General features: G+C 42.6%; 2 protein-coding genes across 9 annotated transcripts; one reads left to right on the top strand and one right to left on the bottom strand.

Annotated features, from left to right (window-relative positions):
• Nucleotides 1-7,418: 7,418 nt before the first annotated feature.
• On the top strand, nucleotides 7,419-27,936 carry CCSAP (centriole, cilia and spindle associated protein). 7 transcript variants are annotated; one of them, XM_065680291.1, is made up of 4 exons: nucleotides 7,419-7,880; nucleotides 15,738-16,021; nucleotides 16,366-16,422; nucleotides 19,864-20,908. In XM_065680291.1, exons 1-3 carry the CDS (start codon nucleotides 7,544-7,546, stop codon nucleotides 16,396-16,398), a joined length of 654 nt encoding a protein of 217 aa, XP_065536363.1. In that variant the 5' UTR covers nucleotides 7,419-7,543; the 3' UTR covers nucleotides 16,399-16,422; nucleotides 19,864-20,908. The 7 variants fall into 7 exon arrangements, with proteins under 7 accessions (XP_065536363.1, XP_065536361.1, XP_065536362.1 ...); XM_065680289.1 differs by lacking the exon at nucleotides 19,864-20,908 and adding an exon at nucleotides 17,616-17,703; XM_065680290.1 differs by lacking the exon at nucleotides 19,864-20,908 and adding an exon at nucleotides 16,840-17,603.
• Nucleotides 25,838-44,248, bottom strand: RAB4A (RAB4A, member RAS oncogene family). Of its 2 annotated transcripts, none has more exons than XM_065680294.1 (8): nucleotides 44,031-44,248; nucleotides 35,407-35,487; nucleotides 34,107-34,221; nucleotides 32,321-32,383; nucleotides 30,945-31,099; nucleotides 29,873-29,968; nucleotides 27,923-28,083; nucleotides 25,838-26,040 (listed from the first exon to the last, which is right to left on the bottom strand). In XM_065680294.1, the coding sequence occupies exons 1-7, from the start codon at nucleotides 44,059-44,061 to the stop codon at nucleotides 27,968-27,970; spliced, it is 657 nt and encodes a 218-aa protein (XP_065536366.1). In that variant the 5' UTR covers nucleotides 44,062-44,248; the 3' UTR covers nucleotides 25,838-26,040; nucleotides 27,923-27,967. The 2 variants fall into 2 exon arrangements, with proteins under 2 accessions (XP_065536366.1, XP_065536367.1); XM_065680295.1 differs by having other exon boundaries at nucleotides 25,838-25,960.
• Between the last annotated feature and the right edge of the window lie 22,971 nt (nucleotides 44,249-67,219).

The raw sequence follows: 67,219 nt of genomic DNA, 5'->3' as shown, positions 1-67,219 counted from the left end.
GCAGGGGGCAGGGAACCCCTCCTCAGCGAGCTCCCTGCGTAGCCCCCCTTCGTGTCCCCTGCCCTGCTGTGATGCCCTCCTCACCCCCCATCCTCAGCTGGAGCCAAGAGGTCCTTTGGAGCTGCTTCTCTAGGTGGGCTGGGGGAGAGCTTTTAACACTCAGACTGGTGCTGGAGATGCTTCACCAGGAAGGTAGATGGCTGTGACATCTTCAGTGGATGATCTCAGAGCACGCAGTTATGTCAGCAGAGGTCCATAAGCAGAGTTTACATTGGGATGAGGTTTATTTTGTGTTGAAGACCTATGGTTTCCAGGAGGAGGAACAATGAGATTAGGTTATGCTGATTTCCCAGGCTGACAGTGAGATCAGCCAAGAGTCAGCACTGAGCTGCCACTAACTTCTGGTGTCTAAAATCACATTCAGGACCAAGCACTTGAGCATGGCCTGTTCCTTAGCCCCCTCATTGCAAATTCTGTGGTGTTTTTTCAAGCAGTAAACCATTTTCCACAATTCATTTATTATTACCCATCAGTTTGCTCACTGGGAAACCAAAGCCCATTGCTGCACAGGTTGGTGCTAGGTTCATGACTGGCACTGGGCCCCATGACAGGTAGGTGCCAGGTCTGCACAGAGGGAATGGTGAGGCATGCGGGTTCCTATGCTGGAAACAACAGCCTGAAGCCACAGGGAGAGCTTCTGTCCCCATGACCTAGAGGCCACGGGGGCAGTCTGAAGCACTGGTCATTCCAGCAGCACCCCCTCACTGCTGGGAGATGGGGAGCAGGTTCCAGCACAGGTGCCCCTGTTTTCCCCCGAAGCACTTGTGTTCTCCCCGTGACAAGTTGGCTCTCAGAGGCAGCCATTCCATGATGGAGATTTGTATTCCCTCGCTTGTGGCAAATTCTGTACCAGGCTCCTGGGTGCTGTGATGGAGGAGTGAAAACAGGAGAGAAAAACATGCATGGGATTGAAAAAGGAATATGAATGGGAACACCAGTAAATGTTATCCTTATTAGCAGCTGGATTGCTGTCTCAGAGCTCTAGAGGGGAGGGGGTATGAGCAGAGAATAGCTTTGTGCAGCATTATAAACTTGAGATAAGGTTGGGGGAATAGTGTGGGCACAGACACTTCACCACCTCCCTCTCCCTGAATGGGCGCACACAGGCTGCCTCCTGCCTTGGCTCATCCTGGGGCTGCTCAAGCAGGAGATAAAAAGAGCAGGTGAGGAATCTGTCGTGATTCACCCGCCTCTTCCTTGGCTGGCATGTAAACCTGGCTTTTCATCAGGCCGAGTAGGCACCTGCGAATGTGTTACTGGGGGCAGGACCTTGACAAGCACCCCTAGAAAGGTGGATGGAAAGGGTGGACCTTCACCAAGGCTCAGAGGAGCAGCTGAGGTTGCTGCTGTGGGTGCCTGTGGGCACAGCCACTCAGAGCTATAGCAGTAAAAAGCTTCCAGGGCTCTGAGAAAAAGGTGAGATTTGCACAAGTAGCAGGATGAGTGCTGAGAGCTGCTGGAAGAGGGGTTGCAGCTCATGCTGGCTAAAAGCAGATTTCCCAGCGCTCTGGATAACAGCATCAGGCAGTTCTGGGAGACCTTTCCACTACCACTGGCTAACCTGGTCCCCAGAGCATTTGAACTGCCTCTTCGGATCTTTCTTCTATGACAGTGTTACCCTGTGGGCAGCTGGTGCAGACCTAAAAGGGATAATAGCTCGTGAAACCAAATAACCCGCATCTGAGGGATTAACCAGGCTTCTATTAACAGCGCGATGGCTTGTTTTGTGAAGCGACTGGGACAGCTACCCCTAGTATTTGGCAGAGGTTCCCTGATCTAGGTGAAGGTGGAGTTTCACAGGTCTAGGGAGCCTGTGTTTTTTCCCTACCTGGCAAATACTCTCGCTGGTTTGGGTTCTATACTGTCAAATAGTTTAAAACCATGGCTGTCTATGAGAAACAGCTTATTTCTTTTCCCTGTTTTCTCTCTCCTCCAGACTTTACTCAGGCAATAGCTCAGCAGCCCAATCTCAGATCATGACAGCTCCTGCTTCGGCTGGAAGCCAGTCTGCCCATATGAAAGATGTGTTGACATGTAATTTTACACTCCTGCTACTCATAAGCTGTCCGCTATTCCCCCTCACTGCCCGGAGCCAGCGACAGGGGCAATGGCAAAAGACCACAAGTCAGAACCTTGTGTAAACTACGTGTTTCTGTGACCACAATATGCAGAACGACGTCCATGGTCATTTTTCATGACCTGCCACCTTTTGCGTACAAATCAGGCAATCTCTTTGCTATGACTTTGCTCTTATTTCTGTCAGAAATCAGACCATTTCCCTGGCCAGGCTGCTGTCCTCCCTACAGAGAAGCTCTGGTGCTCCCATTTGGAAGGAGGTAGTAGAGGAGATTGGGACTCCTGGGGTTTGGCATTGATCAGCCACCTGTCATGGATCTGGTTTGAAACTCTCAACCTACCTGGCCACCTGGCTTGCTACCTGTAGGAGAGCAATAATAAGGATTAAGAGGCATAACTGACATCCTCAGGGGAAAAGTGCTTAAAAAGGAAAAAGCTTGTTTGGAATTTCAGTGTTATGGTTTGAATGGTGTCTTTATTTCATTTTTTACTGAAAGGGAAACCCCAGCAATACATAAAAAAGGGGGAAGTTCAAGTGTTAATATCAACCACGTAAATATTGTAGTTCCTCATTCAGGAATCATTTAGTAACTGCTACTCTCAGCCTTTGGAAGTCTCTGCCATGAGGTAGTGAAGCCAAAACTCATTAGGATTAAAAAAATAACAATGTTTATACAGCTACGCTGAGAACATCCAGAGGCCAGGGAATGACTCTTGTCTGGCACATATGGAGCTACTTGGCTGTAGCTGGAGGGGTGAGGGAGGAGTTGTACTTCCAGGACAGTCTCAGCATCCTCCCCTAAAGCTGTTGGATGTCTCTGGAGCGGGACTGGGAGGGTGGCTGGGCTAGAGGGACATTGGGTCCTGTTTCTTTGTAGTTGTACTCTAAGGCTGATGGTGGAGGTGTGCCGAACAGGCACCACTGCTGCGTTCATCCACCTTAGGTAGCACGTGATTTTCAACCTCATCGCTGCTGGGTGTCTCTGCACGCTTCTGTTACAGGTCTTTTTATACAAATGGTCCCCGGCTATTTTCCAAACCCAGTGTTGCTGCCAGTCCACTGGGAACTGTGGGATGTATGGGCAAACTGTAGGATGGGGTTGCTCTGCAAAGGAGGAACTGGAGCTGGACTGTGAAGGTGCAGCTTACCTTGTAGCACATGGGTGGTTGGGCACTCATTTTCATGCCAGCAAGGGATAAAGGCCATAAATCCAGTGCAGTACAGTGGGGAGGAGGTGTGGAGACAGCTACTAACAACACTACGTTATTCATGTAGTGCTGACACCTTGCAGGCTGGTATGAAGGGCAGATGCCTGCCTGCTCTGGAGAGTGTAGAGTTTAGGGAAAAATGGAGAAAATGGGAAATGACAGATTGCATACCAGGATCTGGTGTTTGTCATTCTGGCATTTCACATGTGATGGCTGAGAAGCAGGTTAGTGATGGGCAGTAGGTTTATGGGCACCACAGGAGAAGTTTGGCCCTGCAGAAGGTGAACCCTTTGTTCTCTATCAGGAAGGGAAGCAATCAGAGAGTACCGGTGTACCTCTGATACAGCTGCATCTTCCTAAACTGGGGACAGAAGTTCTGTGGGAAGGAAAAGCCATAAATGATTGTTGCTCTAAAATGATACCTGGGAAAAGCAGCAGCCTTTTCATAAACACAGCTGCCAATCTAAAACCGTGCGGGTCGGCTCAAATTCACATTTTGTCCAAAATAACATTTTCTAGAAGGAAAGCGAATGCTGCAAACCCCAGAGCTTGCCCATCCACTGACGTCAGCTGCTCATATAGACTGAGCAGAGTATCAGCGTAAGAAATCACAGTCCCAGTGAACCGGGGAATAGCCTGCTGTCCTCTCTAGCCACCACTACTGCTACAGACCTCTCTAGTGCTGCCCTCAGTTATGGGTGGTTTTATACCAATTGTCCCCTGCCATTTTCCAAAAACACCCTCAGAGTTACAGCAGGGCATGGTGAGACTGCAGTGGGACCACAGAGGTACCACTATGGGCAATGGAAGAAGGCAGCAGGGACAACCCATCTGCCACTGGAGCCCTCGATGGGGATAACGAATGAGTGCAACAGCTCCCAGATGTATTCCCTGGAATAGCACTGAGGTGGGGAAAACCACTGCATCTGCCTGGTTTTCTTCTAGTTGAAGCACATCAGCAAGGCTCCTGTACATCTCCCTGGGACAGGGCACCATGCGTGGCATAGCATGGCAAGTAGGCGCACTCAGAAGGAGCTCCTTGCTCATTTTTGGAGATGTTGTGTGACAGCAGACATGTCAGCGGTGCTATTTCTGTGCCTGTCTTCCCGGTAGATGCACTGCCCAGGCTCTGCTCCCCTGTAGCTCCATCACTGCCTGTCCCTGAGAGCAGCCAGCAGAGTCAAAGGAAGCTGGAGAAGCTCTAACTGGTTTTAAAATGAGGCTTAACAGGTTTATGAACACAGCTGTATTCTCACTCACACCAGGGCACTACAGGGTATTGTGAATGAGTGGTTTAGGGACACTTACAGAATCACTGTCAAAGCTATTGGCAAAAGTAGTTTTAATGTGAATTTATAAAAGCGAATTTAACACAGTTTGATGGCAAAGGTTCATTCTGTTACTTACTACATGGATGAAACATACAAAGGAAAATCGAGTTAGAATTGATTTAGAATTATTTATACAGAGACTGAAGATGCAAAGGGTAAAGGAGATGCTCCCATTGAAACCCCCTTGCTTCCTAAACCCCTGATACAGCTTAGGCGTGACTAGGCCCAGTGCTGGTGCCAGGCTTGGTCTGCAGGGTTGCATGTGTTGCGTTAGGATTGAAAGGACATCAGCAAAAAGTGGTTATAATACGATGTTGTAAAAGGACCAGTTCCTCCCATATGGGATTTTTACAGGGCTTTTGACCCAGCAGCAGACTGCAGTTTTAAGGTGGATCACAATGTCTAGCAGCTGTCTAAGGATATTCACAGTTTAAGGTGGAACACAAGGTGGAGTAGCAGCCCATCGCTGACTGATTTGACGTTTAAAAATTGAGCCAATAGGATGTACTGCAGTCACAACAGTGACTTTCAGTAGAGATCCGAGATGATGATGATGTTCATACTATAACTGCTATAGGGTAGCTAAATCAATTTACACATACACACAGAGAGACACAAAGCTATATATATGTAGGCATAAAGGTAATCCAGTTAAAAATTCCCCTCGAGTTCAGTGCAATATTCGCTTCCAATGTCTCTCTGTTGAATTGAGTTGAGGCTCGAGGAGTGGGGAGTCTTCAGCCCAGGCCCCATCACCAGCTTTTGGCAATGGTTCTCTGGACTTTGCAAACTTCAGATTTCATGAGCTCTGAGAGGTGCCCCACTCCGGAGGAGATGCTGGTCTCAGCCCACTGAGCTCCAGGATTGCTCAGAGGGCTCACTTAGCACTGCTGTTTGTAGGGTCGCAAGGTGGTTGGCTTTGGTCATTAGCAAATTTCCCTCGTGGACACAATCTGAGCTGATAATTGCTGTGGTGCTGCTCCACTCAGGCTATGACTGAGGTGAGGATTGTTCCAAGGCTGCCAGGGGATGACTGACTATTCCTGCTGCCACTTCCCACCTTGGCCAGGCAACAGGAGTTCCTGATAGGGTCAAGGGACGTTCCAACACCCAACTCATTACACAAAAGCCAAGGCCTGATGGGAATTCCTGACATCCTAGAGTAGCCCAGAGAAAGAGAGAATGCACACACAGCGTTTCAAAGCATCAACCAGTCCATGTAAAAAACTTACAGCTATATTCTGTTTGATCTGAGCAAACTAATTAAACTAAGTCCTTGTGCTTATGGTAGCTGTTATCAACATACTGCATAGGCAGAAGTGTTGTGTACAGCCACCATCCCCACGCATTAAATCCGTTTTGTTACGCTGGGCAGCCTGGGCCAGTGTTTTCCATTCTGGGAATCCGTGTCAGCTCGCACTTTTACACTTGTGCCGGTTAGGGGAGGCACAGGGCAAGGAAGAGAAACTGTTTGTCTCCTGATTGGAAAAGAAGCAGCAGCTTCCTGGAACTGCTTCTGGAAATCCATCAGTGCCCCCGTGTGTTGGAGCAGTGGCCGGAGTGGCAGCAGGAGAGCCAAGCCCTGTGCCCGGTGGGGGGGAAGTCAGGCTTATGGCTACCCAAAATGAGGCGTTTGTGACCCCTCAGCCCAAGGGTTGGGGCTGGATGAGAGGGTCATGCTCATTCAGAGAAGTGGTGTGAGGCCATGGCATTGCAGCAACGCTCCCCAGGACACTCGTATTTCTTGTGTGTGATGCCTTAAATACGGAGTCAGAGAGAGAGAAGGGAATATCCAGAAATGGCTCAGGGGCCACGGGGTGCAGCTGCTTGGCAGGGACATGGTGTTCAGCCGTGCTGTGTCTGGGTGCAGCCAGGCTGGAAGAGGAAGGCCAGCCACAGAGGCTGCCCTATTTTCTGCATTCACCTCCAAAGCACTTCATTTACCAAGTGACCGCAGCTGCCTAACAGGCGGCTGGATTAGGCAAATCCTGTTCTGGCGTTCACTGCAGATGCGTTTTTAAAGCAGATTAATGCAAAACGGAGAAAGGTCCCTCTTGTTGCAGCTGCCTTCATCTCCTTTCTGTAGGCCCTTTGATACTACCCATCTTTTTGTCTTGTAGAAGCAAAGCTTAAATCAGCAATCCCCCCTGTGTGGTGCTGCGCAGAAAAGGAACTGTTGTTGCAAATGCAACAGAATTAATAATTCTGACGCATGGCATCGACCCTCCAGTATTAGATGTCTACCCCAGCCTACCCTAGCCTAGCCTAACCTATCCTACCTTAGCCTACCCTAGCCTAGCCTAGCCAACCCTAGCCTAGACTAGCCTACAATAGCATAGCCTAGCCTACCCTAGCATAGCCTACCCTAATCTAGCCTAGCATAATTTGGCCTAACCTAGCCTAGCCTATTCTAGCCAAGCCAAGCCAAGCCAAGCCTAGCCTACACTAGTGCAGCATACCCTAATTTACCCTAGTTTACCCTAGTTTACCCTAGCCTAGCCTAGCCTAGCCTAGCCTCGCCTCACCTCACCTCACCTCGCCTCGCCTAGCCTAGCCTAGCCCAGCCTAGCACTGCCTACTCAAGCCCAGCCCAGCCGAGCCGAGCCGAGCCGAGCCTAGCCTACCCTACCCTACCCCCAGCCCAGCCCAGCCCAGCCCAGCCCCGCCCCGCCCCGCCCCGCCCCGTTCACGCTCTCTCTCCCCGTCCCGCGGCACGCTCACATGACGCGCGGGGCGGTGCTGGTTGGCGAGGGTCTGCAGGCAGCGATTGGCGAGGGGCGGGGCCTGGAGCCGCTGTTTGGATTTAAACGTTGCAGCGGGAGGGGGCGGACTCGGTCCTTCCCGTTTCCCCCGTTCGCTTCTCCGCCATGGTGGTGCCCGCGCGGCGCGTGAAGACGGAGTACATGAAGCGTTTCAAGGAGCCCAAGTGGGAGTCGTGCGGCGCCTGCTACCTGGAGCTGCTGCGCTACCGCCTCAGCCGCCGCCTCCTGGAGCAGGCGCACCGGCCTTGGCTGTGGGACGGCTGGGAGGACGACAGCGGCAGCGGCGGCGGCAGTAGCAGCGCCGGGTCCCCGTCGCCGCCGGCCGCCAGCACCCCCGCGTCCGCGCAGGAGAGGGAGGCGGCGGCACCGGCGGCACCGGCGGCACCACCGGCACCGAGCGAGGCGGGACGGGCCAGCCCCGGCCGGGAGCGGGGTAATGGCGGTGAGTGTGTGTGTGTGTGGGGGAGTCTGTGTGTCGCGGGGCAGCGCTGCCCGCCGCCGCCAGAGCCAGGCGAGTCCTGCCCGGCCTGAGCGGGGCACGTCAAAGATGGCTCCGGCCTCCCTGCCGCGGCGGGGATGCCGCTTCCCCATCCTGGGGTGACCACGCCGCGGCCCCGCTGTTCCCGGCTGGCCCTGCCGGCCTGGGGGTGTCCGCAGGGCCGGGCCCGTGGGAGGACGGTGGAGCGGCAGGGCCAGCGCAGCTCGCATTGTGCCGGACAGCTGGGGGGTACAGCTTGGTACCCCCCAAATGAGGTGTGGGGGAAGCCGGGCAGGGCTGGGGAGCACGTCGGGACAGAGGGGAATGCTGTTAATGGGTTCTTGGCTCTAGGCCTGCGGAGAAGCCGTAGCTGCGGTACCGGAGGTGTCTCTTTAAAAAGCCAAGCGGTGGTAACTCTCATCCTGAGTCACAGCCACTGATGTAAACTGTTGCCATGGGAGCGCAGCATCTCTGCAATTATATAAGCTGTTTCTGTGGCAAAAGCAGCGGCGAGTTGGACTGTTTGCCAGTGGCCGGCACTTAGCACGGTTGCTTTCCTGGATGTGCACACTTAGTCTGCCTCAGCTGAACACTTGGTTCTCTGTTCTACCTGAGGTTCGGCCTTTGGTTTGCAGCTCGGTGCAGACAACTGTGTAGGCCTGAGCAGCTGCAGAGCTAGTGATGTCTTGCTCTCTTCTAGCATATCTTACCTTTTGGTATCTCAAGAATTAACTATACAGAGTGGGTAGACAGGTAATGACACTGTTAAGCTTCCTAGGTTGGTGCGGGTTTTATCCTATAGCATATTGTCTCTTACCTATAATGAAAGACAATTTTATCTGGCAGCCATTGATTGGCCTTTTGCAATACCTTTTGAATCCTCTACATATCTGTTGTCCTGTAGCAACGAAAGTCCTTGAGAATTGTTCAGTTAAGCCTCACGCTGCCTGGATGGCTTTTCTGGTTAGATGTGGTTGTTTGGAGTGGGGTGATTAATCTGTTTCAGTGTCCCTTGGACTTTATGAGAATAATCTATATTCTGATACTCAAGACTAAACTGTGCTTGTAGTCCTAAGGATACCATGTTATACAAAAGCTTAGCTTTACTGAAGTCATCTATTGAAGAGGCCTGCTGTCTCAGGGCATGCTGGTTATGTGGGGTTTTGCAGTGAGCTGCCCTCATCATGGCTGGGTGTTTCTGTGATGCCAGCTCCGTGCTGGGGTGCACACATCTGCTGGCTGCCAGGGCACCGGCATGTCTGGCTGCAGTTCCTTGTCGCCTGGTTCTGGTTGGGCTGGTTTTGGCAGTGAGTGAAAGCTTGGTAGCTGTGGATATGCTGCTCATGCAGGCACTTTGTCATCAGTGATGTTGTGTGCCACTATCCAATGCATCCACCACTGTATCCTCATTACAGTATCAGTGGCCAAGGGACTGTAGCATGTTAAGCTATGGGATTTTGGACAACTGTGGCTTTGTAGCTGATGCGCATATGCCATGGCTAGAAGGGAATGCGTAATGTTCTATTAGGTTCTTGCTATTTTACACTCATAATGGGAGAAAAATCTGTGCCTAACATTTATTTCTTTGCTAGATGGCTTAGGATAAACTTTTTTTTTGTTCAAGGGCTTTATTAAGTCCTTAGCAAAAGGACCAAAAGCAACTCTGCTTAGGCATCAGGATTTAGTGGGAATTTATTATATATTAGGGTATATGCTAATGTATAGGCAAGTGATTTAGTATTGAACAATTGTAAGGATGTTTCCTTTGCATAGTGGCTGGCTAATTAAAACCTGTGGAGGAGATAACATGGAGACTGCCACTCTGAATCTTCTATTATTCAACTGTCTTTTCTTTTCTGGAGGAACTTAATTATACCCAAGTGCTGTGGGGGTAGCTGAGTGTGCTCATGTTGATGACATCTTTTGTCTTCTGAATCTGAGATCCACCCACATGCTGCAGCATTCTGGTTGTTACCTGGCTACTGCTGCTTCCCTCTGTTCTGTGGGGAACCTGATTTCTGGCTGAGTAGTACTGATAATGCTTGTCGACAAGAGTATTTGGCCAGCACTCATGTTGCCTAGTACGTGTGGTAAAGCCAATTTGTAATGGTGTGTGCCCATAGTTATTTTTCCCTTATGAAGATGAGCCTGTGAGTGTTTGCAAAGCAGTTTGTAAGTGCTTCTGGGGTGTGTAGAGAAAGCTGATGCATACAGCATGCCTTTAAGATTTAGTGGTGTTGGTCTAAAGTGCAACCAGTGTGAACATCTGAGATACTACGTAGGACAAATGCATTTTGCCATGGTACTTGTGTTTAAGCTACAACTGAGTGATCCTAAGGTGTGCTTGGTGGCAAATTTGGGTCAATTCCTTCTGGCTCTTCACTTGCAGCAACTGTTCTGTAGAACATGCCCAGGCACAGATGTGCTTTAAATACAGTCCAGCAAAATCTTGACCTAAATCAACTGGTCTAGTTGACACATCCTCAAAACTGTCAACGCAGCTCAGTGGGCCTGTAAGTGAAAGACAGGAGCTCTTGGCAGCTGTGATGCTGTCAGACCTGTTGCTTGTGAAATGATGCCACTGCACACATGTGCTGGATGAAGGCAGCTTTCAGCCCTGTTGTCATTTGCCTTCACCATGTTAGTGCAGTGGTCTTAAATGGCAGTAGTGACAACCTGCTGTCAAAGCAGTTGCCACACAGTAGCTGGAAAGTGACTGATCTGTATTGCAACTCTGCAGAATATCCAGTTTAAAACTTGTTTCCTCATCTTGCCTGCCATTCTGTTGCAGGTGTGTTTGCTGGCCCAAGAGCATGGGGAGGAGTAGTTTGTGGTGCAGGAAAGGACAATAGTGTCAGCTTAGGGGTTTAGAGTACCGTGATTCAAAGTTGCTCCAATTTTTTTGGTTGGAAACAAGCTTGGCTGTGAAGCCAAGCCAGTCATTATTTTCCAAACTCTGTTGCAGATGAAGCTTGTGTGAATCTAATCAGCTCTGAGCTGCTGCGTGGCTGGTAGCTCCAATACTGCTTCATATACGATTTCTTGAAACAATGATGTTGAATTCTTTCAGCTGTAGTAACTATTTTCCACCCAGCTGTAGTCTGTTCATACCCACAACTGAGTATATGCCCTCTTCAAGAGGCGTTGGAGACCTGCTACGTTTGGAGAAAGGTATTGTACTAAAGCAGGAAGCTCTGAGTTCTGCCCATGGCTGTTTAAGCACAAAATGCTTCTCCTGAGCGTGATGAGCAAACTTCTCTATTGAAGTAATATTGAAATATATTACTTCAATAGAGATTAAACCTTTGGGTCTAATCAGAAGGTTGTTGATACTTCTAGTAAGTCAGCAGGGCCTTTGAAATGGGAGTCCTGTCTGCCCCACAGGGCAAGCAGTACTGTGGGAGGGAGGGAAGCAAGCTCCATTGGAGCTTTTCCTGCTTTAGCCCTGGAGGGGAGCTCCTATGGGAACTGGGCAATGCAGTGGGGTTTAAATGACCCCTTCTGGGCAGGAGCTTTCAACAGCCAGATTGGGTGGGCCTGGCAGCCTTGTTCTGCCTGCTAAGCACTTAATCCCCTCCTGTCCAGCATGCTCTGCTTAGCATCCATGATGCAGTTTTAAATGTTCCTTGCTTTTTCCTCACTCCCATCTAATCCCTGTAATGCTGCTGCCAATCAGTTCTGAGTTTCCTGTGCCTGCTGGAGCTAGCACACTGCATGGGAGGGAGGACATGGGTAAGTGTTGCTGGTGTTTAGGCTCCCTGAGCAGCTGGGCCTCACTCCTTCCCTGCTATCAGCTGCTGCTTTTCCACCTTCCTGTGAAGAGGGGTGCCTAAAAAAATGGCTTGGATATAAACTATAGTTTTAAATAAGAGCCTCGACTGTTACAGATACCTGCCTTGTGCCTTCACCAACTAAGTTCTGTATAAATGTAGGCAGTGAATTAATTGAAATAACTGCTCTAATAGCAGCTGCTCCTAAGATGCTATAGTATGCTCTGGCATACAGCATTTACTGTAAAACTGTGCACAGGACTCTGCATGCCATTTATCCATATGCTTTTATTGCTATTTTGGGACAAGCAGGCTCAGTCATTTCTGTACCAGCTGGAACTATATATCCTAGTGAACAGCATCCCCCAGGCATGGCTGTTGCCTTGAAATAGTATCTTAAAGCTGGAGTTTCCATGCAATTGCAGAGTCCCCACTTCCCTGTATCTTTTAAGTCTCTAAATGCCACCTCTGCTTTTCATGAACTCCATGTTGCTCCATCCTTCTTTGCAGAGAAGGAATATGCCATTTTTCTCTTGAACAGAGGATGGAACAGCTTCCCAAAATAAAAGCACTCCTGTTTCAGAATTGGCAGCAGTATGTCCCCCTGCAGTGTTTTATTTTCTTAAAACAGTGTTTCCTTCTTATAATGGACCTAGCAGTCCCTTATTAGGAGTGGGCAGGGGATATATTTTGTAAAGGGGTAGGTCTGTGCTGCCTGTAATGAATGCGAGCTGCCTTGTTAGAGGTGAAGCTGTGTGTCCCAGAGCTCAGGGCACACTATGCAGAGCAGGTCTTTTACCATGCTGAGGTCACTGCTGCTTACTTTTTATCCAGCTGTGGCTATAATGACTGAAACTATGTGCTCCCAATACTGGGATACATGAAATTATTCTGGCTGTTTCTTGTTCTCACTCTGTCACTCCTTTGGCCTTAACTAACATTCTTGGTTGTGGGGACAGTTAAGTGAATTCTTAACGTACAGCTCTAAACACTTTCACATTGCTCGTTGCTCTCACCCAAATACTCAGATGTACTGCAGTATCACCTGTAGTGGAATGCTGCACCTGCACAGCTTGGAAGACCTGTGTGTATAGGCTAGCCTGAACAGGGCCCAGCATCAAAGGCCCCTGTGCTGGCTGGCAGCAAGTAGAAGATGTATTGGCAAGACTTAGGGCTAGTGAGAGGGAACCTGAGGCTCACCTTTTGGGCATGTGGGGGCATGTGGCAAATCTTCATGTCTTTACCCTACAAGCACGAAAAGCAGTGTCCCATTAGGCATGTACTTCCTTGACTATCCTGCTTGGCAAGAATGATTGCTATTTTGTCACAGTATTGGCAGGACCTTCTGCTTTCAGTGAAGACCCTTAGGTAAAGCTTGTACCAGTGGTTTGTGATCAACCTCCTGGTATGTAAGCAAGCCTTAGATGAACTCCTGTCAGTGGAGAAATTCCCTCTGTACGTACCGGTGTATCCTGGTGGTGGCTGAATGTGCTGAGACTTGGAACAGAAGCAGCTTGCAGCTGGTCCCAGCACACCCAGAAATAGATGGTATGGCAGAAGATGTCCAAATTCAGCGTGTTTGTCAGCACAGTTTCAATGTGTCAGTGTGTGTGTGTCTAGCAGAAGACAGTACTTAATGCGCAAAGGTGGACACTTGAAGGGAAACCCTTACTAGTGGACTGCTATGCTGTTGGGTAATAAAAGGCATCACTGGCCTAAAACTCACAGAGACTTCAGATCAATGTCTACTGCTGCCCACAGTGCTTAGGGGTTATGCTCAATGTCTACCATACACCTCCAGCTTGTCAACACTACTGTTGATGATTAGCAGGATGGAGAACTAACCCAGGGTTCTGTGTATTTTTTCCACAGTTGTTTTTCCCAGCATGCTGTAAGTACTATACTGATTAAAATTACAGAATCAAATCATTTAGGTTGGAAAAGATTTTTAAGATCAAGTCCAACCATTAGCCTGGCACTGCCAAGTCCACCGTTAAACAACATCTTTAAGTGCCACATCTACATGTTTTTAATAGCTTCAGGGATGGTGACCCCATCACTTTCCTGGGCAGCCTGTTCCCTTTCCTTGATAATCCTTTTGGTGAAGAAATTTTTCCTAATATTCAACCTAAATTGTCCCTGGGGCAACTTGAGGACATTTCCTCGTCTTACCACTTCTTACTTGAGAGAAGAGACTGACCCATACCTCAAACAACCTCCTTTCAGGTAGTTCTAGAGACTGGTGAAGTCTCTCCTGAACCTCCTTATCTCCACACTAAACAACCCCAGTTCCCTCAGCTATTCCTCATCAGATGTGTACTCTGGACCCTTCACCAGCTTTGTTGTCCATTTCTGGACCAGCTCCAGCATCTTAATGTCTGTCTTGTAGTGAGGGGCCCAAAACTGAACACAGGATTCAAGGTGTGGCCTCACCAGTGCCAAGTGTAGGGGGAGGATAACATCATTGGCCCTGCTGCCACACTACTGCTGATACAGGCCAGGATGCCGTTGGCCTTCTTGGTCACCTGGGCACAAGCTGCTCATGTTCAGCTGGCTGTTGACCAGCACTCCCAGGTTCTTTCTCTCTGTACAGCTTTCCAGCTACGCTTTCCTAAGCCTGCTATGTTGCATGGGGCTGTTGTGACCCAACTGCAGGACCTGGCACTGAGCCTTGTTGAACCTCATACCACTGGCCACAACCCATCAATCCAGCCTGTCCAGATCCCCCTATAGAGCCTCCTATCCTCCAGCAGTCAACACTCCCACCCAACTTGGTGTCATCTGCAAGCTTACTGAGGGTGCACTTGATCCCTTCATCCAGCTCATTAAGATAAATAGTTTGGATTAGTAGTAAGAGAATAGTTCAAGACCTTGTTACCAGTTTGTAGACCTTACGCATCTCAATGGTGGTAAAATCTTTGGTCATCCTTTTCCAGTCAAACTTTATCCGTGGGTGTTCACTTGGTTATATTTACTGATGTCATAAACCAGACTTGTTCAAAGCAACTTTACTGTAAGGCATGACTTTCTTACCAGCCTCTCTCTAAGATTTGTGAACTACTGCAGGGCTATACCAAATATTGGCTTCCTTCATCTGAAGTCGAAGACACAGATTTTTGTATGGAAGTCGTAGTATGCAGGAAATGTCAAGAACTGCTAGCTGTGAGAAACCACAAACGGGAAAACTAGTTTCTCCATAGCTCTAGCTCTATAATGCAAGAAGATTGGATCTTGTTTCCCTGTATTTTTATTAATGTCTTATATAATCTTAATTCAGCCTTTAATGTTATTAGTCTATGTCTGCAAAGCTGAGACAATGATACAGACTTTAAATTTTTCATCACAAACTCTGCTTACCCAGTGCCTGGAGGACAAATGCTGGACCCTTGTTATGGAAAGTTTAAAAAGCATGTGGGGGAAATTAGCCTTGGGGAGCATTGCCTGTGGAGTGTGGTACTTTAAATGTAAAACACACATCACAGAACAGATAGCATGGGTGATGTCTTCCACTTTGTAAGTCTTTGCTTCATATTCCCCTCTGCTCCAAAAGCAGAAAACCACAATCAAGATGTATGTATAATCGGGGTACTTGAAAACAAATCACTTTTTTTCTTTCAGTGGAAGCTTATAATAGAGGGATTTAATATTGCACGTGCTCTTATCAGGCTTAATCTGTGGCTGGCAGTATCTCCATGGCATTCAGCAGTCCGTATGTTTGCTGTCTGAAAGATGGAAGGATGAGATAGTGAAGATTGAAGATCACTGGAAACAGTTTTGAAATACTGCCTGGAGCTGTTGGTTATCTGTGGCCTTGCTAGTGAAAGGCATGTTTGAATATATGAAAGCTGATGTACAGAGGGATGGGCTTAGGAATACTGTAGTCCCTAAAGAAAGGGTGAAGGCATTTAAGCAAGGTATACATCTGTTGCTAAGGAAGTAATGACTTCTTCAATTCTAAACCCAGCAGTTTTGATGTATTGAGAGGCTGTGCTAGTCATACCTTAATATGTTGTCATTAGGAGCTTAAAGCATAAACTTTTTCTTTCTTTAGAGAAAGAAAGAGAAGATAAAGAAAAGCAGCATAAGGAAGAGCCAGAAAAAACTGTAGAACACCCTTCTGTAAAGGAAGCAGACAAAACCAGCCGTCCAGGACGACGTCCAAGTCAAAGTGCCTTGTCCAGTCGGAATGATCGAAGATCAGCCAAAAGCCCTCAAAAGACAGATGCACCAAAGGAGAATAAACATCCATTTGCTCTGTATGGGTGGGGAGAAAGACAGACAGATACTGGAAGCCAGAAAACTCACAATGTTTGTGCATCTGCTTCAGCAAATGAAGTAAGTAAAAGCTTCTGTTTTGTTAAAGGGTGGTGAGTACTTAGTGCCTGGGTTAAGACACATGTCTAATATTGAGATAAAACTTCTCAGGGATGCCTCTGAGTGCCTGGAAATTCTAGCAATAAATTATAAATAAATTAAACTAAAAATTCTAACAATGAACCTGAAGAGGTTCGACATGTTTGAATGACACAGCTCTTAACTGTTAATTTGGTTTTGAAACTTCCCATGTTTGACTAATACTTGCAAGTTCTGATTAAATCTTGGCTATCTTGTTTCTGGCTGTTACAGTGTTACCAGCAAAACTGGCTGTTATAAATGTATTTCTGCATTCTGAACTTCAGGAAAACAAGAGAAAAGCAGCAGCAGGCAGTTAGCACCAGGCATCCCACAGCAGGCAGGTATATACACACTGGGGTAGAACATGTGCTGTGCAACAGTGACTTGTGCTGGGGCACTAATGAGGAATAGGAGCCTCACTGAGAAGGAACAAATGCTCTGCTGCTGAAATGCCTGCCTAGCAGCTTGCTTCAGCAGGTCTCTAGCAGGGAACTTCTTGCTGACAGTAGAATGGTTTATGAGATGGCTGATGGATTGCAGGGTCGATACATTAGCAAAATAGCACAGATAAAATTCATATGGTCATGGATAGCACCAGGATTCAGCTATGGTGGGGTATGTTTCCTGGCTTAGCAAGAAATACTGAAGTTGGAGTGTTGCAGCAGGCCCATTTCTTTCTTTTCTGTAGTTCTCCTAGTCTGGTAAAACATAGCCATTACTGTATCCCTGCCAGCATCTTGTCTTTATCATTAATGTAGAGTCTGAGCCTATGACCTGAGATATCTGAGGATGAAGGTGGATGGTGTTCCTGATCTATAAGACAGAGCTGAGTTCTGGTGGACTGTTTTGGAAGGGGTTTGAAGCTTAAGTCTCTTTCTTTGTGGACACTTCTGATATACATCTAGTTATGTAATGTTTTATTGCTAAGATGCTTCTTTAAGTGGGAAGTGACTACTTACTGCCTCAGCTAGGTCCCCTTTCTTTAATGTTGGAAAGTTTTCACATTCTCCTAATTGAGATGGGATGTAGTTTTAAATCTGGAGATGGAAGCAAGCAAGCATAGAAGCTGGCTCTTAAATTTGGAGGAAATATGATTAATATAAACATGTATGTAGGTGTGCCTGCAGCACATTGTCAAAATTATGCTCTTCAGTGTCTCAGGATTGGGTTTACTATTTTAGCTTAGGTTTTAAGGGATGCTTTGGGTATACTAAGGGATGTTTAAGAAATTAAAAGGGTAGAAACAGGAAACTTGAAGTTTTTAGAATATGCAAGAGTAAGACTGAGAAACAGTCAAGATTTTTGAAACTGCTTAATAGTGTGAAGTGGGAAAGATAATGCAGAACAGAATTGGAGGTATTTTTAATAAAATTCTGTACTCCTGTTGGGTACAAAGTACAGAAGAAAATAAAATCTCATTAGCAACCCCTGTTAATTCAGGATGGGAACTGGGACAAATACAGAGTCATCCCCAGCTTCCCTGGGGGTGTTCTGAGGCTGTTTTCCTGCTGTAATACTAACTCTGGTCTTCTAGATTCATGAATCTGCTCTCCGAGCAAAGAACAGGAGACAAGTGGAGAAAAGGAAGCTCTCTCAGAGGCGGGTACGATCAGCAGAAGCAGAGAAAGCCTGGCGAATAAAGCCCTCCCCTCCAGATAACCCTTGGATGACAGAATACATGAGATGCTACTCAGCAAGAGCTCTGTGAATCTGGATTCACTTAGGCATCTTCAAAAGAAATTATGCATATCAGGACACTGGTGCAAGGAACCAAACTACTTATGCAAGGTTTTTATAGGGAGTTTCCAGCTGTTAAAGTATTTGCTATGATGTTTTTATCTTGGCTACCTACCTCACAGTGGGGTGCATTGTTGGAGCCATAGTATTTGAAGAGGCTTTTAGATAGAGCTACCCAAACTTTTAACCAATTCCCCTTTTTGGGAATTTTTCTAATGCTTCAGTTGACTTGTTTTGGGGTGGAAGGGGGAACTTTAGCATACAGGGAGTCAAATGCTCTTTTGAGCTTGGTTACAAATAATCTATTGTCCCTTATTTTAAAAGTTCAGGTTGCAGGGAGGTGGTGTTGGGGGAAGACTTGAAAGGTGTGATGGAGGTGCCTTTGCATTTATAGTACTATTTGATTTAATACTTCTACCAAAATAAGTGTATTGAGACAGGTAACAGGAAAGCCAGTGGGTCTGGTAAACAGCACTAATAACCGTACCTGCTTTAGGCAGGCAAATACTGAGTATTGTCTGTACATAGAAACTTTCAGAAAAACCTTGTTTGATTAGTGGATCTGCTGACTCTTACTGCTGTTTCTAAGGTCATTAGAATAAACTACTAATTTTCAGGGTAAGAAACAGCTACAGGATTGTTTTGCTGTTGCTGTGCCTGTTGTACCAAATAATGGATGTAGACAATCATGATCTGCTAGCTGCTGCTCAATAAGCAGTTGCTTGTTCTACCAGTATGAAGTTGTACCACTGTATTAAGCTCATGGTCACATTTACTCTGTGCTTAATCATGTAAATGTGCTTATTGAAGGAGAGGGCTCCTGTCTAGTGAAGTCTATTTTTAACACTTAAAGAGTACCCATTATGCTCAGTGGGGACTACAGTGCAATATGCATTCCATTTGGTGGCATTGTACAAGTATACTGTTAGAGGTTTTAAACTTGGGAATTGTGTGGATAAGGCTTGCAGATGAAGTCCTGAGCAGCTTTCTGCCTCTCAAAACTGGTGTGGAAGCCCTTGCTATAGGGGTGAGAGGAAGAAACATGCAGTGGACTTTGAACACTCACTTCATAGATCCTACTTCTACATAGCAAGACAGTCATTGTGATATCCTCAGTGGGCGCTTTTCCCCTCAAGCTGCTGTACGTTATTTTGTTTTCAGTTGGATAACTAAGCTTTAGGCAGATGATTGCTGTAGTTGTGAGATTAAAGTTTTGTTCAGATGTGTTGTGTGTTAGTCGTGTGTTGGTTACCTCAGTTTAATTGTCTTGCAGCTTGTGTTTTGCAGATGGAACACCTTCTCATAGGAAGCACACTTGCACTTCTGTAGCAGATGCCTGCACTAGTCTTAGCTTCATCCCACTAGCTGTGAGTAAGCAGGATTCTTGAACTACTACTGCAGCACATAGCTACATGATCCCACTAGCTGTGAGTAAGCAGGATTCTTGAACTACTACTGCAGCACAGAGCTACATGCTTAGTGTAAAGTCTCATTTTAAGTGTTATCAAAAGAAAGTAATCACACAAAGGGACTAAGCACTGCTGCCTCCTAGTGTTAATGGCATTCCATCAGTACAGGTTTCATTACTCCCAATTTTATTAAAGTCCTAGAATCAATGAAATTTTAATGTTTTACTTGCCTTTTAGGCATAAAGTTATAGAAATACAGACAACTCTTGTTCAAATCTACCTGGTCTTATGGCTTTTAAGTCTGGGATTGCAAAGTATGATTAAGTATGCTTTATCCATAGCAAAAACTACTGTATTCCAACTCTTAAGTAAACCACAGACTAAAACTTCCTAAAACTGCAGGACAGTGAGCAAAACTGAGGCAGACTATTCCAGAATGTCTTTATTCCATGAGATTCCTTTATTTTCCTTTTATGCTTTTTTTTTCCTCTTTAAATAGCTGCTCTAAATATGCTTAAGTTGCTTCTGCTGCTGTCTCAATTCAGAAATGCACCCTAACTTTGAACAATGGTATCAAAGCTCTTACTCAGTGGTGTTTAATAGCCTTATTCAATAAAAACTATCTATCTGTTCCAGTTGCCCACAGGCATTGCAGGCTCTGTGTAACAGCAGAAGGACTGTGCCCCATGCGCATTCTGTCACATTAAACAGCTTCCTTGACTGTGTGGGGGAGGGCTCATCTTGCCATGCTTTCAAAGACAGCTTCTATGGTTCTCTCTTCTTACTGAGAATGGAGGAACTGAGATGACTGTGCCTGCCTCAAGGACCCATTTTTGGATAAGATGGACCTCCCATCAGATGCTGGTCTTTCCAGTAATTATAGAAGGTATAAATGTCTTCTGCCTTGGACACCAGGTACCAAACTTAAACCATGTAAAAACAGGCTTGTTCACGGTGTTCTACAGGGTGTAAGAATCTTCACCAGCACCAAGGCTGCTGTGTACTGAGGATCTAGTTCTTATCCTTGTTGAGTCAAGAACTGTGCCCATCAGAACCATCTGCTAGAAGACAGTAGTGACACTAATCAGGTCAAGTGAGTCTCAGTCATGCTTTTTCAAATGGTTTGTAGCTAAAACTGATCCTAGGTGCTATGTTGGTACTGTCTTGGTTTACAGAATATAATGCCAGAAGTGAGGGATAAATCATTCTACAAGTCAGGTAGTCTTCCTGTATTTGGGTGTTATTTGGCTTTAAAAGGCTAGTAGGTTTGCTTAGACAATGTGAAATAGTGTAGCTCTGATACTGCAGAGTTGTACATGCAAAATACTTGGCATGTGCCAGGCTGAAGTCTGAAAAACTGTTGTTTTAATGTTCTGACATTAATAAATGAGAAGCCAATTGACTTGGAAAGCAGAACTCTTCAAGTGTAAAAGCTTTAGCTATATTGCATAGATTCTTATAGGAGATGGCTATTTTGTATCAAGTTGGACTCACTAAAAATGGAAAACCTAGTGTATGTCACCCAATCAAGTAAGGAAGTTCTGAACTTTGTCTTGCATGGACTCTTGAATTCAGCCAGGTAATGAGCACGTCTCACTCCTGTTGTAAAACTGTTTGTAAGAACACAGTAAATACTCAGTTGTCCCAAGTCTTCATTAAAATAACTGCTTATTCCTTTTTATTTCTGAAAGTACTTAGCTAAGTGAAACAAGACTTGTACAATGTGTAATGCTGAAATTTAACTGTAGTGTTGTGACAACTAGTGTTTACAATGTGAAATGTCGCAATGAAAACTGCCTGAGAATGTCCCTGTGAGCTACAGTAGCATGCCTGTTCAGTCACTGCTGTCACATCTTTGCAACTATAGACTACTGACTTTTTCCCCTGGAAACTGAGATAGTCCGGGTGATAGGTAACTTACAGCCAAACTTAACAAAACTGAAACATGAATTTCTGGTAAGAATTTTATCCAGGTGGCCAATGCACATTTTAATCATTTTTTAACATGTATAGAAGTGTATCTGGCTTTGGCTTTTTTTTTTTTATGGTATAATGCAGTGCCACTGAATGATAAAGGCCTCTCTTTGTTTTTCTTACTGTGATAAGGACCAAATGCTAGCAATCTGAGGGCCTTACGTGTGGTAAACCTGCCAGTTTGTTTTACAGCTCAGTTAGTGCACTCAGCAGCAAAGCCATATATGGAGCCTGACTCAACACCTTGACAGTACCCCCTATAAATTAGGGGTCCAAGTGAGTGGGAAGCTGCCTCAGCTCTTGTTAGCACTGAATTCACTTTAAAAACAATAGGAAAACAAATACCATCTAAGCTTGAAGCAATATGTGTTTTTTAAAGTAAGTTTTTATTTGTTTTTAATGCTTCTGTATTGTCTATATTTAATAGTGTAGTGTCAACTTGTATATGTGAATAAAATGAGTGACACAAAGTGCCTTGGCTGCTTGTAGTAGGTGTTTTTTGGGGGGTCTTGGGTTTTCCTTTGCATGGCACTTTAGAGTCTGCATGCAGAATTGGTGGAGGGTTAGATTACAAGGCCAGAGCTGAGCTGGTCTGTTCCTCCTGGAACCCTCACACAGATTCTTAACAACCTTTCCCTCCTGACTGGCTTTTTCTGCTACTAACAAGGGCCTAAAATATAATAGCCCTGGGATTCTGATTCTGTGAACTGTTTGGATTGCTATGCATGCTGAAACCTTTGGGAACCTTAATTTAGAATTTGGGAAGAAGAGGGTAATAAGGGGGAAGAAACTAGGAAGCTGCATCACTAAGAAGTAAGTATCTTGCAAACAAGAAAAGTCAAGTTATTAAAGGATAGCTACACTGAAGTTCTACATGCTGCTGGTTCTACAGTAAAAATAGAGATCTTATGCTTTCATTCTCGGTGGACATACAGTGAATGTATTCCTTGATTATTATGGTGTTAAGTCTTTCAGCATACACAGTGTAATGCAAATGAGCTGTACAGAGTACTCAAGCTTTTTATAGCATTTATTTTTTAAGGACTTGAGAGCTGTGTCCTCTTGAGCTAGGAGGTACCTCACTGAATACACGGAACAGAATAGACAGATCAACTCTATATTCAATTTGAGATGCCTAAAGTGGGAAAACATCTTCCCCTTTGCTTTAGCTTTTAAAAAGCATTAGCTGCTGAAGCCATATTATCCAAGTGACTCAGATCTATCTCATCCCTAGTCATTAGTGCAGAAAGACACAAGGAAGCCAAGTGCAGCATTGCAGGGTTGGGGCCCTCCTGTGCTGGGGGCAAAGCAGGCCCTGCTCCCAAGAAATACATGGGAGCACTAAACCACTTCCAGCTGCTTCCCCAGCCACATGCTGACTACACAATGAACTCATCAGAAGTCTTTTTTTTTTTAAGACTACTTAAGGTTGGTCACTTGGTCGGTAAAACTTGTACAAGTAAATAGGATTTGCTGTAAAACACCTAGAAAACCAAGAAAGATTCTTTATTTGGGGCCAGATACAGGCATTAAATGAAAAGGTGTAGGCCAACAGACTCATTAAAAGGCAAGACACAGGCTTTAATAAGACATTTAAATCCTTTAAAGGTCTAAACAGCTAAGGCTCCACATCCAATATATTCCCAAGAGACAGGTACCAAGTATTATTTCATGTAAAACTCCAAGCCATCTTGCTTTTGTAAAGTAAGAATTCTACATTAAAACCATACATAATTGAACATATTTCTCCCTTATTGTTAGGTGAGCTAGGTCTGGTTCGCAAACTATAATGCTAAAGCTTAAAAATCTACTCCAGGGCTGTTACTGGCATGATGCTTAGGTTTTAGAAATTAAAAACCCCTCACAGGAGAAACAGTAACCAGTATAGCTTGCACTGGTGAGACCTATTACTTCCAACAGGATTTCCCTCAGGAATTCCCATTTTTAGGAAGTTTTTCTTCAAAATGTCAGTGACAGGTGCAGCATAAAAAGTTGTGCTACTACAAAACATGCACATTAACATGGTTAATGTGTATATAGTAAATATAATCTGTATATAATTTCAAAAAGAAAGGTGAAACCATGTCAAAACTCGTTATAATGACACTATTCTTGCCTTCCAAGTAGGAAGGGGACAGCTTAAGACAGTTGGTTACAGAAAGAATAAAACTGTGCTTTTTTCTTTTTTTTTATGTAAAGGGAAAAGGGCAGGAAGAAATATAAGAGAATCCCAGCCAAATCCCTATAATTTCTATTTAAAAGCAACAGAATTAAGTAACAGTCCCCCACTCTTTTCAGCTGCTAGTGTAACAATGGAAAGCAGTTTTGATGAACAGCCAAGACCACTTCAACCACTCTAACAGTGACAGGAGAGAGACCTTCAGTCAACTTCACTTGTACTGTGTCCCAGCTGATAAGCAAGTACTCAGCTTTCTCTTTTGTCAGTGTACCAAGAAACCTGATTAGATTGTGGTAAGGCTGGGGGGGGGGACAGACTCCCCCATATCTCATCTTTTCCCGGCATTCCAGAACTCTGGCAGAAATACAACACACCCCAGTTAACAATCTGCCATTTAGACTGGTGAAGGAGACAATTATGTCCAATGCTCACTTCAGATGACTTGCTGTTTTTGGTAATTACTTCCACTTCTGAGTACTGTGAGCTAAAATATATTGAGTGAGGATTAAGACAGGTAAGTTTCTTTGGAATTCTTTCATGTTCGTTTAAATGCATAGTTCAGCTGCTTCAAAAAACACTTTACACTCCTGCCAGGAAGAGAACACTCCTTGGGAATAATTGTTACCAGTTATATAACAAATCTAATCCTAAGTAACATAGGAGAAAGAGATAATATACAAGTCTTTGGACCCAACAGCCTTTTAAAACCTAAATGTAGGCTTTTGAAATACAAAGCAAACTTAATTCCTTTTAACACAGATGACCTAAGGGGTATAGTTTTCAGATAAGCAGCCACTTGAACCAAAAATGTCACAACAAAGGGAATAATTTTAAAATACAAAACTAAATCCATAAAAGATGGCCATATACCTCTGTGTAGCACAAGAACAAAGCAAGCTCTTGTTCTTTAACTGCCCTCTAAATTACAACACATCAGTTTCCTGGTTTAAACACACATTCGGACAAGTAACCCTTTAAACAAAAGATACTCATATACAGACAATAATAAAGCATGCTTGACCCTGGAATTTCAGTACCGGGTTCTGATCAATTACTTTGTGTTAACTTGCACTTCCAATGAGACTAAGTAAAAATGGCACTCGCAGTGACAGAAATCACTAGTACCCTCCTGATTTGGTTGAATTCAGCTAACTCCAGAAACACTAGCTTAGTTCTGCAACTCTCTATCTGGCAAAACAATAAGCCACACGTCTGTTACCTGATCAGTTATCATGGCACACTAAAAATGATATGCAATACTTGTGGTTCAGCCCTCCCTCTTGGACCTTCTGCAAGTCTCTTCTGTCTCCAGCTGAGGAATGAGGACAGGACTGCTAATCTCTTGCCTTGCACCCCTTCCCCACAATAAAAAAAAAAAAAGGGGGGCAGGAAAGAAAGTCTGAATTGTGTGTTTTACCACAGGGGAAAAAAATAAATAAATAAATTCAGTATCAAGGCTGAAATTCCCCTTGATGAGTTCCACAGGGAGAAAAGGCTACGTAAGTGGTACGCTTGGTTTTTACCTTCCATCACAGGAGTCTCCTGGGGGCAGTGCGGACAGCATTTCATACAGTGCGCTCATACGAAGTTCAAGGATAGAGCTCCAGCAAGACAGACAGTTCCTAATTTTAAAGTCTAATTTTAAAATTCCAAGTTCTTAATTGTACTTTATGAATGTTTAAGAAATTAGTATTTTAAATGTCATACATTCAAGATACTTTAGAACCACCTATTTTGGTTCAGTTTGTACATCGCCAGGTATGATTCAACAGAGATCGTATTTCCACAGTGGATTGCTCTGTTGTCATCCGAAGTTAGGAGAGCTCCTGCTATGATAATTCTCCGTAAGCCCATGCCCCTGCCCTGAATTACAACACACACAGAAGATGCACAGGTCTGTTCACATATACATTCCATCTTTGTGATGCCAGTGCTATACAAAACACCAGAACCAAGAAAAAAGATCCAAGTCAGTCAACAGCCATTTGAGAGACTTGTGTTTTTTCCTAAACTTTTGAAGTTTGATAAAAGCACTTCAGAAGTTACTTAAGAACTGTGATAAAATAGGATATGTGGACATCAACAAAAATGACTTTTCCAACGTCCAACTATAGTAGTACATGTAATCATGGGTCCTAACCATATGCTGAGACTCAGTCATGTCAACAGCTTGTTAGAATGTGGCAAGCTGAGTAGGAAAAAATAAACCAACTACCCCTCACTGACAGTACCAGTGGTTTTATAATTCAGGTTATAAACTACTGTGCAACAAACAAACATGACAAAGCCTACCTTGGTTAAATCTGTTTATATGATAAAAAAATAAAATATTAAACTGCTTGTAGTGCAACATTCTATCAGCATACATAAGTATACCATGCTTCGTAAATTTACTGTTACATTATTTACAATGCTTTAAACTAGAGGTGAAAGAACAAAAATAGGTAATGAAAATGGTTACATACAGGTACGAGTTTTAATACTGTCCACCAAATTAGCAAGTTTGCTTCACAGACTTGTCTGTCACGTGAACATTCCTGCCCCACACGACACGGTTCTGTCAGCAGTGGTCTGCCCTGTCTGTAGATAGTGGAAAGATGTTTTTAAAAACCGCATAGCCTTCAAGCTGCTGTTTCTCCAAATGCCATTTGCAAGGACAGCTGTAAAATACACAAGAACTCCATCAGTTACCTGCATCTGACCAATCTGAAAACTCAGCTTCTAAAATATGATAAAGAATTATTCACTTCTGCAGAGCCATACCAAAGCACAACTAAATGAATGCCACTTTTTAGCAGTCTCCCGGGTGAAAGAGGATATTTTATGGGAAGAAACTAAGGGAGGAAAGCAGCCCAAGATTCCCATCCATTATTTACAATTCTGAGCTTTAACTGGGAGATAATCTCCCAGAGCACAGAACCAAATAAGAGAATGTAGAGTCACATGCTGCCTTGTTTAACCTTCTGTAGAGCTTCTGCTGTGTGCACTGCTCAAACTGATAAAAAGTGAATACAGTGAAAATGATGCAGCATCTGTGCCTGCAGTACTTGATTAATTTGATACCACTGTCCTCATATTAGAGAAATAAAGCTTATGTCACAATAATTAACTACACAGGGAGAAAGAACTGTCCTAAGAGTCACTTGTATACTGCAAAGAGTAATGTAAAATCCATGAATATTGAGACGTGTCTTAAGGACAACTGTTCATAAGAAAGACTAACTACCAAGCTGTTCTTAGGAGTAGGTTATGTGACTTTTATGTCTCTTCCCCTAGTACTGCTAAAAAGCTGTTCCTCGCCTTCTCTGAGGAACGTCTATAGAAGACAACTGCACACCCATCCCACAGGCTGCAACAGCCCCAGAAGAGCTACTTTAGATGACAACACTGCTTAAGCAGAAAATATTGATACTCTCTTGTTTACATTTCTGCTCATAGCAGACAGGAATCAGAATGACTTCAGGCTGCTTCTGGGTAGGAAGACAGAAAAAGCTACTGGGTGTTTGAAATCCAGTATAATCTTTAATTTTCAAGTCTTGAGTTTAAAATTCATATTTTGAGAAAAGACTACGTAATAGCTGCAGACAAGATAATTGTCCTGGGTTCAGCAGTAGCGGTCATTTTTTTCCTTCTTAGTAGCTGGTGCAGTGCTGTGTTCTTGACTTTCAGCCTGGGAACTGCACTGATAACGCCGATGTTTTTAGTTGCTGGTCAGAATGTTTACTCTGACCAAGGACTTTGTGAGTCTCATGCTCTGCCAGGGAGGAGGGGAAGCCGGAAGGAAGCAGAGACAGGACACCTGACCCAAGCTAGCCGAAGAGGTATTCCATACCACAGCACGTCATGCCCAGCATGTAAACTGGGGGGCAATTACCCGGAAGGGTTAGACCACTGCTCACTCGGGTTGGGTATCAGTCGGTGGGTGGTGAGCGGTTGTATTCTCTCTCCTTGTTATTTCCCTTATCATTATTATTTGTGGCAGCAGCAGTGGTTTGTGTTATACCTTAGTTACCGGACTGTTCTCTTATCTCAGCCCATGGGAGTTACATTCTTTCAATTCTCCTCCCCAACCCCCACGGAGCTGGGGGAGGAAAGGGGGGAGTGAGAGAGAGGCTGCGTGGCTGGGCTTAAACCATGACAATAATGCACCATACATTTTGTGAATTCTTATTTCTAGTAGTATTTGTCCATGATACAACAGAAATTATTCACCTTCTCTACAATGCATTAGGTAACCATGAGGGCTATAATGCATTTCAACAATGCAGAATTTTAAACTGTATTCCACAACACTACTCGGAGTAAGCAAACATAAGAAATATTTCAGTATATATAATACTTCAGGACCAGTCTTGCTGTGGTGGGCAGATGATAGAAGAAAAAAAATCAAAGTATAAACAAAAGAATCCATTCTACTGTGCATTATTTCACTAGATTCTATGTCACTTTCCAGGCTAACCCTGAAAAAGGCAAGCACTCAATACAGCACATTTATGAAGTATGGTAATTTACCCAACACCTTGAAATTGGTTGTAACCTTACCTTCTGTATCTAAAGTAAGTATTTGGGATTTTGTGTTTCATTTCTTTAACACCCACATTCTTGAGCACTTTGTGCTTGTGCTCTACGTGGTGATCTCAACTGTCTCAAGGCGGCATCTCCATACTGAATACCTGAGCCCATTCTTTCTGGATCCAGTTCTCCTGATGAGAAACAAAATGGTCACAAGAAGATAGATCATGTGCAAATAGATAGATCATGTGCATTCCAATTTAACTGACAACATTAGAAAATAGTATCTGTATTTTACTCTAGTTATGGAAAGATCTATTGCAACTCTGTTTACTTTTAGGCAATCTCAAACTCACATCATTTTCTCTTGTAATTTCAACCATGTGTCCTTAATCATACTGACAAAGCCATCTGTCTCTGAGTCAGGCTGCAACAAAGAAATGTATTTGCACTAAGTGCTTCTAACAAAGGAAATGTCCAAAATGGTTTCTGCAAACACTATTAAAACCCACCTTCTTTCAGAGACTAATACGCAAAGGAAGTAGCATTGTAGATACCAAGCCAAACAGAAATGGATCAATCTGACAGTAGATTTCCATAAAGCAATGCCCCCAGAGAAAAGATCTCAATCCTCCCTACTTCTAGTATCCATTTCTGCCTTCTCTATTGCCTGTGCCTTCAGAAATGTTCTTACGGCTGTATAGTGGACTGACCAAGATTAGAAACATTTACTTTAAATAAAAATTCAATACAAAAATCCCTCTGAATAGTTCTGAAGACTTATTTAGGTTCATTGCACACTTGTGATCCCTTTGTAAGTTAGTAAATGACACCATGTTGAGGGGACAATTTGACAGCTCGAGGATAGGGCTGCCATTCAGAAAAGACCTTGGTTGAGCTTGAGGAACAGGACAGCAGGAACCTCTGAAATTCAGCAACTACACACACAGAGCTCTCACTGAACCTGAATGTGCTTTAAACAGGAGGCTGGACTAGAGAGAGACCTCCATAGCTTCATTCCATTCTTGATTTTTCCATGGTTTAGTGCTTCTGTACTGGCACAAAGAAAACAGGAACAGCTCACAGAAAGCATGACTTATTTCTCTTGTGGTAATGCCTCTTTAACCAGCCATGGAACTACAGTATTAAGAGAAACTAGCTATACTTTGCTTTTCAGTTTGGGGTTTTTGTGTGTTTAAGATAAAATTTGCTGTTTGGCATGGATTTGATGCAGTAGTCAGGAAATTCCTATGAAAAGACCATATTCTTTAAATCTAAAAATTTGTGTTTGGCACTCAAAATAGGTAATTAGAGTCTGAGACAAACTTCAGTGGAGCTAATACTTAAAACTTTGAAGATATCAAACAGCTAGAAGAGAGGAAAACTGGAATACAAACTAGCTGAAATGACGCCTAACACTTAGAAGCCTGTCTCCAATAGAAACCTGCCCACTTGTGTTGAGAAGCTTCTGGTCTATTTCTGATCTGCAAATGTAAAAATGGTTTAAACAGAGAGGCAGGAAGGTCACTTCAGAGAAACACAGTTGCTAGGAAACACTCCTGAAATCTTTAGTATCACTGTTCAAATTCTCTTGGCTGTATTTCCTGCTACATATGAGAAGCAGAATTAAAAGTTACGTCTGCCCTGATCCTAGGTTTTTGTCCTGCATTGCTAAAACTGTCTAATGTCAGGCTTGATATTTGTAGGGACATTGCAATCCACAGAACGCACAGCCTACACTCAGAGCTGACTTAAGGTAAATGCTGTAAAAACATCCATAATTTACATACCTCCTCCCTCTTAGATATCTTGGACATCCATTTCTATGAAAACATATGAGAAGCAGCTATAAGACAACCGAGTTATTTTACCACAACAAAATGTTGGCTCTTGGGATTAATTCTATTAGAGAACTTTGAATGATGGCATTTCCATGGATATTTTCAGTTTTCAATTAAAAAAAAATAAATCTTAATTTACCTGATTCAATTTTATTGAGTATTTTTCTTGCACATTGTACAAAGGCCTCTTCAACATTTTCCCCTGTTAGCGCACTCGTCTCCAAGAACATCAGCTCTGCATTTGACATCAGAAAAACAATCTCAAAACAAGTCTGGATATAACAATATATACCTGATATATTAATTCAATGCATAAAAGCTAGGAACAATAAAGAATTTCTTAAGGAGGACTACTATCAAATAGTATGATCTGGAAAAAATCAGTTTCTGATGGCAAAACTACATAAAACTTCCTCTGAAATTTATGCAGTAACCCTAGAAAGCTGGACTCCAAAGATAACTTGAGCTGCACCTGCAAAACAGCGAATGCAACCAACTTCATATAGTTTCTCATCAATATAAAAAGTAATACGCAAAAGGACAGCCAGTAGCCACAGTTCATGGAAAAGACTATTAGTAATTGATTTATAATAGAAAATCCAGATTTTACTAATGGCAGGACTGCAGCACAGCAGCTCAGACTGAGACTGGCTTTAGCTGCCACACAAATGTGTCCTCAGACTGTAAATTCTGAATACTACAGACCAGCTAACAGTCCTCCGGAGCCATGTCATGCACTGAAGTCAGTTTCCCATGAGTAAAACTCATTGCTTTCAACTGCAATACACCCTATCCGAACTTGTCTATGATCTATACAACCTGTAAGGTGCTGAAAACTAGGAAATTGCACTCTTCTTTTTCTCTTCAGCCCTACAGAGGCAAGGTAATACCTGAAGTTGTATTACATTCCCTAAGGAGTATATCTCCACACAGAAGGTATTCTTTAAGCTGCAACAGGAAGAATCACTGGTAATGAAACTTAAATAACACATGTGGTTTTCATTGCAGGCACTTTCTTCTCTCATGTACTGACAGAACTCTCTTTCTGTAGAAATTTGACTAGGTACAGTAGGCAATGTCCTACCTAACTGTACATACGTATATATGATTTTAATAATATATAATTATATATTTTGTATATATTATATAGAATATATAATTTTAAATATTATGTGTCTCTGAATGCTACACGAAGGTTTTGTACTACTTACCATTTTCTTGTGCAAACCGGGATGCTTCTAAAAAAGTAACTTCACGATCTGCATCAAGATCCTTTTTGTTTCCGCACAGTATTATCACAATATTTTGACTTGCTAACATTCTTGCATCTGTCAACCAATTAGTAAGGGCATTGTAGGTTTCACGGCTATGTAGAAAATAACACCCTTTATTAGAACATGCTCATTCCTTCTGAACAGATCACTATTTAGTGAACTCACATTTCACTAAAACTCAGGAAGGCAAATCTGTGTTTGTGGCAAACAACAAATTGCTGCTAGTCAGGCAAGTCACTTCCACAGCTCAGTATGCCAGCTATGAACTGAGAAGAGTAACAAGTTCCTTCACGAAACTATTTAAAAACTTAGTTTTTAAAAAGCAAAATTAAATCATCTACAATATACAAATCAATACAAATGTAATTAATTAAATACCCAGTTAATGTAAAAGCTATGATTTTAAGCACCAACCTAGTTTCAGCCTTTTGTGCACGAAATTTTGGGATAAGAGAATGAGTTATTGTTTGCCATGGAATTCAATGGATACTTAAGTTTCAGGTGGGATTGTAAGGATTTACTATGCTTGCATAGAATTGCATGCCTGAACTTTCACATCTGTGACAAGACCAGTAACATACCAGGCAGTTACCCTGCACGCACCATTAGTCATTGTAGTGGTGGTCAGAGATAAAGCTTTCAAGCAGTAAGATTGTCAGATGAGTCCAACTGACCTTAAGCACATACCACAGATTTCAAAGACTGTTCAGAAGAGAAGAGTCCACTCAAAGGACAAAAAAAGAGCAACAGATCTAGTGAATCATCATTAACGGACAGAAAACTTATCTGCCAAGTATCAGTCTACAGTGGCCAGGAAAAATATGTGCAATGTGTAACGTATTCTACTGGCTGCCTCTATTGAAGTATCAAAAACTGCAGAAGTGAACAGAATTTTGGACTACAGCTAAGAAATGTGTAAGAACAGCTAGCTTCTCCAGAGAATGACCTGTTATGCTAACAGCTACTAACACTAATAAATGGTGTACCACCTTGGTTAAAAGTGGTCAAAGCCTGCTCTTAGGTTCTGTTGCAAGGCTTCTTGAGCCAGTGGTTGCAGGCAGTCCACCATGATCAGACCAGCTACTGATGGGCCAATTCCCAGTTATGTGTCTAACCCTTCAAGACTGTTTACATTTATGATATCCACAATCTCTCATATAAGCAAGTTCCAAAACTTAAATATGCACTAAACCAGAGATAGCTTTTATATTTCTTTTCTTCCTGCTGTTATAGGACCACATAGCTGGGGAGGAATCATTATGCATTAATAGTATCTGGTAGTCTATAAGCAGAACAGTTGCTACCTTTCTTACCTGGTTATATCATAGACAAGCAAAGCACCTGCAGCTCCTCTATAGTAACTCCTTGTTACAGACCTGAAACAGAATTACAGATGTACATTTCCATAATAACTTCATTGTTTCAAATCTGGGTTAATATAATGCAATCTGTATTATGAAACACATTTCTAATTTACATAGTTTAAATAAAATGTTTTTTTAGAAAACATGAGCTGTGCAGCAGCAGATTATTTACAACAAGACTTTTGACAAAGCACTTTCACTAAATATAGCTGTACAGGGATTATCAAAGTCCATTATGACCTGTGTGCTGCTGAAGTTACACATTATCATACTAAGTGTCCTGATACAGAACTGGGAGCTGATGGTACTATATGTGACATAAACCCAGAGTAATTAACTTGTGTTTTAACTCTCAGCAGTGAGGAGAGAATGAGTAAAGTAGCTGTAATTGAACAACTTAACACTCATTAAGTTGAAGAGAAAAAGGCAAGGAAAGCAAAACATAGCATCCTTCAAAAGGCAGCCCAAGAAATAATAAAACCTGCTAAATACATAGAGGCGTGACCAGCCTTAGAAAGAAAACAGTTAAGATACATTATAAAAAAAGAAACAGGGAGGGGGGTAAAAAACCTGCAAGCCTGTGGCTACTTTAAACTAGCTTGGTTCAGATGTCCCTGCTCATTGCACCCCTCCTCACTGGCAGACCATGAGAAACTCAGTAGTCTTTGATCAGGGTAAGTGCTACTTAGCAACGACTAAAACATCGGTGTGTTATCAGCATTGTTCTCAGACTAAAGCAAAACACAGCACTGCAGCAGCTACTGGGAAGAAAGCAGCTGAAAGCAGGACAACTTGAAAGAGCAGAATTTGCACAAGCTTTTGAAAGTACAGAGAGCCTCCAAGCTCCTCAGAATCCCAGGATATCTGGCCAACACACCAAAGATATCTCGTTAATGGAGACTATATAGCACTGCCCAGGTTCACCCAGCCACAGATGTCTCTAGAGAACTTGTCTAACAGGGGACATCAACTTGGATTGCTGCCCATTACTCAGACTTCGACCACCATGCTCACCTTTGATAACCACTGCTCCTCCCCCAAAGAAACATCCTAGCCACACCCCAAAAATATAAAAATTGATGTCCTATCTGATGGTGAATGTACTGATGAACACATCAGATCTTCACTGAGTTTGACCTATTCCTCAGATGTATGACATTCAAAATACAGCACTAAAAGTACACTGGTGGATCTCAGCTGACAAATATATTTCTTAAAGAGAAAGCAATGTAAAAGATTTCAATCTTGCTGGAAATGTATTTAGCCACATGAACTTGACAACTAACTTTCTTCCTTCTAATAAAATAGTATTACACTATGCATTTGTTCTCATGCAGATTTTAAACAGTTTACAACTTCCTGGCATTTACTTATTCCCCCCAGAAGAAGCTCTTCTAAACACAAGAGTTAAGCACACAAGTTCTATTCTGAGCTTGGCTGGTGATCAAGCTTTTAGCCACATATTCTATTCATATACCTTAACTATCACAGAAAATATCCAAGGAAAGAAGAGCAGAACCTCAGATCTGCAAGACAGCGCTGCTTTACAGAAGTCAATGGATTTATGCTGCTATGTCCAAGCTGGAAGATCTGGCCTAGTAAATAATATGAAAGCAGACAAAACAATTCCACTGACCAAGAAACTATGCCTACTTATAAGTAGGCATAAATAATACAGAATACCAACAGCAACAATTTACTAACAAACACTTAATAAAATGATTGAAATGGGTACCTGAATCTCTCTTGTCCTGCTGTATCCCATATCTGCAGTTTTACATATTTACCACCAACATTTATGATCTTTGAACCAAATTCCACTCCTATGGTATGATTTGAGTCATCCTTGACTAAAAAAAATAATAAAAAAATAAAAAAAAAATGGAAAAAGAAAGCCAGATTTATTTAGAGCAAATAAATAGGTTTTACATAATCCAATTGAGGTATAATCAGAACTCCTCAGTGCTCCAATTACAAACTACTTCCCAAGCCACCAAATTCAGTGCCATTTAGAAGTCTAATGCCACCATGCAAAAACACTCTTACAATTTTGAACAGTTTAGTCAATTCAAAATTACTACTAGAAAGGGCTGCCTTAATCAAACCATTCCCAGGTCACATTAATAAATGGCAAGATAACTTTTGTACACTTCTTTTTCCCCCCATCTGTGTTTTTTGATATTTCAGTGCCATTTAAAATTAAAATTCACGGAATGGCAGAACATACAAGGGCACAGTCTTCCCATGAAGAAGTAAGAGCTACTTCTCTAAGGCACAAAGTTAAGATATTTGCTGTATGTACACTGCTGCTCTCACAGATTCCCAGTTCAAGATCAATCATAGTATCATGCCATGTTCCTTAGTGATTACACATTCTTATCCTAAAGCTACTCCTCAAGTGACAGGGTGAATTACCATTTGGTTGCAAAAGACAACAGTTACCTTTGATTTACAAAGGTTTCTAAAAATGCATATTATTTTTCTTTAATCATGATGCTAAATGCACTACCCAATTCTTTTGTATCAGCCATTCATATCTAAATAACATTTACAATGGAGTCTCTTTACCAGTATTCATCATAAAACACAGCCCTTAACAAAGAACACAAAGTATCTATTTATTTAGAGAGAGACTGCAGACTTTCTAAATCTACTCAAGCAATTCAACTTCTCTTTCATCTGCTTAGTGTTTTTTCTAGAAAACCCAAGTTTCCACTATATACCTAGGGAAGCTTATAGCTGCAAGACACAATTATCACAAAAAATAAGTCTATACTTTCATCAACATTGAAAATAAGAGAGTAAGAGGAAATACTGGTCAGTATCAGGCTTCTGATTAGAGGCAGTAAGCAATGAAGATTTCAGCATAGTTGTGAACATAATTCTCAGTCAAAATCTTCTCAGTCAAAATCTTCACCTATACAACTAAAAGAATTACAGGAACTTCCACACAAAGAATAGATACTCATGTAGGCAGAGGCTTCATCTCTGGTACAAAGCAACAGAGAACTCTTACCATGCTCACATATACTTACATTTCTTTTCAATAAATTGGTGTAGTAAGCAGGATTTTCCAGTTCCAGCATTTCCTATGACCAAGAATTTAAACAGAAAATCTGAAGATGGAAAGGAAAAAAAAAAAAAAAATTGCTGACTTTCAGTACACACACTTTTGTCACAAGACCAACCACACAAGCTGGCTATTCTCTATTATCTGTTATTCCAAAAAGAAGGGAATAAATGACAAAATTAACAAAACAGCATTAAATCTGAGGAATAACCAGTGTGTTCAACAGTGATACTACACAGTAAGAGCTAAGAATGCCATTTGTTCATGGAGATAAAAGAATGACAAGAGACAGAAACAGCTGAATTTGAACTCAGTTAAAACAGGCCAAATTACAGGTATATGGTTGGCTTGTATTCCACAATCTGTTTTAAGGGCATATAAATGATTAACTATAGTCAGTACAAATGCCCTATATAAAGATGTCTTTCTTAAAATCTGTATGGTTTTTACTTTTATTTTATTCACATTAATTTGAACTTCCCTGTATTAACCACTTAATACTCATAAAGCTGAATAACTACAGTATTTTTCCACAAATGTACAGACAAGGAATATTTTTACTCTGGGATGCCTGCTTTTCCATTTCCTCCACATGGTAAATTAAGATACAGGTACTTTGGCATTTCACCTGTTTATTGAGCCATTTACATCAGTGTTTATTAGTAATAAATAGGTTTGGGTTTTATTTATTTTTTTAAATAAATTCCAGATTTATGGTCCATCGGTATTAACAGTTACATATAATGCTTTAATCCTACCTCCCCATATCTGCTTTCAGTTTAGCTACAGACTGAAGAAAGCTTCCTTGTCTTAGCACTCTCAAACATACACACTGATAAACTTTCTAATCACAGTTTATAATTGCTTCCCCTAATATAGAGGCAACAGTTGGTGCAAGATTCACTACTTACTTGTTTATCAACAGCAGCTTGTTTTACAGCCATCTTTACAATTTATTGCACATTTTCTCTTACAAACATAGTGGGTTTCCAGAAGACATTAGGTAAGCATTCAATGAAAATGAGTAAGTTTGAAATATCAACAAATATAAAAACTTACCATTAATTTCATTAACAGTGTTCACAGCTGCCAAATGGTTACACAGATATTGGCCCAGAGGATGGCAGAATAAAAAACAGAATGAAGACTATGCTAAGCAAGTCAAAGTACTGACATGTTACTCTATCAGAACCTTGTTTTGAGTCTTTAGTTTTACAAATGAAAGTTAATACACACACAAATCTACATACTCATTCCATTTCATGCAGGAATTCTTATGGTACATCGTAAATGTTCCCTAGCAATGGTAAAGGCAACAAGCAAGTCTCTCACATGGTAAGAAAATTTCCATTGGTGAAAAGTCAATGGTCAAACAGAGGGCTATTACTCCTGGGAACGTCCACTATCCGTTGTCTTCACCTGTCTTCAAAATTTTACTCATATTTAAAATGAGGTAGTGTTTTACTAAGGATCTTGTTTTTTTTACATTTTACCTTTGCATGATTTTTCTTGTTTCGAACGCTGTAACATGCTTGGCATAGAGTCTGTATTCTACCCTTCTCAGAAAGAGACTGCTGTTTCTTGCTCACAAATATGACCATTTACACGCTTAAGACATTCTGTTCCAAACTACTCTCACTCTTCACGCCTCCACACCCAGCTGCTCATGCTTTCTGGATGAAAAAAATAAGTTACAAGAAGGTTTTTGCTTCAGGTTGTGAAAATTGTGTGTGTTATCTCCTCTAAAGAAGGGCCCTTCATGTAATCTCAACTGCAAAACAGGCTGAAGCTGAGAAACACTTCATTCTAACCAAACTTCACTGTTAATATGAAATGTAGATACATAGCCTCAAAGTGTTAGGTTAAAAGAAAAAAAATCATCTCTGAAAGAAAGCCAAGTTTCTCTTTTTATGTACCAAATATCACTACTTAGCTGCCTTGTGTACCTTTTTTGTATATTTAAACGACTGTGGGTATGTGTAATCTCACTGGTTTTACCACTTGCAGAGTTCCTCAAAATGTGAGACATAGTCACAATTAAAATAACCTGCTTCTGGTCTCTGCAGTTTTTCCCAAAACCAGATCTGAAATCCAGTTAAAGCTGGTTCTCCTCTGTATCTGGTGAACGCTGTTTGGCAGGTTTTCTTGTTAAAAACAACCACAAATTTCAAGTCCACCTTCTTCCTCCCCCTCCCCTCCCCAAAGTCACAGATTATTGACTGTAGTGAAACAACTAATGTCAAACTAAACCAGGAGAAAGAATAAAAGCCAAACTCTACTCCTATACTAATTTGCTCTGTAACTGTAGGCACTGGTCAAATGTGGTTGATGAAGCCATACTTCTACAGCCCTCAGTCGTGCTGAACATTTAGCACACTGCTCTGCTCTGTACAGACAAGCTGCAGGCCAGTGGGCAACTGAGACAATGGTGTCACTGTCAGAGACTAATCTGGAATAGCTTCTGAACAGCACTGTACTTTCCTGAGGTGTTTTATGTTAGGGTGCTTTATATTTTGCTCAGAAACAGTGGTATTTCAGGATTTTATATTAATCTCTTTAAATTGAGAACGTATTCTATATAACAGACTCTGAATTCCTATCAAGATTCTATTGTACCAGGCAACTTTAAAAGGGAATCTTTCCTACAAATAAATCACTTTGATAACTATTCAACATCTGTCTATTACTTAGTAGACAAAACAAAACAAAACCATTTTCCTCTGGCAACACAGCAGTGAAACCTGAAACTGCACGTACAAATCACTTGTTTGCAGTACGAAAGTAAGATTAAATGTGTTTTACTCTACCAAAGAATGGAAATATCAAAATATTATAACAAAACTTCAAAACCTTTCTGCACCAGAGAAGGCAGCAATGTTTCCAAACACATGTAGGCTCATACACTAAATGATACTTCAAAGTTACATTCACAAGCGCAATGTATTCTATCAGTTTAAACTCCAATTTTATGTAAATTGTTCAACATAGCAAAAGGCTTTTAGACTTATGTTAAGTTTATCCACAAGCACAAGATAACACATTTCAGGAAATACTTCAGAATACTTTGCACATTTAATCAACTGCAAGGAAGGGATGAAAATGGATTTGACAATGCCAAAAGTCACAAATACCCATATGTGTTTCTAAGCTCACAGCCTAGCATGTTAATGATAAGGTACTACCAGGTAAGCACAGGAAGAATAGCTTTCATTTTGTTATTCTGGAATTTCTTTCTTATAATGTCTTTCTGTACAATAGCAGGAACCACACCAGCTTAACTTTTATACCTTTTTTATTGCTGGATTTAAGACACAAAATATCTTCTCTCTGAACTGTACAGATGTATCTCAAAATGTACAACAGTTGAGAAACACAGAAACCGAATGAGACAGGACAAATAGCTTCTTCTAGCCCAACTGTAACATCACTGTATATTCACACTGGGAAAAACTTTTATATATTCATTCTTTACAATTTCCCAAATGCAACTCATACAGTAATGTCTGCATTACTGCTTAATTGTTCTAGTTTTGCTTTTTGGTGTCCTCTTCCTACTCCTCGTCCCAGAGGAGTTAAGTTACTTCATTTTTATAGCCCTTTTTATTTTTCTTTTTTAAGACTGACAAAGCAGCTCTGAGCTCCAGCATTCCAGTTAGCTGCCAAGCCTGTCACCCTAGAGAAGTTTTTCTTTTGAATTCTGTTGTTCTTCCTTCATGGAAAAGCTGAAAAGCAACATCACTCAGATGTTACAAATGCTGGCTACTGAAAAAGTCAGAAAGTTGAAGTACTTTGCCTGTAAATAAGATCATCAATACACAGAAAGGATTTAGGACAAAAACTGAATTCTGTGCCAAAAGGAAAAAGATTACAAGACATACACTACAGAAAGCATAAAGAGGTAAAAGATTACATAGCATGGCTGTTTAAGCAAATAAGGCAGTATAAAAAAATCAGCTTACTCTCCCCTGTGAGCTACATGCATCACCTTATCCCAAACTGGGTAGGGGGTGCAGGGAACAAAACTTATTTTCTATCGTAGGTGAAAAGGAGTAAAACTGAGGCTCCATCCCAAAGATGCACCAGCAGCTAAACTACATAAACTACATGGTTTGGGGGGTGGCTGGGAGACTGGAGGGGAAGTTGAGGGTAAAGAAGGGAGACAACTGTGGGCTTTGACTCAAGTACCAGCAAAAACAGATGATGATGTGGAAACCACCCCCAGACATCTAGCCTCCTCCTTTAACTTAAGTTTACTCCAGCAGAAGGAATAACTGAACAGCTTCTGAGCAACAGCAGCTTAGTCTTCAAAATGTAATGAGGATTGAATTGTTTCTTATATGCTTGCTAATAAAGAAGGGGTGAAAAAAGGACCAAATTATATCCTCACTCTCAGTTTGTTCTTCTTCAAACTCTTTGATAAAGAGTAGAATTTATATTCACTAATGCTGACCCTTTGGAAACTCTTATTCATGCAATGAAAAAGTCTTCTACTAGTTAGACATCTTCTATTTTGCAGAAGTCTGCATAAGGAAAGACTGCTCTGAACTATTCCTACTGCCATATGCTTCCTCTAAATGAGAGAAAAGAGCTGTTCTCCCCACTTATTCCTTTCTCCAGCAGTAAGTGTTACCAAGATAACAGGTAGCACAGATAAACCTGCCTTCTCTATTCTAATCTGCATAATGAATGCTTGAAAGACGAAAGATCTGTTTCCTTATAAACAAAAAGAGCTATGCTCTCTAAGCAATAAAATCAGATTTGAAATAAACCAAAAGTCAGGATGATAAGTGCAGGGAGCATCAGATAAAGGACAAGGGCGGGGGAGAGGGGAGGTAGGAATGGGAAGAAAAGGATGAATCAAATTGTCCAGACCAAAAAGGGATATTTTTAAATGAACAGAAAGCCTATACATTCTCTGAAAATGACAGACTGATGAACTTGTGTGACCAGACTGACAGTAGGAGACACTGGTGGAGAAAACACAGAGAAGTAAGAACTAAAGAGATTTGACTGGAATCTTACATATCATGTTTATTCAAAGGTAGTACAACCTTCCTTCTGCCCTCCTACTGTTTAAAATCCAAAGGTTGCTTTGAATTTACTTGTTAAGGGTAAGCTATTTTTAGGTCAGCCTACACTTACCATAAAACAAAACTAATATATTTTGCACTGTGAAGCAGGAGAAAGCATACATGTGTTGTTACATGGTCCCTATCTACAGGGAGGCCACAGCATCTCAGAAAACTTGAGTTAAAGTTGTTTTCCTGTAAGATTTTTTCCCAATGTTACATGATAAACTTTTAAAGAATGACCCTCCTGTCCCAAAAGCAGCAGTATAATGTTCTTTCTAAACTCAGTTTCAAAATTCATGGAGTTTTCTTGTATTTATAATTCTTCTGGTTTTGATTTTGGCACTTTGTAAAGGATAAACAGATCAGAAAGCTGAGAACAGAAGATACACAGCTGATGAAACAGATCTGAGGGAGAGAAAATACAGATTACAAACAAGGAATTTAGTGCCAAGACTGTGAGAGGCTACAGAACTTGGTTTGAAAAAAGTGAAGAGATCAGAATCACAGTAAAGGACAAAAATAGGTGGGAAAAGTGGGTGAACAGGAAAGCTTCAAATAAGACAGACATAAGAAAGAAAAGAGTTCAAGGAGAGAAAAAACCCAAACCAACAAACAGGGAAACATAAGTAAACTGACTGAGGTGGATAATGAAGTAAGACAGGCGGAAAGGACAGACTAGAAGAAAGACTCTGTTTCTCAGGAATTGAGAAAAATAAAATATATATAAAAAATTAAAATACTGCCTTTCAAAGGGAAGGCAAGCTGCAACCTCACAGCAAAACTGAAGTCATGTAAAAGTCAGACAGCAAAATTACATTAAAGCAACCCAAAAAAAAAGAAACCCAACCAACCAAAAAAATAAAACCAAAAACCCAAACCAACAAACAAACCCCACCAATCACTTTCTTGAGCCTATCTATAGGATAAAAAGACTGAGGTTACATAACTAGAATGGGTCATAATCCAGGTGATAAGAAAAACTCAATTCATGAATAAGCATCTACAAGGGCAGAAGCTACAGGGATTCCAGCACTGAGGTGACAGTGACCACTGATCTCAGTCACCAGGGGGAAACTGCCCTAATACTTCTATCATTCTCAATTATCCCTGTAACAGATGGTCAGAAACAAACCACTCTTTGTTAGGACTGTGAGCACATTAAATCCCAGGGAGTTCATGCAGCACAGAAGATCCACGATTTATCACATCACACTCTTTACTTCAAACTGTCAATTCAAATGCTACATATGTGGACAGGACACTGCAAAATTAGATACTGATTACTGTTAAGGTCAGAGGTGGTATAGCAATTGTTAAATTTTATGTTATAAAATAGGGTTTGTTCTTCTATTTACTCTAAAACTTGACAACCTCAAGTATTCTAGCTCAGAATTTTTGTAGCTTGCATATGAACAGAACAACCATTGAAACTCAAAGGAGAAATATATTAAAGAAGAATTAAACAAACAAAACGAATAACCCAAAACTGCAAACCTTCAATTTTAGGTGCTTGTTTTCTAGGATACCAAGACAATCAGAAAGCATCAACAGCGGGCTTACAATCACTGTTTTGTATCACTGGAACGAAGCAAAAAATGTTGTTGAAATGAACTTAAGCTACAACCTATTTTGCTTGCTTATATTACAGGATCAAAAAGAGAAGCACTGCTGAAATTCTGTCAGTGCTTTTGCCTACCAACCCATCTGCCAAAGTGATCCCAGGTCTGATCAGAGTTGACAGCATGAAGAATTAGTTCAAACTCAAATCTGTATCTACAAAGCACATATCTCTGTGTTCTATATGTAAGTTTTACATCTTTCAAGAAAGCATGGAAAAAAGGAAGCTGGGTCTGAGTACCCCAGTGTTCACTCTTCAAGAGCTGCCCCACACTCTTGCTTCATTTTGACCCTTAGTTCTATGTGTTTGCTGTACACTGCAGCACTGACTGGTGGGACAAAACATCTTAATGTTCACGATGACTTAATGTTACTGATGACTACAGTATTGCAAATATGCAGCAGAAATAATCAGATCAATTAGCCTACTAGTAAGAATGCCTGGTGGCCATGCCAGGCTCCCTCACAGTTAGAAGCTGTGTTCAATTTTAATTTGTCCAAACTACTATTTAATTTTTAAGACTCTGCTCTAAAAGCAAGAGGATGCAAGTCCGGCTCTAAAGTCTGAACAGATCCTGAAGACAAGATGTTGCAACAGAAAAAGGTAGAAAACAAGTGAGAAAGTTTATCACATTTCATGCGATCTTACTCCCCAGCAACCTGTCACATGGACTTTGAATATGTTTGACATATGAATGACAAATGAATCACATGGACTTTGAATATGTATGACAGCATTTTTATACTGCAAAATACTTCAGAACTGTATGTTATGGAGAGGGGAAAAAACCCAAATTGATTCAAGCAAACAGGTGTTTCAAGCAAAGTTACAAAGAAGAGAAACAAATACTAGTCAGTTATTTCCCACCTAGCCAAGCAGTACCAGCTCTGTACACCTTTCCTACCCCTCACTTATCTTTGACCAACATTAAGGATCATCTAGTTCCAACTCTTGCCACAGGCAGGGACATCTTTCAGTAGACCAGGCTGCTCAAAGCCCTGTTCAACCTGGCCTTGAATACTGCCAGGGATGGGGCAGCCACAGCTTCTCTGGGCAACCTTTGCCAACACCTCACCACCCTCGCAGCAAAGAACTTAGTACCTAAATCTCCCCTCTGTCAGTTTAAAGCCATTTGACCCTGTCCTGTCACTTCATGCCCTTGTAAAACAGTCCTCTTTAGATCTCTTGTAGGCTCCCTTTAGCTGCTCTAAGATCTCCCCAGAGCCTTCTCTTCTCCAGGCTGAACAAGCCAAACTCTCTCAACTTGTCTCCATAGGAAAGGCGCTCCAGCCCTCTGAATATCTTCATGGCCTCCTCTGGACTTCGATGCTTCCCTTGTGAGGCACTGACACACTCCATCAGTGCCTGCACTGCGACTTACTCCTCTACGTTTTCTACTTACTCTATGTTTTCTACCACAGCAGCTAGACATCCATGCCAACACAGCGATGTAAAAACGTACTCACTGATCCATTTGCCCTAACTCACTCTCATGATCAGCTCTTTTTAATGCTTGCACACCTCCGACAGCAGGACTGAAATCCTAACCTGAGCCTCAGAAGTATACAATCTCCAACTAACGTGCAGCTTCTCCCGGAGGACACGCACTGCAACTTTCCTCCTGAACTCAACGAAACAAGTAGTGGTTGACTTCCCTCGCCTTCATTTCGAGTCAACACCTCCACACCGTGTAAGACCATTCCGACCGCTCACTGCCGTGTCAGCCCGCGCACCAAGGAGAAGGAGGGGGAAAGGGAGAGAGCACTCGGGGCAGAATAATCCGCCCGAGACCGGGCTCAGCACCCCGCTTCTCAGGAGGTGACGGCCCGGGCCCGCTCGCCGCTGAGGGGAGGAGGAAGAGGAGGGTCCCCCCAACCCATCCCGCCCCTCGGTTCCTACCGTAGGTCTCGGACATGGCACTCTGCGACATCTCGGGAGCGGCGAGCCCCCGAACGCTCCTTCTCCTCCGCGGCCCGGGGCCGGTGCTGGTGAGCGGAGGCTCGCGGCCCGGCAGCACGGAACGGGCGGGCCGGGAGGGAAGCGGAGGAGCCACCGGCGTCCGGCCCGGCCCGCCTCAGCCCCGCCCCGGCACCAACTGCCGCACCTGCGCACGCGCGCCCAGCCCGCCTCGCCCTCCGCCGGCGGTGGGGTGGGGCACAAGCCCCGCCCTTCCGCGCAGGCGCGCGGTGGGCTGTGAGGTGAGGCGGCGGAGGGTTATTTCGTGTCCGGGGTGAGCCGCCCCTCGGCGTGCCTTGTGCGGCTCTGTGTGTCACCGGGACGCTTCCCTCCGCTCCGCATGGGCAACGGAGCGGCTGGGGAGGCTGCGGCGGGGAGCGGGGTGGTCCCTCACTGCTGGCGCCTTACGATTGTCTCGAATCTGAGGCGATTCCGGTTGACTTCCCTTGGTAGTGAGACAAGGAGGCACAAGAGCACAAAATGTGATCAGTTCTAAGTGACCTTACGTTTGATGGCTTTGTAATGGAAAATAACTGCCGTGCTTGAAGGTAGCTGTCATAGTTTTAGGTCCTTGACCTTAGTACGAAAAGTGTAAGAAAAGCAGAATAGAAAAACCGGACCTGGGAGGGGGAGTGTCTGGGACTAGCAGGTGTCCAGGATGGGCACAGTTAAACCAACTGGCAAGTAGAAGGACAGGATGATTGCTATGTCTGTAATGTTAGTTATGCTGGTGCTTCAAAGACTGCCAGGAGTTACGACGATTGTTGGGAGAAGTCAACGACCCTCAGAGACCACCACCACGATTCTGTACGCATGCGGGGAACTTTCTGGAAAATGATGTAATTCATGTGTAGGCTCATGAATATGTATGTGTGCCCAGGGACTATATAAGGATGGCCTGAGTAGCAATACGGGGACGTTAGGAGCAGCTGTCCCCCGTGTTTCCCGGTGCCACGATAAAAAATACCTGCTTGTCAGCTTGAAAACTTTGTTGGCGAGTTTGTTCCTGGAATTTTCTCCGAATCACTAGTGAGCCCATAAGCGTTTCTGTCCTGGTACAGAAGCTCCCTGTGACACTTCGTCCTGCAAACTGCAGCCCACTGTCCAGCTCTGGGCTTAAAATGCCTGCCCTAGGCTCTTTGATATTCTGTCTGTCCCCTCAAACCCCCTGTTGCCAGCATTTCAGTCAGAAGCTGAGCCTTTTGCTGCACATCTGTTTGAGGGATGTAGTATATGTAAACTACCAGACCAGGATTTGATTTGTTTGTTTAATTTTAGTTCTTATTTTCAGAGATTCCGACTTCACCATTGCATTTCTTACTTCCAAAATAAACCCCAAGGAAAGCCAGATTGATGACTGATTTGATGTCTTACTAACATTTGATGTCTAACTAACACTGTGATGATCCTGGTTGCTTAGCCTGGTAGCAAGGGTCACTGAGTCTTCACCACAGCAGGCTGTCCATCTTTTCCCTCCCTATACAACACTTCCTCTCTGTCCACATTCTACTTTCTGCCAGTCCTTTTAAAAACTCCTCTTCTGTTTTTAGTCTGGCTTTTTAGTCTTGTTGGTCACAACTTCCCATTCTTCCCACTTCTCCACCATCCCCCAAGCTCTATGAAAAACTGCCTCTGCCTGTCCAAACCACCTTCTTACCAAGCCTTTCTGGTCAAAGGTCAGCTTTTAAGTTCCCATTAGTGAAACAACAGGCACTGAGCCAGCACCAAGAACCCTTCAGAGAATCTACTGACTGTTCTTGATGTTTTGGATACATATAGACAAAGATACATATAGACTACTTAACAAGTTCATACTATTAACAGTAATTAGAGGTTATGTAGACAGGTCCCCAAAGTTACTATAGCCCTGATACACAGAGAATATTGAGGTCTGAAATGTTGCATGCAAGCATTTCTCTGGGGTATCTGATCTCCAGAACACTGGAGGAGGCTGAGGGGTCTTCACATGAGCTGTGTGGATCCCAGTATGCCACAGATGAGAGCTTTGTCCCCCCAAATGGTATGTTTTGAGGCTTAGGTTAAGCTTTAAAGAAGTTTGGTCTAATGTCACCAAATCCCTGACAGATATTGGTTATTTTTGCTCAACCCCCCCCCCCCCATAAGTGTTAACAAAAAACTTGTTAAAAATATGTCATGTTATAGCAATAAAAGAACATGGAGGTTTAGACATCTTGCACTGTATAAACAGTACTTTAGGCTGAGACAAATTAGTCTTGTCAAATCTTGGTTTTTATTGTTACATATATCTTACAAGACAAGCTTGCCTATATGGAGGTTATATTTAATAAATATGTCATCGTGCTAATGCCACACTCTTCTGCTTCCAAACACTCCCAATTAGTTTAAAGGCACACATGCCAATAAAATACATTTAAACTGTAAAGCTTTCTGTAAAAGCTATTAGTAATACTGAAGAGCAAGACGTAGGTTGCAAGAATGGTAAAGCAAAGACAGGACAATGTGAGAGGTGAATACAATTTGGTGTTTCAGTATTCCTGCTTTGAAGAGGAAATTAGAATAAAGAATAAAATTCAGAAATAATTAAGAAAGATTGCACTAGGTTACAAAAAACACAGCTGATGCTTCAGTAATTTGAGAATATAGGGTCCCATATGCTAATAGAATAATTTTTTTCTGAGTAATCAAAAAATAGAGTTAACCTCATTCATGTCCATCTTGAGTATGAGGGTGAAAATGAACCCCAAAGCCAAAAGTTTAATTCATCTTCCAATTTATGGTTCCTGTTGTTTACACCTGCTAGAAACTTCTGGCTCATGTAAATACAGATACGTTATGTCAATTGTATCTGCAGATCAGGTATTTAAATGCTATCATTTCCTTCTCAAATTAGCTTCACCACAATTATTGTGCCAATAATTTGTTGTGGCTGTAAAATAGTTGCTCAGAAGGTCATGTTAAGATTTCTCTAAAAATCCTAATATCAGTGTTTACTGTTTTTTACTAGCTAGTAATAGGTGTAGAAGAGAGGACCACCAAGATCTGCTCAGAGATCCAAAATGAAGATAGGGTATTCTGTGAAAGCTTGAGCTTCCAAAATAAAATAACCTGACTTAGCTCTTTGCAGGTTTGGATTTGGCATTTAATGACTCAGAATTGCAAGCTGCCAGATCCCTCTGTTTTCCTTTGCCGTACTGGGAAACAGTTGTTTCTGATCTGAAGCTGGGCCGTGTTTTGAATTCACCTTCATTGCGGACTGAGTGCTTCTGGCTGTGGCAGGAGTGCAGCTGAGGTGGGCTGTTACCCAGGAGAGTGACAGGGCAGCATGCCTTGATTTCGTCTGAAGGTGGCACCACAAGGCCGTATTGAAAAGCACTTCAGCAGCGTAACACTGCTGTTTGTTTTCTCTATTACTTACATTTGTGTGACACAGTCCCATCTGAGAGACTCAGGTGAAATGGAAATAAAGTATTCTGCGCCACTTTCCTGTTCTTGTGTGGTGGACATGGAAAGCAATCCATTGTATGTGGAAGCGGCAGGCTTCAGTGTAATTTGAAGCAGCAGTGAACTTGGCTTCTATGACCCAAATGAAATACGAAGACAGGTGACTGATGCTCTGAGAAACATCTGAGGTTTCTATGACCTCCTTGTGCGCAGTATCATTGGCCAGCTGACTTCATCTGAACAGAGCTGACATCATCTGAACACTGTCATCTTCAGCTTCCACAGAAACTGCCCTCAGCCCATGAACATGGTTGTCAATGTAATTACAGTTGCGCATAGAAATTTATGGGTTGGCTACTTCTAAAATCATGGGCTCATCCTTCAGCAGTAAGCCCAAAGTGACAGGAGCTGGTGAAGAATGTGAGTGCAAAGATACATTGATGCTGTAATTGCACTCCTTTATCTTGCCCTATTGTGAACTTTTCCAAGAATAAATATGAATCCCACCAGCTATACTACTGTACTGGCAGCTGCTGATAACTAGAGTCTGGCATGCTGTATGCTAGCTATCTGCTTTATTCTTTCATCATACTGTCTTCACAGTAGTAGGGAGAAGGCAGCCACACTGTGTAACCTGGTATTAGTGAAGTTATTATCTGGGTTAGGCTCTTTTTAGGATAGCTTTATCCTATAATGCTATAATGCCGAAGTATAAATTTGCCCTGATGTGGGATTGAGTAACATCTCTTTTTGTCTTGCAGAACTCTATATAATGTTTTTAGGTGTTTTGTACAGGGAAACGTATTAATGCTCATTTACTAGTACTGTATATTTAAAAAAGAAATATACAGAATATACATATATATATAAGATTGTAAAGGAAATCAGACTATAGACTGCAGCTTTCAAAAACAGTGATTTAATTGATTTAATTTTGAAAAATCATGTAAATAGAGTGAAGGGATCTAAATACTTAGTTCAGTATGTCAAGAGAGGCACAGGAAAATGAAGCCATGAGAAAACTGGGACATGTTATAAAAGTACATTACTTATTGACAGTGTCTAGAATACAGATGGATTTCTGTGATACCTGTGTTTTACGATGTTAGCCTCTTGGTGTCACCAATTAACTACTCTGTTGGTGAAATAGTGATCATGGGATGTAATTGGCTTCACGTTTAAAAATAAGGAATGGCTAAGGGGACTGGTATTTTTAATGCCATATACTTGAACTAGAAATTTTGTTAATAGATTACTCAGGGACATTTGAGGCCACATGAGTGTTCCCCTTTCAAGCTCAAATCAGTTTTTGCTGCTCAGGAGAACTTGCATATCATGAAAAGGGTTGCTTGCTCATTTAGGACATGTTTGTTGAGTGAATATCCTTGAAGATATGATATAGCAGTCCTGATTCAATTCTGCCTCTTAAGTTGCTTTGAATGCAGCACCAGGAAGCAATCAAAGCTGGCTTTGGACACAGGTGTGAACCTGCACGGTTTACTTGCATGGCTCAAGAAACTGTGCCTCTGTCTGGGTTAGTGTGTGAGCTGTATGCTTGAGGAGGAATTTGTTTTCTCACGTCTTATGTTTCAGATAACCAAGTGGTGGATGCATGATCTTGTGCTGTCAAGGTCCTTGTCTCACAGCCAACTGAATCGGGGACCTGTCCAAAATGTGCCATGATGCCCATGCCTTGCTGTAGTGGTAGCTGCAAGTAGCAGTGCACCTGGACCCTGCCCCATGAAAGTACTCCCATGTCTCTTGTTCAAGTGTAGGTTTGGCAAGTAAAGCCAAATTTTAATACGCTTGTCTCCTCTCTGAGCTGTTATATACCTTTAAATGTGCTGTCTGTAGTGACATCCTTACCTCTGAAAGCTGCTGTCGTTAAAAAATCTAACCAGACTGTGAAGCTCCTGTTTTGTTGTGTGCGCAGGTGCTATTAGAGGGAGACCTGGTGGGACACAGGCTGGCAGTGCTAGGTGGTGGTCAGTGGAGGGAGCTCCCTGACCAGTAAGAGTCCTCTGGCCATGAGGTGCTGCAGTTTCTAGATGCAGTGTTCTTTAGATGAGCTGCAACTGCATGTAACACTTCCCCAGTATTGCTCTCCCTCCAGAACCTGGTGATATTATGCAGCCATGAAAGCTGGGACAGGCCAGCTTTCATGTATAGAGGTCACTGAAGGGCACATAGCACATCTGCTGTGGCTGTAAGGAAAGCTCAGCAGCTGGAAGAGGCTTGGGAGAAGAACAGGCAGCGATGTGTGAGGGGATGTCCCTAAGGCTAAAACCTTGCTGTGTCTTTGCATGAGCCTGGGGATATGGTCTGTGCCAAGGTGGTTTGAGAAGACTGGTCTGCAATGCAGTGTTAAACCTTTCACTGCTAAATATGTGCTAAATTTCTCTGAAGCCACAGAATATATATGTCTTAAAAGCTGCAAAATTACAACTTTTCAACTTAATATCATATACTCAAGAAGCATTCCACAGAAGAAAATCTCTTAGTAACAGATTACTTACTAAGGGATCATACTTTAGTTTCTTTTTTCTGAACACATATGAGGTTCAGAACATCGAAGATCTAAAGCTGCTTTTATATACACAATATTTTTGGTATGAAAGCTAAGGAACACACCTTGTATTTGCTGGGACAGAGGTAACTGAGCTGCCCCATGTGGATGAAGTGTGCAAGCTTCCTTGTGCTACAAAGGGGAACATGTTCAAGAGTGTTTGAAGGAAGCACCTATGCCTAAATATACAATATCTGTGTAGCAAGTGAATCTCAGTTCCCAAAATTCAATTCTGTCTCTGGCTGCTTTTCATGTCATTTTTCATGGCCTGGTTCACATTCACTTGTAGATAACCTTGTAGCTGGTTTTGCCTTGTAGCTATTCTTTTCCACAGAATTTTTTGGAAAATGAAAGTCTGAAAATACTTGTTGCCTATGAAGAAGCTTCTTTCTTCTTCTTCTTTTTTTTTAATCACATTGTCAAACTGACATGTTGATTGAAATGAATGGGCATGGATTCCCATCCAGCCTACGGTGCTAGAAACCGAATACTGTTATTGATGGGCTTATATAAAATGTGTTTGATGATTTTATCTAGCTTCCTCACTGTTGCTGTCACACAAAACCCACGCAGATCTGTTATCACCAGTCAGAGGAGAGGCTGAAGACAAAGGAGGCAGGTATGTTTTCCAGCAAATGTTTCAGAATTTTTAAATCTGTCAGAAGACTCAACCTTCACTGTGTTTCTCTTTCAAAGCCAGCTGAATGTTTTTGTTCCTTTTAGTCTTCCAAGTGCATTGTACCTACAGCAATGCCTACCCTGGGTACATCAGAGGCTCCAGTTCATGATGCTTCTTGCTGCCCCTCACTAATGCTCCAGAAGCGCAAATTCCCTTTTTGAGCCATGAGGGCAGGTACACTCAGCAGCACCTCCTTCTGATTAAAAGTGTGCATTTAAGCCTGATTCTCACTTATTAAGGTCTGTTTAGATCAGTCTGGCAGTGTAAATGTCTTTGAAGAAGGTATAGATGAGGGCCTTGGAGTCCAGAATTCAGCTTTTAGCTTTTCTGCAGCTTCATACTGACTGGGATTGGGGACAATACCTGCTTTCAGTCATGAGCAGAGAAAGTCAGAGCAGATGCCCAGTAATACATTCCAAAACAGGTACCATGCCTACATCTACTTGGACGCTGACACAAATGCCCATCTGTCAGGATGGCACTGGGCCCAGGTCAGTTGGGTCCTCTGTAGGTGGTGGTGCTGTGTCACGTATGGTGTTTGGTACCTGAGTTCCATAACCTGGCAAGTGACCTCCTAGTGGCATGGTGACCTCCTCAGAGGGACAGCACATATGTATCTGAACAATGTCTTTTCACTCTTGACCACACTTTTTGACCTCACATTCAGCAAAGGAGGAATGAAGGCTCAGGGACCATTTGCCAAATGCATGGGTTGTCTTGCAGTAGGCAGCTTGGAAGCTCTTACACTGCTACTACTTTTAAGGGACAGGGAGTGTATGCCAGCAAAGCTTCTGGGCTGTTCCATGGAAGGTCATGCCAAAGTCAGCCCATGGCAATAAAAAGAAAATTAGTTAAAAAAAAAATAAAATCCTGCTGAACTCAAAGCATAAATTGAGCACTTGCTTGCTGAGTCGATGAAGTGTTGCCTGACAATATAGGATGCTCTTCTGCACAAACAAAAGAACAGAAGAGATTTTCTGTGCCAGAAAGTAAAGTGAAAAAGGAACTGAGCAAAATCCTAGTCACAGCTGAAAATACCAGATGCGATTGATTCTCTGCAGGAACAAGTCATCATCCTTTAAAGCTATGCAAATACGTGTTTGCAGGCTTCTGTCAATTAAGCCACGAAAGCTCTGCTTGTGTGTTGATTTCAGCATTGTCTAGATGGACAAAGTCAATTAAAGCAATTCAGTGTAACAGAAGAAGTATAGGTCGGCTTCTTCTGGGAGCCCAAAGAGGATAATTTTTTGACACCACTTAGCTGATGGGGCAATGCCCATACTCCACTGATCACTGACTGTGCTCAAAGTTTTGGCTCAGGATTAAATTTTATTACAGCTGTGACACACAATCCCTCTCTAAGTTCCAGAAATCAGATTTAGGTCTGTGTAAGGTCCTTAAATATAAAGCCAATGTAAACAGCACAGGACTTAATGGAAACCCTATAGAAGTATAAATCCAGTGGATTTACTTCCTGAAGCAGTAGCGAGAGTTAGCTGTGCAGAAGCTATAATTGATCCAGCATGCTTAACTCTATATTTTATAACACATTTTTTACAGCAGTGTTTAAGCACTTTGTACATCAACAAGATTTACACTGAAGATAGAAAAAAATGGATTTCACTGCCTCCTTTGAGGCCCCATGCAGTGTTGTTTGCATGATCTAATAGGTGGTTTCTGCTGCATACACTCAAAAAGATAGTCTGCACCATGTTCTGAGGGTACATAGTGCAAGCCCACTCATTTCTCATGGGAGAAAACTCCACAGCCAAAGATGCTATACACTGTGCTCTTTCAGCTCCTGCACCTTGTGCATGTTTGTGTATGTTTCCTCTGCACAAGGGCTCAGAATATTTGTTAGTAGTAACAAAAAGTCACTCCATCTGATATCGCAAAAGGAGATTCTTGGAGATTTGCCCACAGCTTGTCAACACAAAATTATATTAAAAGACTTGTAACAAGATTTAAGATCTTGTGCCTGGGCTTCCAGTTGTGATCTTCTTCTAATAGGATAACTCAAATGATGCTTATAGTCCATACTGATGGGAGAAGGCTCCGGGTGTGAATATACAATTTGTAAATACTTAATTCCAGACACAAATCACTCAGAAGTCCAGAGGCAGGAGATCGAAGCTTTCTCTGTTGCAGACATTAGCAAAGATGATAGCACTCAGTTATCCTCAGAGTAAAAACCAGCCAATTAACACCTCTTGCCTTTGCCAGCTTCATTTCTGGCCCATCATTTAAAAATTATTAGAGAAACCTCAGGGATTCATTAAAACTGAAATATAGAGGTAATGTTCTCTATTACTGTCAGCAAAGAAGTTGTTTACCTGGGCTACTCCAGCACAGCCAGGCAGCAGTGTTGTGATCGGCAGTCTACAGTTGTCACCCTTAGGAGGGTTTAAAAGAGCCCTCCTCCTAAAGATGCTGTTTAGGCCCTGCTTTTGCTGTTTTAGATTCCCCCTTTCTAATTAACTTTTAGTCAAGGCAGTTAATATCTTGTTGCTCTACAAATGGATTCCACAAAATATAAACCGTCACTGTATTTTCATATTATCTTCTCTTCATAACTAACCAAAAGGAATTCTAGTAAACTGCTAAACCCAGCACATTTTCAGTTTGTTTCTTAACCAAGAAAAAAGTTTCCTGTAACCTTTCTGAGTAACATACTTGCATGCGTACAATGAAATTCACTGGAATTAGGCAAACATCTCACCTCTTAATATTCCCAATTTGCATTTCCACAAAATCAGAGTATTAGGCTTGGGAGAGACCCTCCTAGCTGGTCTGATAATGAGATTATGCACTGATAGGCAGCCTTTATTTGGAAGGAAATTTTGATACATCTTCAGTGTTTAATCTCGTTGGTAACAACTTTAGTCCTGTAATACAAATCAGATTTACTAGTGGCATGGCACTATTAAATTTTGTCACTAAAAATATTTCTATTCAATCAAATATTAATATTGCAAGTTAAATCATAACCTATGCAGCCACAATCCACTTACTAAAATTTGAAATGAAAGCTTAGAGTAGCTGCGGAGCCTTTCTGTTGGGCTTTGTTGTATTTTAAACAATAAATATCCATATGCTGATTACACCTTTACTTGGGTGTTTTTCTTTGCCATTTCTTGGGGAGAAAATCACACACAGTTGACCAGATTTTTTCTAACTATTTTTTCTGTTCATTGTTTTTCTCAGCTTGCACTGCTTTCCTTTTACTTGTCCCCCTAACTCCAGCTCACCTGTGGTCGAAGAGAAGCTGGATAGCAACGTTGTTTGTATCTTCCTGCTACAAGGGAGGGATTGAATTAACCCCTTAGTCTTAGATTCTGGTTTCAAAATAGACAATTGTGCATAAATATGAGTATCTTGTGAATCTCACACTTACAGGTGAAACCTCCAGAATGACACAGACAGGTCTTCCTGTCCCAACAGCAAAAAACATGTTTGAAGAAAGTATGAGGGATTGCCAAAATGCAAATGGCTCTTAAATTACTTGCTGCAACACTGTGTTGGGTTATAAAACTGTACAAGTATAATTAATTTTAATTATTTAAATATGTAATAAAATTAGAAAGCAATCTTTCATTCTTAGGTCGTATTATCTTAGCTATTATCAACCAAGTAAATGATTTATTTCCCCATCCACTTATATTTGATTGAATAATTATTCTAATCCCCTTCATTAGTCAGATGACGCACTGCAAACTGAACACATTACAAGTTTGTCTTTTGTGGCTGATGCATTTTACACATAACACTTTGCCTAATAGTTTTCATCTGCATTTTCAGGAAAGATTCTTAACTGTAAATGCATACATGAGGTTCTGCTATCTAAAAACCTTTCAAAATAAGCAAATCCTACAGCTCTTAACTGAGCAAAACCAAGAATTTTATTCAGAGGGCATCCCCTGGATGTCTTGGTAGTTTTGCCTCAAACCTTTTCTAGGATTAAAAGGAAACCTGCCCCTTACCACACCATCCTATAATGAGCATATTTTCCTGTTTCAGGCTTTTTCTAGTATTTCCCAGATTGTAGACTCTTAATACATGTTCTTCATATTTCGGGAAACACAGGAACCCCCACCTGTGCCTCAGCTCGTGCTGAAAAAGTACATTTCAGATTTTGAACCTTTTTATTTTTTCCTTGATAACATTTTTCTTCACAGTAACCTTGAACCAAGGGGTTGGAATAGATGATCCTTAAAGGTCCCTTCCAACCCGAGCAATTCTATGATTCTGTGAAATTAATAACCATAGGCTACCTACTGCTTGCTTCAAATAGTCATCACAGAAATCCTCTGGGCTTCAACTTGCAAATCCTTACAACATTCTAACCCAACATCATTATTAAAAGTATCTCCTTATTTCATTCCTTACAAACTGCATAGAATTCTAGCCTAATTTCACTGGTACAGAGTAAGGTTGCAGCAGCAGTTCAGTCTTTAAAACTTCCATACTGCCAGGCCAAGTGGCAATAAATCATAGCCGGTAGTGGTTAGTTGAGGCAGCTTCTGGGGAGGTGTTCTCCAACTGATACTATTTCAATTAATTAACATTGGAAATTATCCACAGCATTCTTACTTTTAATAGCCCTAATTGGATACATGTAAGTCTCATGTATTAACAGCTCCGTGTTTTCATTTGTGGACGTTTCAGACCTAGATGTTACAGTAACTTAATGTTACAGTATCTGTAGCTTTCCAAGCATTCTCTCACAAAAAAAGTGTCAAAATAAATACTGCTCTGGCTTCCCCACTTTAGCAGGTGTGCCCAAGTTGGTTTATAACAGCTGCAATTAATTATCTCATTCTCCCTGGACCAATGCCCTGTGCTTGCAGTCATTAGTTTCCTTGCTGTTGTTTTAATAATATGATTAATTTGATCCATCCTTCCAAAAAAGAAGGCTCATAGAAAACAGGTAATTTAAACTGGGCTTCCAGCAGTTTCAGACATCTGGCCACTATGGTTGGAATCAAGAATTGTCAGTGTCACACCTAAAGGGAAGTTCCTCATATGCTCCTAAAAACACTTCCAAACTTTGTTCCAGTGATGCTCTGGCTGGGATCAGAAGCTGCTTTTAAAGGCACAGCTTGCCTTGTCTATGTATTAGCTGTATGGAACTCCCCATGTGGATGCACATAATTATACATCTCTTCTAACCAACGTTTCGTTTTTAAAACTGTTAAATACAGAAAACATAAATATATCATCATTCAAATAAACCCGCATTAGTATCCTAGTAAACTAAAACCCTCCAATAACATCACATATATTAAGAACAAAAGTGCTGCCACATCAATCTGTTCTTAAAAGCAAATGCCTTAAACAGAATGTCCTTTACACATCTGCTAGCTTGTGCTTTCTGAAAGGTTTATAGACACTTAGCAAATGTAAAGCTATTTTTGACTGTACCTAATACGTAATTTCTTCATGTGCAAATAGAGAAAAAGCTTGAAATGAAATCTACCTCTTCATGAAATTCTACTAATTAAGAGAAAGTTGTTGAATTCCTGGGAATCAGTTTTTCTAGGCTTTGTGAAAGCATATACAGCACACGTATCTGTCAAATTCACAAGTGTTTGTCTTTAGTCAATGGTAGTAATTCCTCACAAGTGAGGCTGCGGGAAAGCGCATCTCATCAGCTACTCCAGTGTCTCCTTGCTCTCTGGCTGGCCAGCTGCTGAGTGGTGGCCAGAAAGCATACTTGGAAAGAGCAAAGTAGCAGCTGCCACAGTGCAGAAGGAAAAAACCAACCCGCACAAATTGTCTTGGAGCAGATTGGGAAGTGTCAACTGGTAAAACAAAAGATTGTGATTTTCTAGCAGGTTATTTTCTGCTCTGCTGTATGAGGGACCTTTTTGACTGCCCAGGGGTCATGGTCTTCTGCTCTGGGGGCTGAGTGATACCTTGCTCTCATGTGTGCCTGCAAGAGGTATCACTGGGGAACAACATGGCCAGCTTTAGGAGGCTGGTCACCCTAGGGCACTGTGATTTGAATAACCCAAGCAGATAATTGGGACAGAGAATGAATCAGTTACACCAAAGCTGAGGAAGAAGTGCTATGGCTTTTCATAGATGACTGTTTCAAAGTCTGGGTGTGGGCTGGATGGGCTGGATAGGCTGGATAGGCAGCAAGGGCAAGTTTTCCATTTTGGAAAGCTGTTTTATGGTGGAAGTAGTATTTTCTTAACCACAGCATAGACAGATCACCCTACCAACTAGAAGAACCCAGCACCTTAGTGCATCTGCCACACAGACGTGACCTTGCATCTGCAGATCTTGCTGAAACAGGAGTAGCAGAGGCTACTGGCACTCCTCTGAAATGTGGGTGTTTTTGTATAAAAGAAAGTAACAAGTGGTGTCTCATCTTCTGTCTTAGGGGAGAAGAACATTGGTCCTTAGAAGATGGGTTTTTTAACAGTTCTGGTGTTTCTTGCAGTTTTAGTTCTTTGAGCAACTATATCTGTTCAACTGGCACTATGTAACTGCTCTATCATTTTTTACCCTAGCTGAAGTTATTGATCTGTAATAATTTGCTGCTGTGGATACATAGTTTTAAACGAACCTTTTTTCTGGTCCCTAATCCCTTCCATCTGACTTTTTTGTTGTTGCAAGTATTCTTGTTTCTCATGCAAAGAAACAAGAATCATCATAGGAGCTTGCAGGGAAAGTAATTTGTCTGGGTAAAATCTACAGCTAACATAAATGGCAGCTACATGCTGGGGGAGGAGATGGATACATTAGGAATGCCATAAATTGTATATTTCTTCTATCTTGACCCAGGATCTCCTGGGAGGTTTCAGTTATATCAGAGCATAAATTCTTGAGGGGCTTGAGCCACAGGTTTCAGCTTTCTCTTATTCATGGTAATGAGAGTCAAGATCCTTTCCTCCACTGTTTTTGATTCACTGCACCAGCCTTGTGGCTGAATTATATGCCTAACCACCTGTTTTTCCAAGGCTTGCGGTTCCTGAAGATGAGTGGAGGAGGCTTGGAACACATTACTGTCCCAACTGTCTTGACAACATATGAAGATAGACATGGCTTTGTGTTATCCCACCTTGTAGTGATGTAACACAGGGCATAGAGCCAGCTGCAGGAGGAAATTCACTGCGTGAAGTCACAGAGGCATGAAGCAGCTATTTTTCTTCTTTTGCTAAGGGCCTGGGAAGTCAGAGATGCTGAAGAGAAATGAGACAAAACCACAAGATGGGCTCACAGACACGCCTCCTGGAGCCAAGTTTGTGCTGGAGTCCTGAGCCCACCCAAAGGCTCTCTCTCACCTTGAGCAGGGGGAGCCTGGGGATGCAGAACACCACCTGTGAGTGATTCTTACTCAGGGGCAGAGAGCAATGCCAAAATCCAGGAAGGGTGTTTGTTCCATGTGGCATGATGCTTTGCACAGAGGAGCTCCAGCTGCAGCTGCGGCCTCAGGGCACTATGGTAGCTGTCAAATAAAAAGTAAGAATCTTTGTCCATATCCTCTCTGAGATAGTGATACAGCAGGAAGACTTTGCTGTGATGTGAAGAAGATAAAACCAATGTATCATAGGAGCCCAGGAGGACTGTCTCAGAGAGATACGGATGATGTACTGACATTTGTGTCTAGCCATGTTCATCCTGGAGAGTGTGGAGCCAGTGTACTGCATCTGCACTCAGGTTCACTAGTGTGCACCCGGCATTTAGATTTGTGTCCAAGAAAACAGGGTTTGACCTCTAGCTGCTCCAAAGGGATTTCCTCACATTCTCCCATGGCTCTTACTCATGCCTTTTGTATTTAGTATGGCCACACACTGAAAAACAGCTCTTTCAGGCATGTAAAACTTCTCCCTCCCCACTCCCTCTCTCCTCTTGCACTATGCTGGGCCACATATTTGGGTAAACTATGTGGAGGGGTTTTCTGTGTTTGCTTTCTGACATTCTCTGACTACAAACCCATGGAATCATAAAATTCTTACTCAGAATGTGCTTTCTGAATATGTACACGTGCTGCTGACACAGTTGTTGTTTTGGCCAGCAGCCCTTTTCCCATGACAACGTTAGGGAGTCCTCCCTCTGTTTGGTGCCTCCTGAACTTTGTTCACTACCTTTTACATGTCAAAAAACAGGAATGTTCACTTCTGGGATGAAAGGAACGAGCTGAAACACGAGCCAGGGTAGTTATACTGAGCTAAGATACGCACGATGACATGCTCTTGTGTAATTTAGGGATAGGGCAAATACTTCATTGACCTTTACTCTGATATCTGCTTATTTATCTGCATTAGATAAACAGCCAATGGCTATATCACAGCCTCAGCAAACAGCGACTTCTGTCAGCACTGCAGATACCATTTGTTGCTTGATTTTATGGGACGGAAGGAAGGTTACCTTTTTATTACTGCTTTCAGGGATGCCTCACTGTGAGGCCTGCTTTCCTCCACCCTGGATGTTTGGAGCTTTTGTACCCTTGGCCAAATTTTGCCCTCTGGCAAAATTATGCCCTGTACAAGTTCTTGAGTATGTTGCACATTTAATGAGACTGACAGCAGTCAGCTCTAGGGTTAAAGACAGAAATAGCAGATCCTTATCTGAACTTCTATGAACTGGGTAGGAAGAAAGCACTTTCGTCCAGGTCATAGAGAGAGCTTCCAACAAGTTCCAGCTCAGTTTCTATAAGGCTGTCTTAGTCCTGGTATAAGAAGAAAGAAAGAGATGCCCTTCAACTACAGCTTTGCAAATTATACTTTCATTATAATCTAAATTCTAGCATAGCTAGGCCTTTATTTTATTAGTTGCAGAGAGTATAAAGCCAGCTTGTCCCATGCAAGCAGCTTCTCATCCCATCATCACCAGCCTGGCATGAGAAGGGTATCTTCTTTTGATTTTCTTGGCTCAGTTACTGTCGTTTATTTCACATTTGGAAGAGCTAGATACTAGAACTTAGCAGGGGAGAAATTTAATTTCAAGCTTGAACACAAAGTTTGGGATCTGATTCAGATTTCCAGTTTGCTTTAGCTTGTGATTGGCATCAGTGACTAGATTACTGAAAGGACCCCTTCCCTCAGTACTCCCCTTATTTATACTTAGGGTGAATGTGAGACAGAATCCCAAATAGAAATAGTCCCAAATTTTGAGGCAATTTAGACCTGGCTCCAAAATTTTCAGAGCCTTTTCCTCTAGGAATAAAAAACTTCTTCCACCTGCATTTTGGAGAAGCTCACACCCAGTTTATCTTGACCTCTAACCTATCAGCCTGCCCAGGGTTTCATTTCTCTACTGAGTTCGGCATGGTCTTTTTTCTGATCAGTACTTCATGTGCATTTTGTGTCTGAGCCAAAGATCACAAAAACCTTACAAGGATGATCTTGAGGTCCTTTCCAACCCTAACTATTCTATGATTCTATGTCTTCATGGACTTCAGGGACAGCTTCGCTAAGCTATGACATGTGTTTCCATGTGCCTTCAATCATCAGTTCTGGGAAAGTTGTGAAGAGATTTGGTTCTCTCTTACTGAAATCAAGACATCCTGAATTTGATTTGAGTCACTCTTTACTTCCTGCTTCCTGTGCTGAAATGTTCAGTAACTTATGGACGTCTTCCCAAGCAGTGTTAACATTTCATCCAGAAACCTTTGGTGACCTGCTGATTGATATACAGCCACAGGCTAAAAAGCCCCTACTTTTCCTGGACTCTCTCCAATAGCTTTGATCTAGAAACTGAAGAAATTTGCAAATGTTTTGTAAAAAGAAAGAGAAAGATATTTTCCAGAATGTTGAGGATATTGTCCAAAATGAACTGTTACACACTAAGGTGGAGATGACATGTGAGATGGTAAATACATAACAAGGCTGAATTATTCATGGAGAAAGGAAATTGGCTGCTTACCTTTGGGAATGGAAATCTGAATGAACCTAAAGTTTTAAAATTAAGTAAGTTGCATGGTTTCAGCTCTCTCCCTGGGGTGTGATAATGTCAGCATCACATCTTGATCTCTTTTGGAAGAGTCCTTTCTTTCTCTCATTTTCCTGCTCCCACAGCATATTGTTGCAATATTGTTGCCATCAGCTGTCATTCTGACCCTGTTTTCTGCTTCTCCCAACCTTAAGGTGAGCAGAATTGCAATTGGGCAAACATATATGGAGTGCTCCTGGTTGGTATTCAGCGCAAGGACAGATGGCAACCAAGCGGCTGGTGGGCATATATTTTCAATACCAGTACAGGCTGCACAGATTTGTTTTCACAGTCCAATCTGTAATCCCTAGGTTTCTTGAGATGCTAAACACAATTCTGAACATTTCCCTGTCATGCTGTGTAGATGTGCACGCTCGCTGTTTGCTTGCATGTGCATGTGTATGCATGCATGTGCATGCATCTGTATATGCTTCATTGGGGAACTTCTTGGATGCCAGGACTCAGCTTCCCTTGGAGCCGGGATCATCACTCCTCCTGTCTGCACTGTGATGAGTTGGTAGATAAGTCCCGGTCTGATGTGAGCTTTTTCAATCTCAAAACTGTTTTGTGGATTTAAAGAGTACTTGAACTCATCTATATTTATTGTTTTTCCCCCTTTGCTTCTATTTTCTCTTCTTCCTGACAACCCAAACAATGCTCCACTTCCTCTCCTCCCACTTCAGCTTGCACAGCAACAGATCACTGGACCTAATTGCTAGCTTTGCTAGCTTTGCTTCCTTCCTATCTTTGTCTTCTTCCTCTCCTCCCAGCTCAATTTCTGTTTTATTTAATCCACCTACTACCAGATGTTCCCACTGCACAAGAGGAACTTTTACATACCTGCATGGGAGGCTTGTCCTATTGCAGCAGGGAAACCTGTTTATTCAGGCAGCGGTATTAACTGCACCTGCTTATACAGCCATGTGATTTCAAGTGTGGATATCTGCAAACCTCCATTCTAGAAGTCCAGGTCTTCATTTTAGTTCTGCTTTCTCTCACAATCTATTGTCAAAAAGAAAGTAGAAAATGACCACATCAGACAAGCTAATTCCTTGCAGAAACCCCTGTGAGCTGTACAGAGGGCACAAGCAACGCTAGCATGGAGGGATGGGAAGGGCAGTTTTATCTGTTTTACCTGGAAATTACACATCTAGAAGTGTAATCCAGGCTTCTGGGTACTAGAGATTAACAGAATGACCCAAAGCAGCTACAACGTGTCATGAACCATCCCATAATAAAGGCAGAATGTCAGGAAGGATTAACTGATTAGGTAAGTAATGAAAACTGGTACCTTTCACAAGGTAATGGGAAATATAAATCACTGTGCTATATGACCTAAGTAAGGCAGCTGCTAACAGATTAGAGCCCATGGGCAAATGAGCAGATTATTCTTTGGTTTTCCATTTCTAGCTCTCAAACATTTCCTGCTGGAGGATGTGACGCGATGACATTTTAAACTGGCATGAAATTGGGTTGTGATGGGCTCCTACCATCAACCCTACTAACTTTTCCATGCAGGAGCCTCCACTGGATTAGGAATGAGAGAGTTTTGTCCATGGGGACCCTTTTAAGGGTGAGTGGCAACTAGAAAACACAGCTTCCCAGGGGCTAAGGCTGTCCCCTTCTGTGAAGTGTGTAAGCATCTCCCTTTAACCATGACAAGTGCAAGGTCCTGCACCTGGGTCAGAGCAATCCCAGGCGCAGCTACAGGTTTGGCAGAGAAGGGATTCAGAGCAGCCATGCAGAGAAGGACTTGGGGGTGCTGGTCGATGAGAAAATGAACCTGAGCCGGCTTCAGTGTGTGCTCGCAGCCCAGAAAGCCAACCGTATCCTGGGCTGCATCAAAAGGAGCGTGACCAGCAGGTCGAAGGAGGTGATCCTGCCCCTCTACTCTGCTCTCGTGAGACCTCACCTGGAGTATTGTGTGCAGTTCTGGTGTCCTCAACATAAAAAGGACATGGAACTGCTGGAACAAGTCCAGAGGAGGGCCACGAGGATGATCAGGGGACTGGAGCACCTCCCGTGTGAAGACAGGCTGAGGAAGTTGGGGCTGTTCAGCCTGGAGAAGAGAAGGTTGCGTGGAGACCTCGTAGCAGCCTTCCAGTGTCTGAAGGGGGGCTATAGGGATGCTGGGGAGGGACTGTTTGTTAGGGACTGTAGTGATAGGACAAGGGGTAATGGATTAAAACTTAAATAGAGGAAGTTTAGATTGGATATAAGGAAGAAATTCTTTACTGTTAGGGTGGTGAGGCCCTGGAATGGGTTGCCCAGGGAAGCTGTGAATGTTCCATCCCTGGCGGAGTTCAAGGCCAGGTTGGACAGAGCCTTGGGTGACATGGTTAGTGTGAGGTGTCCCTGCCCATGGCAGGGGGACTGGAACTGGATGATCTCAAGGTCCTTTCCAACCCTAACTATTCTATGATTCTATAAGGCAGATTTTAAACACCTCTCTGTTCAGCACTGAGATGCCGCTCTGCCCTCAGTCCACTCCTCCAGACTGTTGACAAAACATTCAAGCCTGTTTATATATGCTGTGAGTCTGGGTTGGTTGCCTCGCTGGGGCTGCTGGGTCAGAGCCTGAGGGTTGTTTTAATTAGAACCCTAACCTGCCCGCTCTGCCGTGTGCTGTGCAGTTCCCTGGTGCCACCTCATGGCTCCTCCAGGCTGTACCTACCCGTACTTGTCCTGTTTCACTTTGGATTCCCCTCCTGTGTCCTACAAGCCCCTTAGTGCTTACCCCCAGGCGGCTGGCACCGGGGCAGGGCTGCAGTCGACCAGAGGCAGGAGCGTCCCCATCGAGTGCTCAGAGGAGCCAGACAAGCACTTCACTGCTCTATGCGCTCCTTGCGCAACGTGTTGCAGGCTCTGTAGGTGCCGGGCTGTCTCGGAGCGGCTGGAAGAGGGGATCAAGCAGGTGACTACTCGAGGTGAAGAGAGAATTATGCCTCCTAGAGTGAGCGTAACATGTCGTTTTGCCTAGTGTTAAGAGCATGAAGTTAAACACACAGGCACTTTTGCTGAACTGGGCACATTACAGTGTTGAAATAGGGCCTGATTCTGCAACCCCTATGTGTGTGAATAACTCACACACAGACACGTATAATTCGATGGGCAGATATAGACTGACTGGAGGTCGGTAGGAAAGTATGCTGGGGGAGCTTTAGCCTTTTCCATGGGTCCACCTAATTCAGCTTATGCATGCACAAACACTGCAGCTGATAGTTCACAATTGCCTTCTACAATAGCCTTCAGGTAAAAAAAATAGTCCTTTTGCAGAAGTGTTGGATAACCAAACTATTATATACAGAAGTATTCTACTGACTACAAAACCACAGCACCTATTTTAACACTCTGCTCTATACTAAAAGCAATGATTAGGCCAGAGGTCGCTCTCCAGTTGTCTCCCTGATACGGGGTATACTTCAGTTCTTACTCAGAAGCCATGGAAAATAGAGCAATAAAGCAAGCTCTGCTGTGGGATGTGAAAATTAAGCCAGCTGCAGGGGCAGCTCTCCCTTGGAGTTGTGGCCTCAGCACCCCAGTCTGTCTGTGTCTGTCTGTGTCCAGCTTTCCCCTGACACCTTGCAGAGCCAGAAAGAAGAGTGAATGATCCTCTGGTGCCTTCTCAAGAGGCATCAATGTACCCAATGCAACACAGGTACCAGCGTGAAATAGCAGATACTAGTATCGAACTTTATAGCTCCTGTTTTCTGGATGCTTAACCTGCCAAAGGGAAGCATATGTTGGCTCTGGGTTTGTAAAGAGGTATGGACATTATTAATGATTTTCAATTAAAAAATAACAACAATAATGTGGGCGACAGTGCCGGGCAGACAACCAGAGGAGCCTCTACCAAGAGCACTGGGAAGATGGCCCGGGTTGTGCCTCCTTGCTAAACTGACGTGAGGTGGCAGTGTTTCAAAATCCAAGTGCAGCACTGGCACTGTTGAAGCTTGGAGCTGTTATCCTCCCGCAGGGTAAAGATCACCAGTAATACTCTTCCATAAAGGGTCATCTGCCTCCTGTTTGTTCTTAGGGTTTGTTTAACGAAACACTTCATGGGAACAGTCTCTAAAACTGACAGGAGCTGATTTTGAGTCTCTCCCTGAAATGCTGCTGGGATTTTTGGGAAATAAAATACTGGCACATAAATATTTTTGCTAGAGTTTCAGGTGTCAATTTGTAGCAGCCTAGTAATATAAGCTATTTTAATATGAGGAGGCCTATGCTGTTTTATCTTAAGTCAAATTTGGAGGCACTTCAGCTAAGACAAATAAAGCCACTCCTATGCTGTTACACTTGCTCAGCCGGGCACTAGTACTATAAAGCATTGGCATAATGAGCAACTTGTCTTATGGTGACAATTTTCTCCTATCTGCACACAACCACACTCTCAGAGAGATGCTGTAACACATTTGTCTTGAGAATCACCTTGTGTGCTCTGTGAGATAGCACTGTACTAGGTGTCATGGAAGACAACACACCAGACATTGCTGATGCATAAGGCCATGGCTCTTGGTGGTCCCTAAGGAGTGGGCTGGCTCATAGGGTGATTTGCAGGACAACCCTTGTAATTGCAAGGCAGCAACTCTGTCACTCTCCCCCTTCATGACTATACAGGGGGGAGATCAGGGGCTGGCAGATCACGTAAGCGCAGCCTGACGGGCACAGCCCTAAAGCAGGAGACAGGTTGTGTTGGGGGGCTGTGAATGCACAACCCACATCCCCAGCCCCAGGGAGGTCCACAGCATGGACTTCAACTGCTGGAACTCAAACCTGTGTTCAAGGTCTAAAATTAATCACAATGTGTTACAGGGTCATGCTAGAGACCTATGTATGACAGAGCATGAAATGAGCAGAAGTCTTGGGTGCTGCAGAACTGGCCTCCACCTGTGTGTGATCCTTCATTTTAAAGGCCCCAGCATCGGGGAGACTTTTCCCAAGTAACTTTTGAAAAGATCACTTGGCAAAGAGGTCAGATTTGCTGACCTCTACAGAGTCTGGAGATACTCTTTGCTGGGTAACTTTAAATAAAGGAGTTACATAAATTCAGGGTACTTTAAGATCTTTTCTCCAACACATTAGGATTGCATATTTGAATCAAGTCTTGCTGTCTAAGAAGGCTGCTTGGCTTGTAAATCAGTCTTTGTTTACAACTGCTGGTGACAGATCCCACGCTATTAAAGATGATGTCATTTCATAGTGAAGTATCTGTTTTTCCCATGGTAAAGATGGATCTGCCACCCTAGATCAGGCTCTTGGCTCATCACTTCTTGTTTTCTGCCTCCAGGAATTGACAGTGGATGGTGTTGCAAAAAAGCAGTTCTCTTCACTCCCTTAAGATTCACGTATCCAGTGAAACGATGCTCCCTCTTTACCTGTACATGCTCAACTAATGCACTAATGCATTAGACTTGAGTACACTTCAGTGTCTTGCATCATGCCAGATCTTGCTGACAGAACAAAACATACTGAATTTCTATTTATTCCACCAGAGCTGAACAACCGAAGATTCAAGTGCCTGATTCCCTGTTGGTCTGCAGTGTGTATGCAGGGCTCCTAGGCAACTGCAGCTAGGAGATTTATTAGAAGCCTTTATAAAAATCACTTCTGGCCTGATCAGCAATGGTTTTCTAATAAGCATGCTCAAGAATGGGTAAAAGAAAGAATAGGCACACTTGATTTAGTCAATTGTGAATGAAAGCATATTTTATTCACTCAAAGAAAGCATGCTATTAATGCCCTCACTTGCACCCTCTCTCTCTAGCTATCTATTTATCTATCAGAAAATAGAACGAGGCACATCACACATGAATAAAGTGTATATATTGTGCTCACCACACTGCAGCCGTGCCTCTGTGCTGTGAGCCCACCAGCTCTATCCATCCAAGCAACCTGAGGCTGGAGGTTTGGTCAGGCCCCACAGCATGCCAGCAATATGCACCCCACACTTCCATGCCTGGGAAGGGTGATGTGTGGCCACTGGGCAGACTGTGGTTCCTGAACTCTTTATAGCTCTGCTAGATGTTAGGCTCAGCAGCTACATTTTTTTCCATACCAGAAATGGCCCCTGGAGGATCAAAGGGAAAAGGTAATTTTCTACTTCTCAGCCTTCAGAGTTTAGAGACATTACTGTTAACCCCACACACAATCACTGCGAATGGCTGCCGCTGAGGAGGTAGTGAAATGCTTAGTTTGGGAAGTGCATTGATTGATATGGTAAAGTGTCCAGGAATAAAAGCCACAGTGAGTCAAAACTGTAACTTCAGAGTCAGGCCAAATGCCTGAGAGTTGGGAGCTGATCCTTCTATGAAGGATTTCCAATGTTCTGGCACTGGAAATTGCCCTTAAATATCTGTAGGCACTGTAAGGTCTCTTTCCACTGCCAGACTGGTATAAAGAGTATTTTGTGTAAATGAGAATTTGGTATAAATTTAGGCTTACTCTTGTTCCTCTCTGTATTGAAAACTAATGTTCTACCAGTTCTAGCCCTGACTGGCCACTATACCCGTCACAAAAGGA

This window comes from Lathamus discolor, chromosome 5 (assembly GCF_037157495.1).
Source record: "Lathamus discolor isolate bLatDis1 chromosome 5, bLatDis1.hap1, whole genome shotgun sequence".
Classification (NCBI taxonomy): Eukaryota; Metazoa; Chordata; class Aves; order Psittaciformes; family Psittacidae; genus Lathamus; species Lathamus discolor.
This window is presented reverse-complemented; position numbering and strand designations above follow the sequence as displayed.

Coding starts and splice junctions, on each gene's coding strand:
- RAB4A (XM_065680294.1), bottom strand. CDS start 44,061: ATGTCGCAGAGTGCCATGTCCGAGACCTACG. Junction 34,222..35,406: donor CCAATTTATTGAAAAGAAAT/GTAAGTATATGT, acceptor TATTTTTTTTAG/TCAAGGATGACTCAAATCAT. Junction 32,384..34,106: donor GCAGGACAAGAGAGATTCAG/GTACCCATTTCA, acceptor ATTCTGTTTCAG/GTCTGTAACAAGGAGTTACT.
- CCSAP (XM_065680287.1), top strand. CDS start 7,544: ATGGTGGTGCCCGCGCGGCGCGTGAAGACGGAGTACATGAAGCGTTTC. Junction 7,881..15,737: donor CCGGGAGCGGGGTAATGGCG/GTGAGTGTGTGT, acceptor TTCTTTCTTTAG/AGAAAGAAAGAGAAGATAAA. Junction 16,022..17,615: donor CATCTGCTTCAGCAAATGAA/GTAAGTAAAAGC, acceptor CTGGTCTTCTAG/ATTCATGAATCTGCTCTCCG.